The 53,768-nt window shown below is 44.3% G+C and overlaps 1 long non-coding RNA gene and 1 pseudogene across 1 annotated transcript; both read right to left on the reverse strand.

Moving 5' to 3' along the window:
- Positions 1-8,301: 8,301 nt before the first annotated feature.
- On the reverse strand, positions 8,302-22,868 carry LOC121005785 (annotated as a pseudogene).
- A 1,087-nt stretch (positions 22,869-23,955) lies between these two features.
- Positions 23,956-25,414, reverse strand: LOC121004563. Its single transcript, XR_005779760.1, has 3 exons — positions 25,199-25,414; positions 24,250-24,399; positions 23,956-24,124 (listed from the first exon to the last, which is right to left on the reverse strand). It is a non-coding gene; the product is annotated as an uncharacterized LOC121004563 (long non-coding RNA).
- Positions 25,415-53,768: the final 28,354 nt, after the last annotated feature.

Consider the following 53,768-nt stretch of genomic DNA (forward strand, 5'->3'; position numbering starts at 1 on the left):
CACTCCCCTTCACTTGTGGCTGCCCGTGGTATTGTGTACATGTGGTGGCAGTGTCTCGGCCTTCGGGCTGACTCCCAGGACCTGGTTGCCACGCATGTCGTTGCCTGCGGTAACAGCTGCAGTGTAATTGTTTATTGTACACTTCCTCTTTAAGTGACACTTACCTTGTTTGGTGATGGAAGGGTTAATCCCTTTCCTAGTCTGTGTGTGGGTGTGGCCGCTTGGGCTATTTAGCTCCCTGTGGAAGGCAGTTGCTGAGGGGTACTTCAGCCATGCGTTTTGCTGGAGTCATCCTCCTGGTTCATATACCATCTTTCCAGTAAGGGCCACCCTTGTGGTCATAAAAAGAATGTCTGATGTTAAGTTGATGTTTTTATGCTCTTGATATTTATTGCAGATATGGATGTCCTGGTTACCTGTGTGTTTTGATGTGTGTGCTGTCTCCCTTGTGTTTGTGTGGACAGCGTATTTGAGCACGGGTTCCAGTCAGCAAGGCTGTGGCAGGTTAGTGTGGAACTGCTTGGTTCACCTGTCATATCCATATGTCTAAGAAATGGAAGTGGGGCACACTCTAAAAGTATAGGGATCTTTTATTATGTATAACACTATTAATGACAATAAAGATATACAATGAGATATCAGCATATATGAGAATAAAAATAAAAATAAAAGAGCAGCAGATAAAATGTTAATACCAACAATAAGATAGATGGTGGGTTTAAAAGACAACAATAAGTGAAGGATAAAATTATATTAAATCAGACAATATAATTCATATAAATATAGATCCCAATATAAAACATATAAACCATTTAAGGATAAGATGTTGTATTCGAGTATTCAATAATAATCATATGAATAGTTCACTGATTATGCTTGATGAATTGTTCCATACAGGGTTTTTTCCGGTAATATAAATAATCCTCTACTGCAGCCAGTCCTTTATAACAAGTATGATAGTCAAAGTCCCGAGCGTATGCAGCCTAAGAGATTTTGTTAAACAATGATTAGGCTGCTCATACGCACAGCGGCGTCCCGCTGTATTTAATAAGAAAAGCGATCGCTTGAGAGAGATCTGCAAAGTCTTACCCGAGGGTCTTTTTATGCTGGATGATGGGCCCTCGACTCGGCGTGTCTCTCCTGACTCCGGTCTCAAGGGCTGATGTCCAGATTCGAATTTGGCGCCAGTGAGGTAGTTTGCTACACGTGGTTTGGTTACCTGTCATATAGTAGCGTTTAAATCACTTCGGCAATTCGCGGCGGTCTCCAGACTTCCTCGGTATTGCAATGTCTCTCTTCTTGATGGGGGATTACTACCAGACGCGTTTCGGGGATTTGAGAATGACCCCTTACTCAGTGGTTAACCTCCCCCTGCTTGTGTTCCACCTTTATAGTGGGTAAGGAATGGGAAAAAGGACTGGTCTGGAATCCAAGTTTTTTAGGGATTGGGATCCATACATGTTGTTACTGACTTTAAACAGGAGCTTTTCAGCTCCTTAGATATACATCGAAGCCGCACTGGCACACAGGCGATATTAATGCGTTTTTATATATGCGTTTTTACATGATGTTTTTTATATGATGTGATCTTAAAGGAAACATCGGATAATAGAAGGAAGTCTCTTAATGCGTTTCACAGAGACTCCACTGTATTCACGGCTGATATCCAACAGATGTTCCTTGTTTTTAACTCATTGGTGGCCAGTGCGGCCGGCCCCCCCTCCCCCCCTAATTAAAATGACCGACCCCCCCATCATTGGTGGCAGCGGAGAGTTCCGATCGGAGTCCCAGTTTAATCGCTGGGACTCCGATCGGTAACCATGGCAACCAGGACGCTACTGCATTCCTGGCTGCCATGGTTACTTAGCAATTTTAGAAGCATTATACTTATCTGTGATGTCTGTGACCGGCCCGGCGCTCCTCCTACTGGCAAGTGAAAGGTCTGTGCGGCGCATTGCCTATAGCACAGACCTTTCACTTACCAGTAGGAGGAGCGCCGGGCCGGTCACAGACATCGCAGGTAAGTATAATGCTTCTAAAATTGCTAAGTAACCATGGCAGCCAGGAATGCAGTATCGTCCTGGTTGCCATGGTTACCGATCGGAGTCCCAGCGATTAAACTGGGACTCTGATCGGAACTCTCCGCTGCTACCAATGATGGGGGGGTCGGTCATTTTAATTAGGGGGGAGGGAGGGGGGGCCGGCCGCACTGGCCACCAATGAGTTAAAAACAGGGGGGGATCTGGTTATGCAGACGGATCCGTTCTGAACGGATGCAAGCGTTTGCATTATAGGAGCGGATCCGTCTGTACAGAAACCAGACGGATCCGCTCCTAACGCAAGTGTGAAAGTAGCCTAAGAAGGAACATAGAAATTTCTTGAGATTCCTATGGTTCAAGGACAACAATTCCTCTAAAGATGTTACAGAGTATCGTATGAAAGTTCACATCTTTGGCAATAGTCCTTCTCCTGCAGTTGCCATCTATGAATTAAGATGCACAGCTCAGAAAGTAGAAGAAAAGTACGGAGCGGATGTCAGACTCTTTGTAGAGAAGGACTTCTATGTGGATGACTGTCTGAAATCAATGCCCTCAGATGAGACTGCAATCAGTCTTCTTAAGAGAACCCAGGAGATGCTCTCTCTGTCTAGCCTGAGGCTACACAAGATCGCTTCTAACAGCCAGAAATTGATAGAAGCCTTTCCTTCTCAGGACCATTCAGAAGACTTAAAGGATTTAGATCTAGGCTGTGACTCACCTCCGATGCAACGGAGCCTTGGCCTACTATGGGACATAAAAGCTGATACTTTCACTTTCCAGGTTAGCAGAGAAGAAAAACCCTTTACTCGCAGAGGAGTACTGTTGGCCATAAGCAGTTTATATGACCCACTGGGATTTGCAGCTCCTATACTCATCGAAGGTAAAGCTATGTTAAGAGACTTCATCAGAGAAGGGTCTAACTGGAATACTCCCCTTTCTATGAAGGAAAGAACCACGTGGATGGCCTGGAAGAATTCCCTTACAGCCTTATCGGATCTTCAAATAGCTCGTCCATATGTTTCTGTACCAACTACCAAGGTTGAGACACAAAAACGTTGTATTTTCTGCGATGCTTCAGTCAAAGCAATTGCGGCTGTAGCTTACCTGAAGACGTTAGATACCAGCGGACAATGCTATGTAGGGTTCGTCATGAGTAAAGCGAAACTAACACCACTCCAGGAACACACAATACCACACCTGGAACTATGTGCCGCGGTGCTAGTGGTGGAGTTAGACGAACTCATCGCTTCAGAAATGGACCTGGAGATTAAAGACTCTGAATTCTATACCGATAGCAAGATAGTACTGGGATATATCTGTAATGAAGCTAGACGCTTCTATGTCTAAGTCAACAACAGAGTTCTAAGGATCAGAAGATATACCTCTCCCGAACAATGGAAATATGTACCTAAGCATCTCAACCCTGCAGACCAAGCAACTAGATCCGTCGCTGCTGACCGTCTCAAGGATACAATTTGGTTTACACGCCCCACCTTTTTGTATAAGCAGACGCCCAACACAGCAGAAACTACCATGTTCGAACTAGTAGACCCAACAGTTCTCACACCCGCCACACTGCTTACCCAAAAGACTGAACAAATTTGTGCTCCACCTGGAGAATTTAATTCCAAAGATCAGGAATCGATAGAGACAAGTACAGAGTCTCTCAAACTCATTCTGGGAAAAGTGGAAAAAGCAATACATTCCCACTCTGCAACCGAGGAGAAAGTGGTAAACCAGCAAGCCTAACCTCCAGGCCGGCGATGTAGTCCTAATGAAAGACTGCCAGTCACAAAGAAACGAGTGGTCGTTAGGTCTTGTGACTAAGACATTCCCAAGTAAGGATGGAATTATACGCAAAGTAGAATTTAAAATACGGAGACAGGGAGAGACCAAATTGTTCCTCAGACCAGTAGGAGAACTCGTTCTACTGTTTGCACCCAACGAATACAATAGTGACGTCGGTTGACGTCAAGCGGGGAGTGTTCTGTCCCCAGATGCAGATCCAGTTGTTTCTGTGTGTTAACAGTTTGACATTGCAGTACCTGTGTTGTAATTCATGTGCATTATTGTATGGTAACAGCACCATCTACTGATGAGTTCATGTATCTCATCCAGCCTGTTTTTCCTATGCATTATGGGAGTCCCAGGGCATTGTGGGTAGTTCCTGGTTCTTTCTAGTCTTGTGTTGGTATATTGCAAGCAGCAACCATCTTGTGTCTCACTGGTTTCCTGCCCCATCTGTTATTCAACCTGTTTTCAAGCATAGTCGGTAAGGACACTATCTTGTGACATTTACTGTAGTTCAATATATGTTTCTTGTATTGATAACTCACTATCATTGTATTATCTCATGAACTGAATGTATAACAGATTATTCTGTGTCTTATGCCATGTACCATGAATATTTATGTTCTAAAATACTACTGTTTTATTCTCTAGTTTCACCTTTCCTGTCAATCTACTATCAATAAACAGAAATTTAAAGCAGTACAGTTTTCTCTTCTGATCAAGAAAGAGAAGGTTTAGCTACATGTCAGATTACACACTATGCTAACGTGTATGAGGACAGTATATATACCAAGAAAAGAAAAATACATATACAATTATAAAACAAAGTATAAACTGCCCTCAAAGAAGTAATGTAGACAGTGTAAATAGGAGCTAGAGTGGTGAAGCTTCACTTGCAGCACGCTCACTAAAGGAAACCGAGTTTCCAGATTGATAGGCATTTTTAACCACTTCATGACTGCCCATAGACTATAAACGTCCTATGGGCGGTTGTTTTACTCTGAATGGACGTTTTAGAACGTCTATTCAGAGATGGCAGCTGCACGCTAATCGTGCAGCTGCCGAGCGGGGGGCCTGCTGTCAGTGACAGCAGGGTAGCCCAAGGAGAAGGCAGGGACCGTTCATCGGTGTCCCGGCCTTCTAGATCGCTGTATACACAGCGCTCAACAAGCGCTGTGTATACAGATCAGGAAGCGCTATGCGCTTCCTGTCCCGGCGGTAATGTGACCGCCGGGCCGGGAGAGTGCAGGAGCTGTCAGGTCTTCCACAGACCTCAATTAGCCCTGCACTGAGGCTGTACAGCATAGTATACTGCTGTACAGCCTCTCTGGGGGGTGTATTTCCCCTGTAACTGGCACTACTATGTCAGCCCCAGTTACAGGAGAAATCAATAGTGAAAAATTTTTTTTTTAAGTTAAATGTCCCCCAGAGGTCTTGTATGACCCTGTGGGGGACGCAAAGTGTAAAATAAAAAATAAAAAATAAAGTGCTTTATAAAATAAAAATAAAAAAAAGGTTTCACATGTAAAAAAATAAAATAAAATCCCCAATTAAGTACTAAAAAAAATATTTAAATAGAAAAGAAAAAAATATATACATATTTGGTATTGCCGCGTCCGTGACGGCCGGCTCTATAAATATATCACATGATCCACCCCATCCGATAAACACCATAAAAAATAATAGTAAAAAATGGTGTAAAAAAGAAAAGCAATTTTTGTCCCCTAACATCACAAAAAGTGCAACACCGAGTGATCAAAAAGGCGTGTCTCCCACAAAATGGTACAAATAAAACCGTCACTTCATCCCACAAAAAATAAGCCCCTACATAAGACAATCGCTCAAAAAAAAATAATATATGGCTTTCAGAACATGGAGACATTAAAACATCATTTTTTTTCAAAAATCCTATTATTGTGTTAAAGTGAAATAAATAAATAAAATATACATATAAAAGGTATTGCCGCGTCCGTAACAACCAGCTCTATAAAAATATCTCATGACCTAACCCTTCAGGTGAACACCGTAAAAAAATAAAAAAGTGACAAAAAAATACATTTTTTGTCACCTTACATCACCAGAAAAATGAGACCCTACCTAAGACAATCGGTCAAAAAATTAAAAAAAAAAAAGACTCTCAGACTATGGAGACACTAAAACATAATTTTTTGGTTTTAAAAATGCTATTATTGTGTAAAACAAATAAGAAAAAGTATACATATTAGGTATTTCCACATCCTTAGCGATCTGCTCTATAAAAATGTCACATGGCCTAACCCCTCAGGTGAACGCTGTAGAAATAAATAAAAACTGTGCTAAAACAACAAATATTTTGGTCACCTTGCTCCATAAAGTGTAATAATGAATGATCAAAAAATCCTATGTACTCAAAAATGGTACCAATAAAAACATCAACTCTTCCTGCAAAAAAACATGCCCCTGCACAAGACGATCGGCAGATAAATAAAAAAAATATTGCGATTAGAAAATGGAGGTTACCTTGCCTCACAAAAAACGTAATATAGAGCAATTAAAAATCATATGTAACCCAAAATAGTACCAATAAAACTGGCACCTTATACTCTAGTTTCCAAAATGGGTAACTTTTTGGGAGTTTCTACTGCAAGGGTGCATCAGGGGAGCTTCAAATGGGACATGGCATCTAAAAACCAGCCCAGCAAAATCTGCCTTCCAAAACCCATATAGCGCTCCTTTTCTTCTGCGCCCTGCCGTGTGCCCTTACATCAGTTTACAACCACATGGGGGTGTTTCTGTAAACTGCAGAATAAGGGTTATAAATATTGAGTTTTGTTTGGCTGTTAACCCTTGAGGGGTGTCGTTTTTACAATGGGGTTAATTATGGGGGGGTTCCACTGTGTAAGCCCCACAAAGTGACTTCAGACCTGAACTGGTCCTTAAAAAGTGGATTTTGGAAATTTTTTAAAATTTTAAGAATTGCTTCTAAAATTCTAAGCCTTCTAATGTCCTAAAAAAATAACATGACATTTATAAAAGGATGCCAACATAAAGTAGATATATGGGGAATGTTAAGTAATAAATATTTTATGAGGTATCACTTTCTATTTTAAAAGCAGAGAAATTGAAATTTTGAAAAATTGCGAATTTTTGTAAATTTTTTGGGTAAATTTGGGATTTTTTCATAAATAAAAGGTGAAATATATTGACTCAAATTTATGACTATCATGAAGTGCAATGTAATAAAGAAATAGAAGTGGGGCACTCTCTAAAGTAAAGGGATCTTTAATTAACATGAAATACAATAAAATTGACAATATATAATGAAATTCAACAATATTTAAAACAGCAAATGATAAATAGTTAATAAAAGCGGTGATAATTCAGCGGTAGATAAAACCTAAAATAAAAAATAAAATAAAAACAGCATAAATATAGATCCCAATATGTGAGTATTTAAAAAAAGATAAATTCGAATATTCAATAATAAATCGGATAAATATTCGTAAAAATCTTGTTGTCCACTAGTGGTAACTAAATGCGTTTTTACACATGCCGAATATTGAGAAAATATATAGGTAAATAATCGATAAATATTCGTTTGCTTCCGATTATGACCAGTCTCTTATATACATAGATAAATAGTCAATGCGAAATTTTCGTAATAGAGATGATCGCAAACTGCCGAATATGATAGTCGGCTTGCGGAATAGTCTTTTAACACATGTGTATAATGGTGCCCAAAGTTTCAAGTATGTATAATTTCCACTGATTTGGGCAGACGATATTGAGGCTGCTTATAAGCACAGCGGCGTCCCGCTGTATTTGGTTGCAAAGCGATCGCTTATATAGGATATTCGTAGTCTTACCAGGAGGTCTTTACACTGGACGGTGAGCCCTCGACTCGGCGTACTTTCCTTTAAGGTTCCGGTCTCAAGGGCTGTTGGTTCAAATTCGAATTTTCGTGCCAATTGAATTGTTTGCTGCACGCGGTCTTAATGTCTTCCGTATAGCAGTGCTTTCTTAATTTGGCAATTCGTTATTCTTATGGTAATGTCCAGGCCCCCTCGGTCTCGCAATATCCTTCCTTTCCTTAGTGGGGGGATTGACAATGTGGAAGGGGATAAATGGCATGGTCTGGAAGTGGTTAACAATACACACAGTGATCTTCTCAGTAATGTTTATTTGAGAAATGCAGAAAATGAAGGGTGCTTCCACCCCAACATGTGTAAAAAGTCCCAAGGGCCGCTAAATCAGGCTGCCTAAAGGATAGGAAATGTAAGTACATTAGTGCGAACTAAACACTCAATAGCAGGCAGCTGCATCTCTGAAGGATCAGAAACCAGTATAAGGTTAATGCAACCCATTAAACTTCCTCTATCTAGGAAGTCCAGCATACTGAATAAAAACAGAAACATGACAAGAAAAACAGAAGCAAATCATCTGTCCAAGACCAAAAAGGACATAAAAAAATATAAATAAAAAAATAGGGTAGGAGGGGCTAGGTATCCTTACATAGTCTCAGGGGTCTGATTATCTAGTGATTAATTTGATTAAATAAAAAATTCCATCTGTCCTTCTAGAACAGAGGGGTGGCAATTGTGCTGCAGGTGAGGACATAAGGGAATTCCCTGATGTTTAACCAGATCTGATTTGCGTTTAAAACATTTGCCACATTATGAACATGAAAATGGTTTTGGTCCTGTGTGAATTCTCTCATGTCTAAGAAGATATGATTTAGTTGCAAAACATTTCTGACATTCTGAACAGGAAAATGGCTTCTCCCCTGTGTGAATTCTCTCATGCTTAACGAGATCTGATTTGCTGTTAAAAGATTTGTCACATTCTAAACATGAATAGAGTTTCTTTCCTGTGTGAATTCTCTGATGTACAACAAGATGTGAATTCTGGTTAAAACATTTTCCACATTCTGAACAGGAAAATGGCTTCTCCCGTGTGTGAATTCTCTGATGTCTAACAAGATGCGATTTATTTCTGAAACATTTTCCACATTCTGAACATGAAAATGGCTTCTCCTCTGTGTGACTTATCTGATGTGTAACAAGCTGCGATTTATTTGTGAAACATTTTCCACATTCTGAACATGAAAATGGCTTCTCCCCTGTGTGAATTATCTGATGTGTAACAAGATGCGATTTATTTGTGAAACATTTTCCACATTCTGAACATGAAAATGGCTTCTCCCCTGTGTGAATTCTCTTATGCTTAACGAGATCTGATTTCTGGGTAAAACCTTTTTCACATTCTGAACAGGAATATGGCTTCTCCCCTGTGTGAATTCTCTCATGCTTAACAAGATCTGATTTGCTGTTAAAAGATTTGTCACATTCTAAACATGAATAGAGTTTCTTTCCTGTGTGAATTCTCTGATGTAAAACAAGATGTGAATTCTGGTTAAAACATTTTCCACATTCTGAACAGGAAAATGGCTTCTCCCCTGTGTGAATTCTCTCATGCTTAACGAGATCTGATTTCTGGATAAAACCTTTTTCACATTCTGAACAGGAAAATGGCTTCTCCCCTGTGTGAATTCTCTCATGTTTAACAAAATTTGATTTATAGTTGAAACATTTTCCACATTCTGAACATGAAAATGGCTTCACCCCTGTGTGAGTACTCTGATGTGTAACCAGAGTTGATTTAGCACTATATTTCCTACATTTTGAAGATGAAAATGGTTTCTTCCCTGTGTAAGTGCTTTGATGTTGAACACTCCTTCTGTGACTTTTATTTTGCCTAAGGGTCCATAATGAATCATTAGAGTGGACTTGGTCCAAAGGATCAGATGATAGATCTGATTTGCTGTGAAAGGCCGAAGGTGCATTTTGAATATTGGCATGCTCTTCATATGTATTCTCTGTGACACCATGATCGCCTGCTTTAAAATCTGGAGTTTTCAGATGTTCCTCTGAGATCCTGGTCCAGTTATCTGTCAGAAATAAAACATATTTTATTATTTTTAAATAATATAATCTCATTCATTGGCTGCATCTCTAGATAGGTAGACTATCGGGAACGAGCGTTTGTAGGAACGTTTGTCCATGATAATCTGCTCAACAATCTGCTGTCTAAACCACCATAAATTATCTCTGTTTTTTCTATAAGCAAGATCTCCTATCTTATAAAAAATGCAACATACAGCTTGGCAGCGAATGAGAACTGATAATAAATTCCAGATGCTGTATCTTGTTATAACTGTACCAACACAAGAGCAATACCGAGAATCAATATTGTTGCTGGTGTATAGTATTAAGCAAGTATACCAGCACAAGAGCATCCCTGGCCACTCATTTCTTGCGTGGTCATACGAGCTCACATAAGGTAAAAATAAATAGCTTTCAATATGCCATATTATTAAGTTACCTTACAAACATTTCAATGCTCAGCGCTTCTCACCACACTGTGCATTTGCTATATGGTCCTACTGCTTATGGCCAATGCACGGCTCTACACCTTAGGATAGCTTCCAGACTGCAGTATAGCAAAAGTCTTTGGCTTAGCATCTCGCAGTGTTGTCTCTGATTTCTCAGCACTGACACCGATGGTACTTTATGTTGCTTAAGCAGCCTGGATGGATGTAATACCCACTCTATCGTAAAGATATCCAGATCTGTGGTGAAAACCATTGCATACAAAATGCAGGTCTCAGGTGTGAACAGCAAATATAAAACATGCAAATAGAAAATGTGTAGGCGACACTCAACAATCGGTGCAATTTTCTTTTTATTTCATCCAAGCTGGGTACATCATAGCTGAATACATCATTGCTGAATGCACACGGCTGAGTACATGATGGCTGGATACATAAAAGCTGAGTACATGAGATGGCTGGAGGCAGACTTACATACATGCAGTGCTGACACAGGTGATAAGGCGACGGCTGTTTCGCGCCTAAGCGCTTCTTCAGGCCAAACAACATAGTGGCGTCACTGCACCAGCCTTTGAATACCGGCACTCATCTCACATGCGTGACCTCACCAGCAGCGTTGGGGTGCGGCGCCCGCTGATGACGTCACCACGAGCCCGGCATTCCTTACCGTGTTACAAAACACACAATTTTAAAAACAAAACCCTGCATTATGACATACTAAATACTATAGAAACACACCCAACCTAGGACACCCATTGCGCATGAGCGCAGAATCCACTTGCTCTCTCTCCTGAAAAGCTCTTTATGTCTGTCCCCCCCTTGTGGGGAGTGCAGTACAATTTCTATGCCTGCAAACTTTAACACATCACTGTTCAATATTGACATGGTTGATAAGGCATGGACACCCCTTTCTTGTAGCAATTGAATTTATGTGTTCACGAATTCTTTCATACAGGCATCTAATAGTTGGGGATAGGTGGTACAGGCAAAAGTTTGGTACTGCTATGGGTACCCCTGTCGCATGTACATTCGCTAACTTATATCTGGCAAGATTTGAGGATAAGTACTGTGGCAAAACCAACCTCGCCACTGGGTTTTGGAGAGGACTGGCTGCTGGCCTCTTGCCCCTGGATTATGGGCCATATACTAACTTTTAAACCCCTGAACCTATTCAAGTGAATTTTGGATAGGTTTGTCCCCAAGTTATACTGTTTAAATTAATGTAAGTTATATGTATGGCCAATGTAAACTCACAAAGTTGTAACAATTTATAATAAGTGAAACTTGTCAGCTTGGGAGGAATATGCGGGTGTGTTTCTATTGTGCCATTGTGTGTTTAAAATAGTGATGTCTGTTCTGTTGTCCTCACATGTGTATTGGCGATCTCCCTTTGTCCTCAGAGATAATTGGATTGCTCTTCAGGTTGTCTGGACAGAGAGGAGGAAACCATGATGCATTGTGGGGATATGTTGTCCTATGTCACAAGTCTTCCTTCTGGTCCCCTAGGGGCGTGTACTTACATTGTATGTGTTGTAACATATTGATTGGCTGTATTTCAAACCCCTGTGGGCGGACCTGTATTTGCAACAACTGTAATAAAAACCAGGCTGGGTGTGCCAGCACCTCAGACCACTGTTTGACCCTCAACACGGAGCCTTGTCTCGTTATTGGGGGGATTCACTGTATGCTGTTAGAGGACCGATTGCCAGGATTGTATGCTTTTCCTGTTCGTCTGCTAGCAGCTATTCGTGAGGTTCCAGTTTGGAGTGCTACTTTGAATCCAGTTCGGGAGGTTGGTGTCCTGCAGTAGCTGTGCCTGTCTTTTAGAAAGGGGCTTATCGCCTGAACGGATTTTAACCCCTTGTCTGCTGAAACGGTCTGTTACAAGTACATATACTCAACCACCAATCCCTTCCTTCCCTATATACAAACATATTTTAGGTTCATAGATGATATATTCATAGTGTGGTCAAGTACAGAAACTATCTTCAGGGATTTTGTAGAGTACCTTAATCAAGATGACAAGATGAATATACTGTTCACTTATAAATTTGGGGGCTTACAGCTCGAGTTCTTGGATGTATTAATAACAGTGAGGGCTGATGAGCTGGTGACTGAGGGGTTTCGTAAGCCGACAGCCACCAACTAGTTATTACACTATTCCAGCTATCACCCATATAGCGTTAAAAAAGCGGTTCCATACGGTCAGTTTGTGATACTGAGATGTATCAACAAAATAGAGGAGGATTTTAGGAGGCAGGCCCTAGACTTAAAGGGACGCCTGTTGTCCAGAGGTTATCCCATAAACCTATTAAATGATGCAATGACAAAGGCCACAAACTTAGGTCCACAAAAAAAAAAACTGTCAGAGTGAGGGATAGTAAGATGGGATATCAGTAGGCCAATTCACCACACTTTGTGTTTTCCTTTAAATATAGCCCCACGGCTGATCGAATTAAAAGAATAATCAGAGATAATTGGGATATGTTGGAAAGTGATGATAACCTCAGAGATATAAAAAGGGACCCATCCTATAATAGCATTCAGGAGATGTCACACATTAAAAGATAGGTTGGTCCGGAGCCGTTTTACAGAGAGTAAAACTAATACATGGCTAGAAGGCTGGCGACCACAAGGAAATCGCCGGTGTGGCAATTGCTCTTGTTGTCAGTTTAACCCCCAGTGGAAAGTTCTGTCCATTAGTGGGTTACAACACCATGTCAACACTTTGATCACATGTAAAAGAAAATTTGCTGTGTACCTGATATTGTGTATATGCAGTAGATTTTATATAGGGAAAACTATCAGATGTCTGTACGAAAGAATTCGTGAACACATAAATTCAATTGCTACAGGAAAGAGGAAACAGTGATGTGTTAAAGTTTGCAGGCATAGAAATTGTACCGCACCCCCCACAATGGGGAGACAGACATAAAGAGCTTCTCAGGAGAGAGAGCAAGTGGATTCTGCGCTCATGCGCAATGGGCGCCCTAAGTTTAAATAAAAAAAAAATCAATATGGGAGTGTTTCTATAGTATTTAGTATGCCATAATGCAGGGTTTTGTTTTTAAAATTGTGTGTTTTGTAACATGGTAAGGAATGCTGGGCTTGTGGTGATGTCATAAGCGGGCGCCGCACTCCGCATGTGAGATGAGCCCCGGTATTCAAAGGCTGGTGCAGTGACGCCACTATGTTGTTTGGCCTGAAGAAGCGCTTAGGCGCGAAACGGCTGTCGTCTTATCACCGGTGTCAGCACTGCATGTATGTAAGTCTGCCTCCAGCCATCTTATGTACTCAGCTTTTATGTATCCAGCTATCATGTACTCAGCCGTGTGCATTCAGCAATAATGTATTCAGCTATGATGTACCAAGCTCTGGAGGAAATAAAAGAAGATTGCACTAATTGGTGAGTGCCGCCTACACATTTTCTTTTTGTATCTTTTCAAGTTTACTTTCGGGCAGAGCACTGCCAGGTTGCTAGAGCAAATACCCCACTTGCAAAAAATGACATAGCCAGTATAGGCGGAGGAAGCTAAACGCAGTGCCACTTGGACTATTTTCTATCACGATTTCGTGAACAGCAACCATGTTAAGATCCACATAATAAATATTTTTTGTATACAATATTAGTAACCCATGTCCATTGCTGTCTAATTGAGAGCTATGGCAATTATTATTGTAAGGCCATAAAGGCATGGTTATGAGTTTGGTTTAAAAGAACTTGACTGGCCACACACAGCCCTGATGAAGATCTCGAGCGGTTATCATTGTCTGACCTCATAAATGTTCTTCTGGATGAGTGGGTAAAATTTCCACTCCAAAATCTTGTAGATAACCTTTCCAGAAGTGTGAAAGCTAAATTTAGCTGCAAAGGGGAAAACACCTTCATAAAAATGCCTATAAATCTAGAATGGGATGTCATATTAGATCCTGGAGGTATCGGTGTCCCAATACTTTTCTTCATATAGTATATTTTTTGAAGTCTTTTCGACATAGTTCTTGTGTGGTCTTCCTAACATATCATTTCTCACAGCTGGACATAGCCACACAGATAATTCCTTTCATGCTGTAGTTAATAATACCTGATAATACAGATCTTTATATCCATTGAATTTGTAAATTGTTGGATTCTTATGCATCGATTCCACCAGTTTTCTGCACATCTTTAATCTCTTAATCCTGGAACTGCACTTTCATCACACTTGCAATAATTTTTGTTACACAATCCATGTTTCCCATCCATGCCTTCATAATGCCACAATACCCCACTGGTATCCTTTGACTTTCCATGCCAAGGTTTCCAAGCTTGTTTTCGGTCAAAAACTCTTTGATGTATCTGGTAGGGCACCTGGTGTTGATTCCATATCATCATTTCGAAACCCACTTCTGCAGTGGTGGTAACAGTTTTTCAGTGTTCATCTTGTCCTCAATGGGTGTTCACTGGTTTAGTAGTTGTAAAGCACTCCCAAATCAGCTTGGTGGGTTGGTGTTTTGGGGCTTGTTGGATGTGGTGAGGTTGAAGTTCAAATGAACTTTGATTTACGTCCTTGCACCTCAAAGTGAGTTTTGTCAAGAGAAAAAAAAAAAATACTTTTTCATAGTTCAGTCTTGAAGTTTCCTTGTCTATGATTACCATTCTGGCCACATTCCAGTACACGAGGCATGGACATTGACCCCATGTGAAACCATTTCTCTCTTCATAGAGCATCATCTCATGAAATTGATTTCCTGTTTCTTCCACAGCGTCCTTTCCAGAAAGCTTCTGTTGTACTCGGCTCTCTATGCAGTTTCACAATTTATGAAACACTCGATTTCCCCACAACTACTTTTGTGATTTTCCAAATCAACTTTTCAGTGTTTCCTTTCAAGGTAATAATTTTGGAGCACTTTCAAGAAGTGATATCCATCTCTACACCAGAAGTTAAAATTCTTGGAAAATACAATGACCATCTCAATGAGAATCAGTGACAATCACTTTCATGTCCCAATTAATGTACGCGACTGTAATTGTGGGACACAATGTTATCTGCTGATAATGTAGCCCCTGTTTCTGTGAAATCTGATGCAGATTTCCATTTTTTTAAAATTTATTATAGATCCCCCAGCATGCCGAAAATTCAGCAAAATAAGTTGGGTTAGCCGACAGGGTCTGTGTAATTAATGATTTTACTTTATATGTAATATACCAGACAGTTATAAAACATTTTTACTAAAATAATGAAAGTTACATTATCATGCAAGACAACAGTTAGAGATGAATTGTTTTTTTGTATACTGGATGTAGTCTATAGATGGCTGCAATATTTCCCCCTCCCTGTTTGGGTGATAGCACGAGGAAATCACTGGGTTTAGAATTTAATTCTAGGATTTCAGTAACACAAGGTGGACAGCAAATATAGAACTGCTCACCTTTAAAACCGCTCTGTACATGCAACAATTCTATATGATTGTCATGTCACACCATCTTCAATGTGCTCCCTGAGGTGTCATCTGGGGGACCACTAGACAGCTGCCATCAGATATTTTCGTATAATGAGATTGGTGAGAGCCCAGAAGGAGGGTGGGGGGATAGCAATGAAGTCTTTAACAGGAGGGGGTGAGAACACCACAGCAAGCTGTCACTGACCACTGGGGATTGATTCCTGTGATTACCTCCTTACTCCAGGACATTGTTAGATCTTTACAGACAGGCAGCTGCTAATGATCAGCGGTGGATCTTTTTATTCCCCCTGTTTACCCTGCCCCGGTGGTGGCTCTGCCATTGGGCTCTTCCCAAATCCAAAAAATTCTGAGTTGTAAGTGAACCCTTTAAGTACTACTGAAAGAAGGTTCATAGAAGTTAGAATAATAGATGATAAACCCAAAGTTCTGATCAATACTGTGGAACCCCACGTAGTGGTAAGAATTATGTGCTAGTAAAGAGAACCTGTTAGAAAGTATGTGCCCCCCAAACTTCCACCAGTACCTGACAGTGGAATAAGGAATAAGTATTTAGTGAATGAGAAGAATCTGTGAGTCTTCTCTGCTTTATTTAGTAGTTACTACTAGAGTTGAGCGGACACCTGGATGTTCGGGTTCGGCCGAACTTTGGAAAAAAGTTGAAGTCAAGGGGGACCCGAACTTTTGAGCACTAAAATGGCTGTAAAAATGTCATGGAAAGGGCTAGAGGGCTGCAAATGGCGTCAAAATGTGGTTAAGAGCATAGCAAGTGCTCTGCAAACATATTTGGATAGGGAAAGGACTTAAAATAACATAAAATGCGTAAAAAATAAAAAAATCTTGATCTAGGAGGACTAGGTCCATATGGAGTAGGAGGTTGAGGAGGCGGTGTATGTGGCAGTGTAGGTGGAAGCGGCAGTGGAGGAGGAGGTAGCCTACACTGCTTTTTGGTTTTGAATTTTATTTTTAAAATTAGGGTACACCCCAAAACATTGGGAAATATAACCTGTGATAACCCCTTCCATCCATGCTAAACACACGTTTAGACAATACACTGGCTGCAGGGCAGGCCAGCACCTCCAAGGGGAAAAGGGCAAGCTAAGGCCATGTGCCCAATTTGGAGACCCAGAAGTTGCAGGGGCTGACCCTTGTCAGTCAGTTTGTGTAGGCGTGTGCACACTTAGTGCCCCACCATGTCGCACGTCCCGTGATGTTCACGATCCAATTTGATATCTGCTCTATCAACTTTCGATGTTCTTTTATGCGCCTACCATGGTGATCGCGGGTGGCGGGGAATCAGGGTTCCAGGCCAGAGAGGGAGTGTGAGAAAGAGAGACCACATTCAAGGTAGGATTCATTTTTTCAAATTTTAAATTATAGAGTTGAAATATGGGAGAAATTATTAAAGCGTAAAAGTGTGGACAACTTTTCAAAGTTTAAGCATTGAATGAAAGGATGTGGCGCGCATTAATTACTGAATAATATATTAAATTTTATTCCCTGTCACCTATGCAGAGCAGGTGATTATTCACGTCTAAAATTGTATAATGTCAACCCAAGAATGTAACAGAAAAATTATTTAAATTTATTAAGCTGTCAACTAGGTAGAGGAGGGATATATTACACCCAAACTTTGGTGAATTTCACCCAAAAATGTAACTGACAAATTATAATTTTTTTTGGGTCTACTAGGTATAGGAGTGGTACATCACACCCAAAAATTTGTGAATTTCAGCAAAATATATAACTGACAATTTTTTTTTTGTTTAACCTGTCTACTAGGTATAGCAGTGGTACTATACACCCAAATTTTTTTTTTTATTTCACCCGAAAAAGTATTTTTTTTTTTACCAGTCTAATAGGTATAGCAGTGGTACTATACACCCAAAAATTGGTGAATTTCACCCGAAAATGACAAAGTAGTGAAATGATACAAAATAAAACACGTACAAAATAAAAATGGATTTATGAGGTGGAGTTCCATATGGAGTAGGAGTTTGAAGAGGCGGTGGACGTAGCGGCGGTGGAGGAGGACGAGAAAGCCAACACAGGTTTTTTGTTTTAATTTAATTTTGTAAAATTAAAGGTAGACTCCAAAAGAGTGTGAAATATCCAAAATACAAACATGAGAAATTGCGCTGCAGTATAACAATGGCTGCTTAGTGCCGGTTCATTTTAATGAATTTGAGCTTGTCCACATTGGCTGTGGACAGGCGGCTGCGCTTGTCTGTGATGACGCCCCCCGCCGTGCTAAACACACGTTCAGATAATACACTGGCTGCAGGGCAGGCCAGCACCTCCAAGGCATAAAGGGCAAGCTCAGGCCATGTGCCCAATTTGGAGACCCAGAAGTTGAAGGGGGCAGACCCGTCATTCAGTACGTGTAGGCGTGTGCACATATACTGCTCCACCATGTTGGTGAAATGCTGCCTCCTGCTAAGACGTTCCATATCAGCTGGTGGTGCTGGTTGTTGTGGTGTGCTGACAAAGCTTTTCCACATTTCGGCCATGCTAACCCTGCCTTCTGAGGTGCTGGCGGTGCCCCAGCTGCGTTGGCTACCTCTTCCTCATCCTCTGCCTTCGCCTTGTGCTTCCACTGTGCCCCCGCTGTCAGGTGGGAGTGCCACCAGCAGCGCGTCTACCAGCGTGCGCTTGTACTCGTGCATCTTACGATCACGGAATTAAGGACGGTACGTATCTCCTCCCCCTCCACCAGAACTGTGCCCTGGCTGGACAATTGTGTACCTTGGGTTTGTGGGTGCAGGAACCCACCCTCGGAGCCACTTGGGAATGACTGGCTGGAAACCCTACGAAATGATCCCTCTTCCTCCTCCTCCTGTGCCACATCCTCTTCCATCATCGACAGCAGCGTTTTTTCAAGGAGTCATAGAAGTGGGATAGTAACGCTGAGAACGGCGTTATCGGCACTGGCCATGTTGGTGGAGTACTCGAAACATCGCAACAAGGAACACAGGTCTCACATGAAGGCCCAGTCATTGGTGGTGAAGTGGTGCTGCTCCGCCGAGCGACTCACCCGTGCGTGGTGCAGCTGAAACTCCACTATCGCCTGCTGCTGCTCGCATATGAGGCGGTGAGCGGGAAGGCCGAAGTTACGCTGCAGCGCTGACAGGCGAGCAGCAGCAGGGTGAGAACGCCGAAAGCACTCACAGACGGCCCGCACTTTATGCAGCAGCTCTGACATATCGGGGTAATTTTTAAGGAATCTCTGCACCACCGAATTCAGCAAATGCGCCAGGCAAGGGATGTGCGTCAAACCGGCTAGTCCCAGAGCTGCTATGAGATTTCGGCCATTATCGCACACCACCAGGCCGGGCTTGAGGCCGACTGGCACAAACCACTCATCGTCTGTTGTTCAAGGCCCGTCCACAGATACGTTTTAAAACTGCCTGCTGTCGTTTACCCCTGGCTGTGCTGAAATTGGTGGTGAAGGTGTTACGCTGACCGGATGAGGAGCTGGTAGAGAATGAGGATACAGAGTAGGAGGAGGAAGCAACAGGAGGCAAACTGAAGCGCCCTGCAATCCTCGGTGGTGGACGGACATGCGCCAAACTGCTATCCTCCTCAGGCCCAGCCGCCACTGCATTTACCCAGTGTGCGGTTATGGAGATAACGGCCCTGACCGTGCTTACTGGTGCATGTATCCGTAGTCAGGTGCACCTTGCCACAGATGGCATTGCGCAGTGCACACCTGATTTTGTCCCCTACTTGGTTGTGAAGGGAAGGGATGGCTCGCCTTGAAAAGTAGTGGTGGCTAAGCACGACGTACTGTGGGACAGCCACCGCGATAAGGCCTTTAAAACTATCCGTCTCCACCAGACGGAATGACAGCATTTCAAAGGCCAGTAATTTAGAAATGCTGGCATTCAGAGCTAGGGATCACGGGTGGGTAGGGGGGTACTTCCTCTTCTTCTCCAGCGTTTGGGATATGGAGAGCTGAACGCTTCCGTGGGACATTGTGGAGATGCTTGGTGACCCAGGTGTTGGTGATGCTGGCAGATCCTCTGTTTGCGGGGTGGCAGGTGGCACTGTCACTCCAGAGGTGAATGAAGAGGCCGTGACTGCAGCAGAAGAGGAAGCAGGAGGAGCCAGAGACCTTTCTTGGTTTTTGAGGTGTCTACTCCACTGCAGCTCGTGCTTTGCACTTAAATGCCTGGTCATGCAGGTTGTGCTCAGGTTGAGAACGTTTATGCCTCGCTTCAGGCTCTGATTGCACAGAGTGGTAAACCACTCGTGTCTTGTCGTTAGCACATTGTCTGAAGAACTGCCACACCAGGGAACTCCTTGGAGCTGGCTTTGGTGTGCTCGGTCCCTTGCTGCGGTGGGCACTAGGAGGCGTATTGTCTAGAGGACGGCCGCTCCGCTTTTGCACCCTGCTCCCTCTTCTGCTGTGCTGGTGGCTCTGTGCGACCACCGCCTCTTCCTCCGAACTACATAGGTCACTCGCATGACCTTGATTCCATGTGGGGTCGAGGACCTCATCGTCCTCCACATCATCTTCCACCCAGTCTTCACCCTTGCCTGTCTGCACACTTTCAAAACACCCAGCAGTTGGCACCTGTGTTTCGTCATCATCATCCGAGACGTGCTGTGATGGTCCTCCCATGTACTCATCTTGAAAGATAAGTGGTTTGGCATCGGTGCACTCAATCTCTTCCACTTCTGGGGCAGGGCTAGGTGGATGGCCCTGGGAAACCCTGCTAACAGAGTCATCAAAAAGCAGAAGAGACTGCTGCATGACTTGGGGCTCAGACTGCTTGGCTGATTTGCAAGGGGGTGATGTGAAAGACTGATAGACATCGGCTGCAGGTGCCAACTGTGGTCTTTCAGCAGGAGACTGGGTGGGAGACAATGTGAAGGAACTGGATCCACTGTCAGCAACCCAATCTACTATCGCCTGTACTTGTTAAGGCCTCACCATTCGTAGAGCAGCATTAGGTCCGAACAAATACCGCTGCAGGTTTTGTCGCCTACTCGCACCTGAGGAAGGGGTTTCACTTGTGCGTGTAGCTGGCACAGATCGACCACGTCCTCTCCCTGCAACAGGAGCTCCACCAGCAGCACTACGACCTGGGCCACGCCCTTTATTTGATGCTCTCCTCATATTTTTCAAATTTAGGATCTTGCCCTAAATGGGTGTTTAATTAATAGTAGAATAGAACGACCGTATATAAAGGGTGTATCTCACACGGTCTGAACCAGTGTAGGCCTAAATGAAATATTTCTTTGCCCAAAATGGCTTTATTTCAAATGGCTGTATTTCAAATGCCTGATTCAAACCCCTGTATGTAGAGGGGGCATCTCACACGGTCTGAACCAGTGTAGACCGGAAGTAAATATTTCTTTGCACAAAATGGCTGTATTTCAAATGCCTGATTCAAACCCCTGTATGTAGAGGGAGTATCTCACAGGGCCTGAACTAGTGTAGGCCTAAATTAAATATTTATTTGCCCAAAATGGCTGTATTTCAAATGGCTGTATTTCAAATCCCTGAATCAAACCCCTGTATGTAGAGGGTGTATCTCACAGGGCCTGAACTAAATATTTCTTTGCACAAACTGGCTGTATTTCAAATCCCTGAATAAAACCCCTGTATGTAGAGGGAGTATCTCACACGGTCTGAACCAGTGTAGGCCTGAAGTAAATATTTCTTTGCCCAAAATGGCTGTATTTCAAATGCCTGATTCAAACCCCTGTATGTAGAGGGGGTATCTCACACGGTCTGAACCAATGTAGGCCTAAATTAAATATTTCTTTGCCCTAAATGGCTGCATTTCAAATGGCTGTATTTCAAATGCCTGATTCAAACCCCTGTATGTAGAGGGGGTATCTCACAGGGCCTGAACCAGTGTAGGCCTGAAGTAAATATTGGTGCACCAAATGGCGGTATTTAAAATCTCTAAATGTAACCCAAATGTATTAAGGTTGTATCTCACAATGACATCTGCATCAAAGGCTGCCAACTAACTTTTTTGTGCCCAAACGACTGTTTGTTTAAATACTGAATTTGACAGCAGTATATAAGCCTGTAATTTCACAGGTGCTGATGTTGCAAGGCCTGAAAATAGTGTTTTTTTGTAAAAAAAAAAAAGTGTTTTTTAAAACCCCAGAAAATGATGGGTGTATTTCTACCTTAAATCGCACACTGACTAATCCAGATGTTGTAGTTTGCCAAAGAAATGGTGATTTGCAATGTCCCAAAAGCTCAGATGCAGTGTTGGTGCACTGAGCTTGCATAAAATGGCCGCCGCCACCCACCTAACTAACAGAATTATAAAAGTTGTTGTTTTTTTGGTCAATGGCCTCAGAGCAGGGTAAAACGATTGTGTCCTGCACCCACACAACTATTTCTCTGTAGATTGCCGAGTTAGATTCTCTCCTATTCTCTCCCTGAAATCACAAGTCCAGCAGCATCCTCTCCCCAAACTTGTAACAGCAGAGTGACGTGCAGCGCTATGTGACTCAAGCTTATATAGAGCCTGGGTCACATGCTGCTCTGGCCAATCACAGCCATGACATTAGTAGGCATGGCTGTGATGGCTTCTAAGGTCAGACAGTTAACCGCTTGTTGATTTGCTGCTGTGCAGCCTTTCAAAAAGCGCCAAGAAAGCGCTGAACACGAACCCGAACTTTTACGGAAAAGTTCGGGTTCGAGTCCGGGGTCCAAAAATCCTAAAGTTCGGTACGAACCTGAACTTTACAGTTCGGGTTCGCTCAACCCTAGTTACTACTCACCTGGGCGGTTATCTGTAGGAGTGTCCTCTATAATCTGCTCATCACCCCTCACATATGTCTCTGTAACATATATCATGTTCAGATCTTCACCCGGATTCACAAGCTGTGAAAGAAATATTGTAAAAGTCATCAAACATTTGGAGAAGTCGAGTGGAATGTTTAATATGACCAGAAAGCCAATATGACAGCAGTCTTCTGTTATGGTTGCAGTATATGCTTGCAGGCACTCCTCTTCTGTTGGTGGGCATGCCTGCTGCCTGTTCACCCGATTTAAAGCTTCAAGGGTCTAGAGTCTTGTCCCACTGGAGTTCCTCTCCCCCTGCCTAGTGATTCTGGCTGCTGGAGAAACGCTGTCCTTCCACATTGGCTGATGTCTGCTTCCTGATGACAGTGGCACTCGTTGCCCATAGGGCACACGCACGTGTTTTCACCAACTCTTAAAGGTTAAGTACACATGCACAATAATCTCTCACAGCCATGGGAAGGCACCTGAGCAACAGTTTCTAGTACACTAAAGTTGTGACATTAGCTTGCTTGCCTGTTTTCTGTATGGTCTTCTGCCTGACTTCTAGATTTGACCCTTAGCTGTCTGACCTGACCCCTGCCTGATCTCAGTTCTGACCCTGAGCTGCCTGCCTTGACATCTGACTGTTTACCGTATTGCATGTACTCTGCCTGCCCTCAGCCTCTCCTTGACTATGGTTCTACAAGTGTCCCTTAACCACAGTAGGGGCACCTTTACAGAGACTACTTCAAGAGTTAGAGTCCTGGTGGTTCCTCTGCAACAGAGTCCAGATCCTTGTACAGGAGTTAAAGGGTGAAAACCAGGGGGCCACTTGGAAAATGCCTTTAGAAGTTGTTCCTAGTCAAATCTTTGTAAGAGACAAAGCGGATCCACATCCACTTCGTTTCACACAATTATCTGCAGGTTTTCTGTATAAATCCAACCTGTTGGTTCCTTATTCCAGTCAGCAGTCTCCATAGCCAGAAAACTGTAAATAGATTCAGACAACATGTAATGTCTATGGTCAGCTGTACTCCTGCCATCTCCACCTTTCTCATTATACAAGGATAAAACATACTATACTGGTGGATAAAACAAGACTGAACACAAGATCATCACAGCCTTCTACAGATCATAGGGGACATTTCATGAGACCTTATCTCCATCTACCTGATCATCCTGTGGGACATTGTGATGTTCTTCTGAACCATCCTGAGGAAGAAGAGGACTGGGACATCTCTCCGGTGTTCTTATCTCTTCCTTAACTGTAGGAAACACATCCAGTGACTGAATTCATTCCTTACATACAGATGAGAGGACGTGTGTATTTAGTTATGTCTATTACGTGGTGATGTGAGGGTCCGGTGATCCTCCATCATAACGTCCTTGTACAGATCTTTGTGTCCTTCTAAATACTCCCACTCCTCCATGGAGAAATAGACGCTAACATCCTGACACCTTATAGGAACCTGACAACACAATGATACAGTCATCACCCAGATCCCTTCATAGCGTTCCTGTATAATGCCCCAGCATTCCCAGCAGTGTCACCTCTCCAGTCAGCAGCTCAATCATCTTGTTGGTGAGTTCTAGGATCTTCTCTCTATTGATTGCCTCATGTATCAGGGGGTGAGGTGTAGGCCCCATGATTGGGCTCAGGGTTCTTCCCCATCTTTCAGGAACAGGGTCCTGACAGCACTCACTAGAGGTCTTCTTCACTACTGTGTAGTCCTGGTTATGGAGAGACACAGTAATAAATATCACCCATACATTTCCAGAGTCCCTCACCTCTCCAGTCATGTCTATCTGTTAGTAACATAGATAAGATGATGTAATGTGACATAAGAATCTCTCACCTCTCCAGTAAGCCGGAAGAGGATCTCTAGGGTGAGATTTATTATACTCTCCGCCATCTTGTCTCTGTCTCTATCCATCCTTGATGGGTCAATCAGGAGAAGGATCTTATATAGAGGATCTCCACTGAGCGGATCCTATATTGTAGGAACCTGTATGGAAAGAAGATGAGACGATGTAAAATCCTACAAAATCCTATGTAAAATACAATTACTGGAGATAATAAGAGGAGACATCAGAGGAGATAATAAAGTGTAGATGCTGAATATCCAGTGAAGGCAGCTCCTCCAGGTTTCTGGACAAAGCCTGTTACACCTCCATACTACCATTATAGTCAATTGCAGCTAGCAGCGGTGATGCAAGGATAAGGGTGCTGCCACATGTTGCAGCTTTGCTAGTTTTTGGTACAGCAACAAAAAACACATAAAAAAATGTGTTTTTAGCAGCAACGTACCTGCATTTATGGCACTTTTTCTACCAGCAAAAAAGAGATCATGCAAACCACACACACAGCAAAACTGAATGACATTAATTACAAAATAGAATTAGATCAATGTTATTTATGTCTGCTGTGATTTCTTTTGTTGGAAGAAAATGCAGCACAACCGTGAAGTCAGCAGCACCCTTAGGGCTTATTATACATAGACTCCTGAGCACTGAGATTGTAGCGGTGGAATTCTGGAAATCACAGGATGGACAGATATGTTAATGATATGCAAATGAGAAAAAATGGAAACAAAATATTGAAAACCTCTGGATGTATTCAGTATGGAGTAGGAGCTCCAGGCGGAGAGATCCCCGCACTTACACACCTCGGCCGCTATCAGTGAGGTTATTAATGGTTGTCTGAGGAATGTTCTGCCATGTCAACATCTCACCTCCCGATGAGGGAGAAGACCAGACGGGAGGATAGCGCACTGCGGCACAGAAACCGTTGTCAGCGGGACATACCTCAGCCGTTCTGGGACTGCAGGAAAACCACCAAACTCTGGGACTGTCCCACCGGATCTGGGACAGTTGGGAGGCAGTCTCACCACTGCACCTTCACTGCTGGAAAGAGCCTGAAGAAGGGACTGGAGGGCAGTGTCAGCCCCAGAGGGAGAGCGGATCCGGGGAGAGGGCTGGTAGTGGAGGGGTTAATGACACCTCTGCCCCAGTAATCCTGACAGATACTGGGGGTGACTGTACACATACCTCCATCTGCACCGCTGGACACTACATGTATGGGGGACGGGGAGGCTAGTGGTCTAAAGGACCTTTCATGATGTCATGACCATGTGATCATGTCTAGGAGGAGTCAGAGTCCAGGCTGTTCTGCTGGAGGATGTAAAGGACCTAGGACGATGTCATGACCATGTGATCATGTGTGGGAGGAGTCAGAGTCCAGGCTCTGTTCCCTTATGAGCAGGCAATAGAGATGCGTGCGCTTCATGAGACTGATTTGCACAGAGGTCTCTCCCAAGGAAGGAGATCCATCTCACTAGCGCCACCCTGTGGAAATGATTCCCTATGAGTCAGAATCCAATTTTTCAATAAGTCATGGGGATATCCATCCGTGGACAGCTGTTTTGTGACGAGGCTGAAGTTGGTTTCTTATTCGGCAGTTTCTTATACATTACTATGACAAATAAACCTTTTTTTCTCTTATTCCTCTGCAGTAAATCTGTTTTTTTCTACATAAATGTTAAATATTATTTGTGAACAATCAGATTAATAAAAAAAAAAATCTAGATTATTTGTGTTTTTACAAAAAAAAAAACGATAGTGAAAAATGGATGGAAAAATATGCATTTTGAATAAGTAACTGAGGAATTTAAGGGGTTAAACACTGTTGGGCCACTGATCTAAGGGTGGAAATATAAAGAGTAAGGACCCCTCCATAACACCCAACTGTACCCAGCCTGGCCCAAACTGTGGATTGGCAGGAAAACAGGTGCCAACTTTGCCAACTATATACATTTTCAGCATTTTGAAAAAGTAACTGGTGATTTTAAGGGGTTAAACGCTGTTGGGCCACTGATCTAAGGGTGGAAATATAAAGAGTAAGGACCCCTCCATAATACGCAACTGTACCCAGCCCGGCCCAAACTGTGGATTGGCATTAAAACAGCTGCCAACCTTGCCAACTATATACATTTTCAGCATTTTGAATAAGTAACTGAGGAATTTAAGGGGTTAAACGCCGTTGGGCCACTAATCTAAGGGTGGAAATGTAAAGAGTAAGTGCCCCTCCATAATACCCAACTGTATCCAGCCTGGCCCAAACTGTGGATTGGCAGGAAAACAGGTGCCAACCTTGCCAACTATATACATTTTCAGCATTTTGAAAAAGTAACTGGTGATTTTAAGGGGTTAAACGCTGTTGGGCCACTAATCTAAGGGTGGAAATATAAAGAGTAAGGACCCCTCCATAATACCCAACTGTATCCAACCTGGCCCAAACTGTGGATTGGCAGGAAAACAGGTGCCAACCTTGCCAACTATATACATTTTCAGCATTTTGAATAAGTAACTGAGGAATTTAAGGGGTTAAACGCCGTTGGGCCACTAATCTAAGAGTGGAAATATAAAGAGTAAGTGCCCCTCCATAATACCCAACTGTATCCAGCCTGGCCCAAACAGTGGATTGGCAGGAAAACAGGTGCCAACCTTGCCAACTATATACATTTTCAGCATTTTGAAAAAGTAACTGGTGATTTTAAGGGGTTAAACGCTGTTGGGCCACTAATCTAAGGGTGGAAATATAAAGAGTAAGGACCCCTCCATAACACCCAACTGTATCCAACCTGGCCCAAACTGTGGATTGGCAGGAAAACAGGTGCCAACCTTGCCAACTATATACATTTTCAGCATTTTGAATAAGTAACTGGTGATTTTAAGGGGTTAAACGCTGTTGGGCCACTGATCTAAGGGTGGAAATATAAAGAGTAAGGACCCCTCTATAATACCCAACTGTATCCAGCCTGGCCCAAACTGTGGATTGGCAGGAAAACAGGTGCCAACCTTGCCAACTATATACATTTTCAGCATTTTGAATAAGTAACTGAGGAATATAAGGGGTTAAACGCTGTTGGGCCACTGATCTAAGGGTGGAAATATAAAGAGTAAGGACCCCTCCATAATACCCAACTGTATCCAACCTGGCCCAAACTGTGGATTGGCAGGAAAACAGGTGCCAACCTTGCCAACTATATACATTTTCAGCATTTTGAATAAGTAACTGGTGATTTTAAGGGGTTAAACACTGTTGGGCCACTGATCTAAGGGTGGAAATATAAAGAGTAAGGACCCCTCCATAATACCCAACTGTATCCAGCCTGGCCCAAACTGTGGATTGGCAGGAAAACAGGTGCCAACCTTGCCAACTATATACATTTTCAGCATTTTGAATAAGTAACTGAGGAATATAAGGGGTTAAACGCTGTTGGGCCACTAATCTAAGGGTGTAAATATATAGAGTAAGGGCCCCTCCATAATACCCAACTGTATCCAGCCTGGCCCAAACAGTGGATTGGCAGTAAAACAGGTGCCAACCTTGCCAACTATATACATTTTCAGCATTTTGAAAAAGTAACTGGTGATTTTAAGGGGTTAAACGCTGTTGGGCCACTAATCTAAGGGTGGAAATATAAAGAGTAAGGACCCCTCCATAATACCCAACTGTATCCAGCCTGGCCCAAACTGTGGATTGGCAGGAAAACAGGTGCCAACCTTGCCAACTATATACATTTTCAGCATTTTGAATAAGTAACTGGTGATTTTAAGGGGTTAAACGCTGTTGGGCCACTGATCTAAGGGTGGAAATATAAAGAGTAAGGACCCTTCCATAATACCCAACTGTATCCAGCCTGGCCCAAACTGTGGATTGGCAGGAAAACAGGTGCCAACCTTGCCAACTATATACATTTTCAGCATTTTCAATAAGTAACTGAGGAATTTAAGGGGTTAAATGGCATTGGGCCACTGATCTAAGGGTGGAAATATAAAGAGTAAGGACCCCTCTATAATACCCAACTGTATCCAGCCTGGCCCAAACTGTGGATTGGCAGGAAAACAGGTGCCAACCTTGCCAACTATATACATTTTCAGCATTTTGAATAAGTAACTGAGGAATTTAAGGGGTTAAACGCTGTTGGGCCACTAATCTAAGGATGGAAATATAAAGAGTAAGGACCCCTCCATAATACGCAACTGTACCCAGCCCGGCCCAAACTGTGGATTGGCATTAAAACAGCTGCCAACCTTGCCAACTATATACATTTTCGGCATTTTGAATAAGTAACTGGTGATTTTAAGGGGTTAAACGCTGTTGGGCCACTGATCTAAGGGTGGAAATATAAAGAGTAAGGACCCTTCCATAATACCCAACTGTATCCAGCCTGGCCCAAACTGTGGATTGGCAGGAAAACAGGTGCCAACCTTGCCAACTATATACATTTTCAGCATTTTGAATAAGTAACTGAGGAATATAAGGGGTTAAACGCTGTTGGGCCACTGATCTAAGGGTGGAAATATAAAGAGTAAGGACCCCTCCATAATACCCAACTGTATCCAACCTGGCCCAAACAGTAGATTGGCAGGAAAACAGGTGCCAACCTTGCCAACTATATACATTTTCAGCATTTTGAAAAAGTAACTGGTGATTTTAAGGGATTAAACGCTGTTGGGCCACTAATCTAAGGGTGGAAATATAAAGAGTAAGGACCCCTCCATAATACGCAACTGTATCCAACCTGGCCCAAACTGTGGATTGGCAGGAAAACAGGTGCCAACCTTGCCAACTATATACATTTTCAGCATTTTGAATAAGTAACTGAGGAATTTAAGGGGTTAAACGCCGTTGGGCCACTAATCTAAGAGTGGAAATATAAAGAGTAAGTGCCCCTCCATAATACCCAACTGTATCCAGCCTGGCCCAAACAGTGTATTGGCAGTAAAACAGGTGCCAACCTTGCCAACTATATACATTTTCAGCATTTTAAAAAAGTAACTGGTGATTTTAAGGGGTTAAACGCTGTTGGGCCACTAATCTAAGGGTGGAAATATAAAGAGTAAGGACCCCTCCATAATACCCAACTGTATCCAACCTGGCCCAAACTGGATTGGCAGGAAAACAGGTGCCAACCTTGCCAACTATATACATTTTCAGCATTTTGAATAAGTAACTGGTGATTTTAAGGGGTTAAACGCTGTTGGGCCACTGATCTAAGGGTGGAAATATAAAGAGTAAGGACCCTTCCATAATACCCAACTGTATCCAGCCTGGCCCAAACTGTGGATTGGCAGGAAAACAGGTGCCAACCTTGCCAACTATATACATTTTCAGCATTTTGAATAAGTAACTGAGGAATATAAGGGGTTAAACGCTGTTGGGCCACTGATCTAAGGGTGGAAATATAAAGAGTAAGGACCCCTCCATAATACCCAACTGTATCCAACCTGGCCCAAACTGTGGATTGGCAGGAAAACAGGTGCCAACCTTGCCAACTATATACATTTTCAGCATTTTGAAAAAGTAACTGGTGATTTTAAGGGGTTAAACGCTGTTGGGCCACTGATCTAAGGGTGGAAATATAAAGAGTAAGGACCCCTCCATAATACCCAACTGTATCCAGCCTGGCCCAAACTGTGGATTGGCAGGAAAACAGGTGCCAACCTTGCCAACTATATACATTTTCAGCATTTTGAATAAGTAACTGAGGAATATAAGGGGTTAAACGCTGTTGGGCCACTAATCTAAGGGTGTAAATATATAGAGTAAGGGCCCCTCCATAATACCCAACTGTATCCAGCCTGGCCCAAACAGTGGATTGGCAGGAAAACAGGTGCCAACCTTGCCAACTATATACATTTTCAGCATTTTGAAAAAGTAACTGGTGATTTTAAGGGGTTAAACGCTGTTGGGCCACTAATCTAAGGGTGGAAATATAAAGAGTAAGGACCCCTCCATAATACCCAACTGTATCCAACCTGGCCTAAACTGTGGATTGGCAGGAAAACAGGTGCCAACCTTGCCAACTATATACATTTTCAGCATTTTGAATAAGTAACTGGTGATTTTAAGGGGTTAAACGCTGTTGGGCCACTGATCTAAGGGTGGAAATATAAAGAGTAAGGACCCCTCCATAATACCCAACTGTATCCAACCTGGCCCAAACTGTGGATTGGCAGGAAAACAGGTGCCAACCTTGCCAACTATATACATTTTCAGCATTTTGAATAAGTAACTGGTGATTTTAAGGGGTTAAACGCTGTTGGGCCACTGATCTAAGGGTGGAAATATAAAGAGTAAGGACCCCTCCATAATACCCAACTGTATCCAGCCTGGCCCAAACTGTGGATTGGCAGGAAAACAGGTGCCAACCTTGCCCACTATATACATTTTCAGCATTTTGAATAAGTAACTGAGGAATATAAGGGGTTAAACGCTGTTGGGCCACTAATCTAAGGGTGTAAATATATAGAGTAAGGGCCCCTCCATAATACCCAACTGTATCCAGCCTGGCCCAAACTGTTTTCTTGCCAATCCACAGTTTGGGCCAGGCTGGGTACAGTTGGGTATTATGGAGGGGTCCTTACTCTTTAAATTTCCACCATTAGATCAGTGGCTCAATGGCATTTAACCCCTTAAATTCCTCAGTTACTTATTCAAAATGCTGAAAATGTATATAGTTGGCAAGGTTGGCACCTGTTTTAATGCCAATCCACAGTTTGGGCCAGGCTGGATACAAATGGGTATTATGGAGGGGTCCTTACTCTTTAAATTTCCACCCTTAGATCAGTGGCCCAACGGCATTTAACCCCTTAAATTCCTCAGTTACTTATTCAAAATGCTGAAAATGTATATAGTTGGCAAGGTTGGCACCCGTTTTCTTGCCAATCCACAGTTTGGGCCAGGCTGGGTACAGTTGGATGTTATGGAGGGGTCCTTACTCTTTATATTTCCACCCTTAGATCAGTGGCCCAACAGCGTTTAACCCCTTAAATTCCTCAGTTACTTATTCAAAATGCATATTTTTTCATCCATTTTTCACTATAGTTTTTTTTTTGTAAAAACACAAATAATCTAGATTTTTTTTTATTAATCTGATTGTTCACAAATAATATTTAACATTTATGTAGAAAAAAACAGATTTACTGCAGAGGAATAAGAGAAAAAAAGGTTTATTTGTCATAGTAATGTATAAGAAACTGCCGAATAAGAAACCAACTTCAGTGAATAAGAAACTGGACGAATAAGAAACCAACTTCAGCCTCGTTGTTTTGTGGTACTTGCCTTTTGTCATGTTAACTCATAGGGAGCCACTTCCACAGGGTGGCACTAGTGAGATGGTTCTCTTTCCTTGGGAGATAGCTCTTTGCAGGCTCGGACTGGCCCACAGGGGCACAGGTGTATCCCCCGATGGGCCCCTGTGCAAGGTGAGCCCCTAGTCCCCCACTCCCTGCACAAGTGGCCCAGTAGGCTGACATATAATTAGGCTGGCTGAGATGCTATACACTACATTGCCTATGTCCATATAAAACTGGTTACTATGGGCAGGTAGTATATGTGTCGCAGGGAAATGATGAAAATGGAGATTTGCTCAAATCCCTAAGGGAGATGATGTTCCCTAAAGAAAGTAAGTGATTTGATCATCAAACACCTTAACTGTTTTAGTGAAAAGTTTAATATTGTTGATAATATAATAATAATATGAAATAATATTGTTTAGATATTAAAAGTATTTATTTAGTTAACCATGCATTAATAAATGTAGAGTAGGTAATACAACAATAGTTATTGAAACACAACCAGGAGTGTGCCCCCACAGAAATATGCCTGTGTCCCCCTGCCAGAATAGTATATACCTAGAATCAGGGGTCGCTAGGGCCTTGGTAGCGGCGAGTTCCCATCCCGCAGATTGCCCTGTGACTTCACAGGAAACATGTGACCAGGAAGCAGGAATTAGTGGGCGGCAAACTGTAATGACTAGGAGCTGCGATACAGTGAGGAGGAGGCTGCGATACAGTGAGGAGGAGGCTGCGAGCAGATCACACGTTCATCACTGGAGGTCTCCCTCTCACTCCCTCTGTCCTTCTTTTACATTATATCCTCTCTGTGCCTTTCTCTGTATCCACCCCCCTCTGTATCTCTGTCTGTATACCCCCCTCTCTGTATATCTGTCTGTATACTCCCCTCTCTGTATATCTGTCTGTATACCCCCCTCTCTGTATATCTGTCTGTATACCCCCCTCTCTGTATATCTGTCTGTCATTTTACATACACCCATGCTGGGTGAGATAAATATCTCGGTCAAATGCCAACTTTGTATAAAAAAATGGGAAAAGTTGTCTTTTGCCAAGATATTTCTCTCACCCAGCATGGGTATATGTAAAATGACACCCCAAAACACATTGCCCAACTTCTCCTGAGTACGGCGATACCAGATGTGTGACACTTTTTTGCAGCCTAGATGCGCAAAGGGGCCCACATTCCTTTTAGGAGGGCATTTTTAGACATTTGGATCCCAGACTTCTTCTCACGCTTTAGGGCCCCTAAAATGCCAGGGCAGTATAAATACCCCACATGTGACCCCATTTTGGAAAGAAGACACCCCAAGGTATTCAATGAGGGGCACAAGTTAGCGGAAATTCAATGAGGGGCACAAGTTAGCGGAAATTTATATATATTTTTTTTCCTCACAAAGTCTCCCTTTCCGCTAACTTGGGACAAAAATTTCAATCTTTCATGGACTCAATATGCCCCTCACGGAATGCCTTGGGGTGTCTTCTTTCCGAAATGGGGTCACATGTGGGGTATTTATACTGCCCTGGCATTCTAGGGGCCCTAAAGCGTGAGAAGAAGTCTGGAATATAAATGTCTAAAAATTTATACGCATTTGGATTCCGTGAGGGGTATGGTGAGTTCATGTGAGATTTTATTTTTTGACACAAGTTAGTGGAATATGAGACTTTGTAAGAAAAAAAATAATAATTTCCGCTAACTTGGGCCAAAAAAATGTGTGAATGGAGCCTTACAGGGGGGTGATCAATGACAGGGGGGTGATCAATGACAGGGGGGTGATCAATGACAGGGGGGTGATCAGAGAGTCTATATGGGGTGATCACCCCCCTGTCATTGATCACCCCCCTATAAGGCTCCATTCAGATGTCCGTATGTGTTTTGCGGATCCGATCCATGTATCCGTGGATCCGTAAAAAACATACGGACATCTGAATGCAGCCTTACAGGGGAGTGATCAATGACAGGGGGGTGATCAATGACAGGGGGGTGATCAGGGAGTCTATATGGGGTGATCACCCCCGTCATTGATCACCCCCCTGTAAGGCTCCATTCAGACGTCCGTATGTGTTTTGCGGATCCGATCCATGTATCAGTGGATCCGTAAAAATCATGCGGACGTCTGAATGGAGCCTTACAAGGGGGTGATCAATGACAGGGGGGTGATTAATGACAGGGGGGTGATCAGGGAGTCTATATGGGGTGATCAGGGGTGAATAAGGGGTTAATAAGTGACGGGGGGGGGGGGGTGTAGTGTAGTGGTGTTTGGTGCTACATATTACTGAGCTACCTGTGTCCTCTGACGGTCGATCCAAACAAAATGGACCACCAGAGGACCAGGTAGCAGGTATATTAGACGCTGTTATCAAAACAGCGTCTAATATACCTGTTAGGGGTTAAAAAAATTGCATCTCTAGCCTGCCAGCGAACGATCGCCGCTGGCAGGCTGGAGATCCACTTGCTTACCTTCCGATCCTGTGTGCGCGCGTTCACAGGAAATCTCAGCTCACGCGAGATGACGCAAATCGGCGTTAGTGTAGCCTGGGAGAGCCGCCGCGATGACGCCTTTCGGCGTTAGCGTGGCCGCAAGTGGTTAAAAATCCTTCATAAAATAAACATGTAGTAAATTACTGGAAATCATGGCTTTGTATTTTGGAGTGGAAGAACTATAATGAGGGATTGTGAAGTTAGTACCACTAAGTCTGATCTAAACATTCCGTATTCTAATAATCAAAATACTTAAAGGAACATATATATGAAAAGAGAACTAGCTCCCCCCATAGTGATCTGTCTAGTTCCCATCCTTCTAAATAACCTGTATGGTAATAATGAAGAAAGGTCATTTAGGAGGATGGGAACTAGCTCCCCCCATAGTGATCTGTCTAGTTCCCATCCCTCTAAATAACCTGTATGGTAATAATGAAGAAAGGTCATTTAGGAGGATGGGAACTAGCTCACTCATAGTGAACTGGCTAGTTCCCATCCTTATACATGACCTGACCACTAGGGGACAAAAGGTTATTCTGTGGGATGGGAACTAGCCTATTCACACTGAGCAAGCTAGTTCCCATCCTCAGAATTGACTAGGTGAATATGACTAGGTGAATGTGTACATGCCAAATTTTTCTGGCCTCTGGTGCTGCACTGTAGCTGCAAAAACAAAACAAAAAAAAAGGCAGATGCATGTGTCAATTCCCCTTCGTGATCATTACCTTGTCGTGGTGAAGGGGCTTGCGTATCACAATGAAGCGACCACCTCTATGAGTGTGTTGGCAATGGCAATGCTGGCACACCCCAGATGATAAGGTCGTTGCTTCATTGTGAACAGACCAAAAGCGATCGGCTGGATAATTTTGCATAGAAAAAACATTAATTTTCTTTGTGATCATCTAAGGTGATCATTAAAGCCTACTAGGCCAACAATGGGCCCACACTGCAGAATCATTGTTTTCTGGGTCATTTAACTGTCACTGAACTACCTCAGCACGACCATAGGCTTTGAAAAACCGCCATCGCCTGCAATCTCCCAAAAGTGCGCACGAGCACAGTCATCACTACACCAAGATTGACGCATAGAGGAATAAAATTTATGTCATGAGTGTGTCAACTATTGACAACTCTTTGCAGTTGTCTAAAATCTATTCCATACACGTCCCCTGATAGGGGACGTAACAGGGATTAAACTGATAGGAATAGTACTACTTAACACACCACTCATATCTGGTGGCACAGTACATTGCAAGGCACACGCGCAGTGTCCCAAATTGGAAGTAGCAGGACCAACCAAGCATCTTTTTCCATCTCCCGGTTCCTAAAATCTATTCCATACACCGGCCCCTGATAGGGGACTTAACAGGGATTAAACTGATAGGAATAGTACTACTTAAACACACCACTCATATCTGGTGGCACAGTACATTGCACGGCGCATGCGCAGTGCCCCAAATTGGAAGTTAGAGGACCGACCAAGCATCTTTTTCCATCTCCCGGTTCCTAAAATCTATTCCATACACCGGCCCCTGATAGGGGACAAAACAGAGATTAAACTGGTAAGAACAGATTTTTCTTAATTTAAAAAAATGAGGACAGCCTCTGCGGAGCTGGGTATTTTTTGCCGCGTTACTGAACGCTCATGCACAATGGCTGTAGGCTCATGCGTCCTTTTGCGGAGGTGACAAACCTGGTCAGTCAAACCGAAGGCAACATCATCGACCTCATCCCATATGCATTTTTTCTGGAGCGTGCCCTGCGAAGAGTGCTGGATCAGGCCGTAGATGAGCATGAAGAGGAAGAGTTGTGGTCACCATCACCACCAGAAGCAGCCTTGTCGTCGTCGATTGCTGGACCTGCGGCAACGCAGAGAGAGGAGTCTGAAGAAGAGGAGTCAGAGGAGGAAGGTGGCTTTGAGGAGGTGGAAGACCAACCACAGCAGGCGTCCCAGGGGGCTTGTTGTCACCTTTCGGGGACCCTTGGTGTTGTACGTGGCTGGGTAGAGGAAGAGACCTTCAATGACGTCAGTGAGGACAAGGAACGGGACATGGCTAGCTTAGTATCCAACCTTGTGCAAATGGGGAGTTTGCGGTTGTGCAAATGGACTATTTGCGGTTTTTTGCGGTGCGTTAAACGTGGAGGTTTGGTCTGCTATAGTTTGGTCTGTCACTGTGAAGCGGGCGTAACCCTTAAACTACCTGGTCGATACAACATCATACCTGATGTTTTAAAGCACGTTATTCCAAACAATTTAGAAAAGTTAGGTGATTTATGCCCTTTATGGATTAAAACCCGACTCTGCGTCAACTATGTAATTTTCCATGGGAGTTTTGCCATAGATCCCCCTCCGGCATGCCACAGTCCAGGTGTTAGTCCCCTTGAAACAACTTTTCCATCACTATTGTGGCCAGAAAGAGTCCCTGTGGGTTTTAAAATTCGCCTGCCTATTGAAGTCTATGGCGGTTCGCCCGGTCGCGAACATTTCAAGAAAATTCGCGTTCGCGAACGGAAAATTTTATGTTTGCGACATCTCTACTTGCTAACCTGTCGGCCATCCTGAAAATGAGAGGGGGGTGGATGATCGCGCACACCTCCCACCCTCCCGCCCGCACTGCAGCACCCTCCCGCCCGCACTGCAGCACCCTCCCTCTGCGCCGCTGGCACATAACAAAGAGGGCTGCAGGGGGGTTAAACATTAAAAAAAGGCATTTTGAAGTTTCTGATCCCCGCAGTCATGGACCGGTACGCCCTGTGTCCCCAACAGGTTAAATGGGGAATATGGCATCATGCACATGGAGTCATTTCGTTGTTTTTCTGGCCCCATTAAAGTGAATGGTTCCGCATACGGGCCTAAAAAAAACAGTACGGACACGGAAAAATAATACGTTTGTGTGCATGAGCCCTTATTCTTACGTACAGCCCTCCTCGTTACTGCTGGCCAGGTACTACTGGTGGAACAATAGGGGTCATTGTTAGAGGAAGTCCAGGGAGCATGGTGAAGGTACGGCTAGCCTGGTGTTGTGACCCACATCTCACCTCCCAAGAACCTTGCTCCATATCCATATTGGACACAATTGGAGGAGGAGGACAGAAGCAGCTCTTCATGGCCACCACAGAGGCACAGCTTCCGGGAGGTATTTTGGCCTGCACTGTGGTATTTGGTTCTGCGGGATGGTATTCTGTGCTGCACTATGGTATTACTGACCCTGACAACCTGTATTGGTCCCATCTACTTTTGTTGCCCGACCTTCTGTCTGTTTAGATCCACTTACAACATTAAGGTCACTTTCTGTTATTTTCCAGGGCCACTTTAAGTTCCCAGTCCACCCCTGTACAGCAGTACGTTTGCACAGTAAATATTTTTTAAGAAAAATGACTTGTCTGTCCAGTGGCGTGCCTAGGGTATTTGCCACCCAGGGTGGGTCCTTTCTCTGGCACCCCCTCACAGTAGTATTGCCCTCACTGTACAACCTTCATAGTAGTTTTGTCCAGATATGTGCCCCTCATGGTAGTTATGCCCATATTGAGCCCCCTTACAGTAGTTATGCCCTCTCTCTGCTTCTTTCACAGTAGTAATGCCCATTGTTCCCCCTTTATAGTAGTAATGCCCTCTGTGCCCCCTTTATAGTAGTAATGCCCTGTGTGCCCCCTTTATAGAAATAATGCCCTCTGTGCCCCTTCACAGTAATAATGACCATTGTGCCTCCTTAATAGTAATAATGTCCACTGTGCCCCTTTGTAGTAGTAATGCCCTCTGTGCCCGCTCCATAGTAATAATGCCCATTGTGACCCCCTAATAGTAATAATGCCCTCTGTGCCACTTTGCAGTATTAATGCCCTCTGTTCCCCCTCCATAATAGTAATGCCCATTGTGCCCACTCCATAGTAGTAATACCCATTGCAACGCCGTTATAGTAGTAATGCCCTCTGTGCCTCCTTCACAGTAATAATGACCATTTTGCCTCCTTAATAGTGTTAATGCCCTCTGTGCCCCTTTGTAGTAGTAATGCCCTCTGTGCCCCCTTTATAGTAATAATGTCCATTGTGTCCCCGTAATAGTAATAATGCCCTTTGTGCCTCTTTGTATTAGTAATGCCCTCTGTGCCCCCTCCATAATAGTAATGCCCATTATGCCCACTTTATAGTAGTAATGCTATCTGTGCCCTTTTACAGTAGTAATTCCCTCTGTCCCACCTTAATAGTAATAATGCCCTTTGTACCCCTTTGTAGTAGTAATGTCCTCTGTGCCCCCTCCATAGTAATAATGCCCATTGTGCCACCTTAATAGTAATAATGCCATCTGTGCCCCTGTGTAGTAGTAATGCCCTCTGTGCCCCCTCCATAATAGTAATGCCCATTATGCCCCTTCCATAGTAGTAATGCCCATTGCACCCACTTTATATTAGCAATGCCCTCTGTGCCCCTTTACAGTAATAATGCCCATTGAGCCCCCTTTGTAGTAGTAATGCCCATTGCGCCCCTTCATAGTAGTAATGCCCTTTGTGCCACTTTGTAGTAGTAATTCCCTCTGTGCCCCCTTCACAGAAATAATGCCCTTTGTACCTCTTTGTAGTAGTAATGCCCTCTGTGCACCCTCCAGAATAGTAATGCCCACTGTGCCCTCTCCATAGTAGTAATGCCCATTGTACCCACTTTATAGTAGTAATACCATCTGTGCCCCATTTATAGTAGTAATGCCCTCTGTGCCCCTTTACAGTAATAATGCCCATTGATCACCCTTTGTAGTAGTAACGCCCATTGAGCTCCCTTTATAGTAGTAATGCCCTCTGTGCCCCTTAACAGTAATAAAGCCCTCTATGCCCCTCTGTAGTAGTAATGCACTCTGTGCCACCTCCATAGTAATAATGCCCATTGTGCCCGTTCAAAGTAGTAAAGCCCATTGTGCCCCCTTAATAGTAATAACGCCCTCTGTGCCCCTTTGTAGTAGTAATGCACTCTGTGCTTCCTTCATTATAGTAATGCCCATTGTGCCCCCTCCATAGTAGTAATGCCCATTGCACCCCCTTTATATTAGCAATGCCCTCTGTGCCCCCTTTATAGTATTAATGCCCTCTGTGCCCCTTTCACAGTAATAATGCTCATTGAGCCCCCTTAATAGTAAAAATGTCCACTGTGCCCCCTTTGTAGTAGTAATGCCCTCTGTGCCCCCTCCATAGTATTTGTATTGTTAATGGGTGCGCGGTGTTGAGATGGAGTGTGGCCGTTAACAATGCAGACTGACTAAACACTGCGATCTTCATTCATTTAACAAGAGCCAACTGCATACTGGTTGCACGATACTTGCCGCAGCTGAGTTGCAACCACGACGTGACTGTACCATATGGTTATCCCCTTAAATGCCACAGTCAACACCGACCACAGCATCTAAGGGCCAAATGGCTGGGATTTAGTATCTGTGTGATCACCTTGACTTTCAGGTATGCCGTTTGGTGAGAAATCCTTTCCACGTACATGCACATAGAAAAAGGATTAACCAATAATACATGGGCAGATTATACTGTATATATAGTGCATCCAATACAGGTGAAATGTGCGTGTGTGTATATACAGACACGGAACCCTTACGGTCGTGGGCATAGGCCTTTAGTTAGTAACTTCATGGTTGTACAGCTTTCTGTCTCTCCCAGCAGTCTACAAAACCTGCTTATTTACAATGCGGATCTTGCCCCTACACAGGGATAACATACCCTGACAGCCATAGTTTATGCATTCTTTGCAATCAGGAGGTGGGAGATCAAAGTGTGCCGGTCTCCAGCGTCATACACAGCAGTTAGAGGCATGCTGGTGAGAGACGTACCGGGAAGTTGGTACATCATGAGCGCTGATCTGATCGGACATGCAGAGCCCCTCTCGGCTGATTCACTCCATGCTCTCTGCCCTCATCTTCCTGCTCTGAGCTGTTGTCGTCGGTCATGTAGTTACAGTTAGTCATAGCAGATCTCCAGGCTTAGAACCAAACCGTTCATTCATTTATGATACCCCTGGCCAGTGTAGGGAGAATGACGTAGTGCTGCTCGGTATACCGAGAGCTTACTGCGGCAACTTAGCTGTCTGGCGGCAACTCTTTCAGAGGAGTTGATTGATTAGCATATGATGCCAGGACATTGTAATTACACTGTTTTATTTTTTATTAATTATATTTAGGAATGTTCTTATTTGTTTAATGGCCATTAGACCCCTCGATTCTTCACAATACCCCTGATGGTGGGAATAGATTTTCCCGAGGGGAACACCAGGTCGCTATGTCTTGAGGAGGATAGGACATGAGGCAGCTGGTCCAGGCGGACCAGGAGGTACCTGAGAAAGGTACCAGAAGCACAAGCGATGTCAGCAGGCAGGGTTGTTACCAGGAGCAACAGTGCAGGACCGAAGGATAAGGCAGAGGTATAGTCAGACAGGCAAAAGGTCAGGGCAGGCGCCACAGGTACAGGTCAGGGAATCTGGGTCGGCAACAGGAAAGTCAAGGCAAGCAGGCAGGGATCAGATGGGTAGCAGAATCCAGGAACACAATACGAGTCAGGAACACAAGTGGTTATCAGGAACTAAAGCAGGACACAAGGACCTTGACACTGAGGCATCTGTGAAGGGTGCTGGGCCACTTATGTATGTGCAGCAGGGCTAGGATTGATCAGCGAGGTCACATGACCTCACCCATAAAGCCCAGGAAATGAAGCGCTCCGGCCCTTAATGAAGTGCTGCAAGAAACAAGCAGCCAGCATGCTGTAGCCAGGGCTGAGAGGAAACTGTAGAGCGGATCCCAGAACCACAGTACCTACAGAGGCAGAGCCCAGGACTGCAGCGGTGAATGGGAAGCACTGGCCTCAGATCTCCGCTGAACACAGTGCCCAGGACTGCAACGGTGCTTAGTGCAACGTTTCGGCCCCAAATCTGGTGCCCTTCCTCAGGCTGTTGACATGGCTGACCATGTGTGGATCTACAAACATGGTGGCAGTATTAGTGTGCAAAGGGGTGGAGCGCTGCTTATGACAGTTACCACTACTCCACATCAAGAAGACCCAAAAGGTGTACCCCAGGAGCAGCCGATGCTGGAGATTTCACCACCTCCTACATTTTGTGCAGAGCTGTGTAGAGCAGGCAGTCTCTGGTGACCTGATAACCCGGAAAAGGATGGCAATCGGTGGTGTGATAATACGCCGCCAGGCGGAGCAAGGGGACTGCCATGCCAGGGACCCTGTGGCCCACACTAGTACACTAGTACGAGCAGTTCTGGGGCTCGTACTAGTTTTCCGGCCCACCAGATAAGTCCACCTGAGCCCCCGACCGGTGAACTTGCATGGTGTACCCCAGAGGATTTTGAGCCTGTGATTCCTAATTTTGTTGGCCAACCAGGAATCCAGATTCCCACAGTGGGCTTCACTGAATATGACTATTTTAGTCTTTTTTTCAGTGACCACTTTGTGAATCTGATGGTGGAGCAAACTAACTTGTACGCCCAACAGTTCATTGCTCAACACTCGGGCTCCTTTTTGGCTAGGCCCGGTGGCTGGACTCCGGTCAGTGCAGCCGAGATGAGGACATTTTGGGGCCTCGTGCTGCACATGGGCCTAGTCAAAAAACCCAGTGTCAGGCTGTACTGGAGTGGGGACGTCCTCTACCAGATCCCACTTTACAGTACGGCCATGACACGCTCCCGTTTTGAGGCTATTCAGAAATGCCTGCATTATGCAGATAATGCAGCATGTCCCCCCCAAGGTGATCCTGTGTATGATCGCCTGTACAAAATCAAGCCGGTCATCGATCACTTTGGGGCCAAATTTTTGGAGGCCTATGTAACTGGAAGGTAGGTCGCGTTTGATGAGTCTCTCTCATTGCTTTCAAGGGGAGACTCATTTTCCACCAGTATGTTCCCTCTAAGCGGGCGAGGTATGGCGTGAAGCTGTACAAACTTTGTGAGAGTACCACAGGGTACACTTAAAAGTTTTGTGTGAAGGAGGGGCGAGATTCCCGTATTGAACCCCCAGAATGTCCCCCCACTCTGGGTGCTAGCGGGAAACTTGTATGGGACCTTATGCACCCACTGCTAGATAAGGGTTACCACCTGTACGTAGACAACTTTTATACTAGTATCCCCTTGTTCCAGTCCCTCGCCGCCAGATCCATGTCCGCTTGTGGGACCGTGCGGAAAAATCTATGCGGCCTCCCAGTGCCCTTACCAGTGGAAACCTGTTGCTGGTCAGATATAAGAACATATAAGAGATATAAGAACAAGAGGAATGGTCTTGTACTCTCCACAATTCACGATAACGGCATCACCTGTGTCCCTGTGCGAGGTACTGCGGCAACGGTCCTCAAGCCCTATTGTATCGTTGACTACAATCGGTATATGGGAGGAGTTGATCTCTCTGATCAAGTCTTCAAGCCATCTAACGCCATGTGCGAAACCCGGGCATGGTACAAAAAGTTGCGGTCTACTTGGTAAAGGTTGCCTTGCACAACTCTGTTGTGCTGTCCCAGAGCGCTGGCAACACAGGGACATTCCTGCAGTTCTATGAGGCAGTCCTCAAGGCCCTGATCTTTTTGGACCTGGAAAGAGCAGGCCGGAGTACTGGAGGCGCCCGGATTGTCCCTGGCCAACATTTTGCAGGTGTGGTCCCCCATACTGGAAAGAAGGGACGGACCCAAAAAATGTGCAGAGTGTGTCACAGGAGGGGAATACGGAAGGACACCACCACTCAGTGTGACACGTGCCCCGATCATCCGGGCCTCTGCATTATTGGTTGCTTCAGGGAGTACCACACTTCCATGGAGTACTAAATTTATAATCCCCTTCCCCAATTTTAATTCCATTTAGACACTGACCATCGAAAAAAAAACTATGGTTCTCAGACTTGAGACACCAAAAAAAAACAAATTTTTTTTTTTTCAAAAATGATATTTTGTAAAACTAAAATAAATAAAAAAGTAGACATATTAGGTATTGCCACGTCTGTAAGAATCTGCTCTATAACAATACCCCATGACCAATTTTCCATTTTAATCCATTTTTTCTAGTAACAAAGCAAGGGTTAACATAACAGCCAAACAAAACTTAATATTTATTACCCTGATTCTGCAGTTTACAGAAACACCCCATATGTGGTCGTAAACTGCTGTATGACCAAACGGCAGGGCGCAGAAGGAAAGGAACGCCATATGGATTCTGGAAGGCAGATTTTGATGGCCTTTTTTTTGGGGCACAAAAATGTGGTCACTTTTATGGAGTTTCTACTCTAGGGGTGCATCAGGGGGGCTTCAAATGGGATATGGTGTAAATAAACCAGTCCAGCAAAATCTGCCTTCCAAAAACCACACAGCGCTCCTTTCCCTCTACGCCCTGCCGTGTGCCCGTACAGTAGTTTACGGCCACATATGGGGTGTTTCTGCAAACTATAGAATCAGGGCAAAAAATATTGAGTTTTGATAGGCTGTTAACCCTTGCTTTGTTACTGGAAAAAATTGATTAACCGCCTCCGGACCGCCTAACGCAGGACCGCGTTCTGGAGGCGACAGCCCTGCGCACAGTCACGCATATATGCGTCATCTCGCGAGACGCGAGATTTCCTGTGAACGCGCGCACACGGGCGCGCGCGTTCACAGGATCGGAAGGTAAGCGAGTGGATCTCCAGCCTGCCAGCGGCGATCGTTCGCTGGCAGGCTGGAGATGCGATTTTTTAACCCCTAACAGGTATATTAGACGCTGTTTTGATAACAGCGTCTAATATACCTGCTACCTGGTCCTCTGGTGGTCCCCTTTGTTTGGATCGACCACCAGAGGACACAGGCAGCTCAGTAATAAGTAGCACCAAACACCACTACACTACACCCCCCCCTGTCACTTATTAACCCCATATTAACCCCTGATCACCCCATATAGACTCCCTGATCACCCCCCTGTCATTGATCACCCCCCTGTCATTGATCACCCCCTTGTAAGGCTCTATTCAGACGTCCGTATGTTTTTTACGGATCCACGGATACATGGATCGGATCCGCAAAACACATACGGACGTCTGAATGGAGCCTTACAGGGAGGTGATCAATGACAGGGGGTGATCACCCCATATAGACTCCCTGATCACCGCCCTGTCATTGATCACCCGCCTGTAAGGCTCCATTCAGACGTCCGTATGTTTTTTACAGATCCACGGACATGGATCGGATCCGCAAAACACATACGGACATCTGAATGAAGCCTTACAGGGGGGTGATGTCACGAGGGTATCGAGAACCACGCCTGACTCCGTTATATCCGGGGTCAGGAAGTCGCAGCGGTTGGCTGCACGCTCTATTTAAGATAGGGCTGTTTTCCTTATGGTAGCTTTCTGGGTTTGCTTTGCAAACCCTTTTGGCTCACTCAGGGATCCGTAGCTCCTTCTCCTCAGCTGTTCCTTGTCCAGCACTCCCAGACCTCCTTATATTCCTCTCTCACACTTCTCTGGTTGCCAGAGATAGAGCTTCCTGCCTGGACATCTATTCTGACCTTCTGGAGCTGTGTTGCTGCGTTCGCTGGTAGTTGGTCCAGAACGCTACCCTCCGGATCCCTGTTGGACCTTTTTGGTCTATTGTGGTCGCCCACCTGGGTGTATGTGTTTGTCTGTTTTGTCTGTCCTCTCCCTGGTGTTTGCCTCTTAGTGATAGTGGTGCGGACTAGCGATCCCACCGGCCTGTTCACTATCTAGGGCTCATATTAGGGAAAGCCAGGGTTTAGGCACGTGATCGCCGCATGGGTGAGGAACCCGTCTAGGGACGTCAGGGCAGTCAGGTGCCAGCCGCAAGGTGAGTTAGGGGTCACCACCTTTCCCTCTCCCTTGGGCAGGGCTTTCCCTTTTCCCTCCCTGTGCGTGACGTCAGTCATTACATTATCTCTGGCCCTTATTTTGTGTAGGTAAAAAAAAAAAAAAATTTTTTTTTACCTACTTAGAATCCAGTATGGATCAAATTGCTGCTCTATCCAAACAATTTTATGGCCTGTCTTTGGAGGTGGTAGGATTGAAGGCGTCGGTCCTCCAGCAACAGCAGCGATTGCAACTGACTGCAAGCCCAGCGGTTGCTACTGGTAACCAGGTTTTTGTGGAACCCAAGGTCCCTCTCCCTGACAGATTTTCTGGGGGAAGGGACAAGTTTTTGACATTCCGTGAGGCCTGTAAGTTATATTTTAAACTGCACCCTTACTCCTCTGGTAATGAAGATCAGCGGGTGGGGGTTGTTATTTCCCTGCTGCAGGGGGATCCGCAGTCCTGGGCGTTCTCTTTACCTACTGATTCCCAGGCTCTTCGGTCAGTGGATGAGTTTTTTGGGGCCTTGGGTCTCATATATGATGACCCTGACCGAGTCGTCCTGGCTGAATCAAGATTACGGAGACTCTTACAAGGAGAGCGGCCGGTAGAGGAGTATTGCTCTGAATTCCATAGGTGGGCTACGGATACCCAATGGAACGACCCGGCTCTCAGGAGTCAGTTCTGCTCTGGGTTATCCGAAAGGGTTAAGGATGCGCTTGCATTATATGAGACCCCCTTTTCCCTTGATGCGGTTATGTCCCTTTCTATCCGTATAGAGAGACGCCTTAGGGACAGGTTGAAAAAACCAGAGCAATTGGTAACCCCTCCCAAGCAGCAGTTAGTCTGTACGGACTTAGACGAGCCTATGTAGCTAGGAGGAACTACTCGTCAGGTCCGTCCTCCTGAGGCTCGCCGTAGGCGTGGGGTTTGTTTTTTTTGTGGGGAGAGGGGTAATTTCATTAATGTCTGTCCTTCTTTCCTCAGAAACAAAAGACCGTCGGAAAACTACTAACCCCAGGCTGTGTGGAGGATGTCAGCCGGGGGGTATACGTTTCCTCCATACGTACATCGCAATTTGTGTTGCCAGCGGTTATTATTTTTGGTGATAAGACGGAGACTATTTCTTTCTTTCTAGACAGTGGAGCAGGGGTAAATTTGATAGATGCCCATTTTGCCCGCACTTTGGGTTTGTCTCTCTGTACTTTACAGAGACCCATTCCCATATTCGCTATTGATTCTGCTCCCCTGTCTCAGAGAAACCTCACCCACATTGTTCATAATTTACACCTTCGGGTAGGGGACCACCATAACGAGATGCTTTCAGGTTATGTTCTGGAGGGGCTTCCCACTCCGGTAGTGCTGGGTCTTCCCTGGTTGGTAGCGCACAATCCAGTGGTGGATTGGCAGGCCAGGGAGATATTGGAGTGGAGTGAGCAGTGCAGAGAAAATTGCTTAAATAGCAATTGCTTAGTCGCCTCCATAACTACCCTACCTACATTTATTTCGGATTTTGAGGATGTTTTTTCTGAAAAGGGTTGTCAGAAGTTACCACCTCATCGTCCTTATGATTGCCCGGTTAACCTTATTCCCGGCGCAAAATTACCCAAGACCAGGTTATATAATCTTTCGGGTCCAGAGAGACAAGCCATGAAAGATTATATCTCCGAGAGCTTGGCTAAGGGACACATCAGACCCTCTTCTTCACCCGTGGCTGCAGGGTTTTTCTTCGTTAAAAAGATGGGGGCCTGCGTCCTTGCTTAGATTTTCGCGAATTAAATCAGATAACCATCCGAGACCCATACCCTCTTCCTCTCATTCCTGACCTGTTTAATCAGATTGCGGGTGCTAGGTGGTTCTCCAAACTTGATCTTAGGGGGGCCTACAATCTGATTCGTATTAAGGAGGGGGGTGAGTGGAAGACAGCGTTTAACACCCCTGAGGGGCATTATGAAAATCTAGTTATGCCTTTCGGTCTGACCAATGCTCCTGCCGTCTTTCAACATTTCGTTAATGACATTTTTAGTCATCTAATCGGCAGGTTTGTGGTAATATACCTAGATGATATTTTAATTTATTCGTCTGATCTGAAAACACATGAGGTGCATGTCAGACAAGTACTGCAGGTCCTACGGACGAATGAATTATATGCTAAAATTGAAAAATGTGTCTTCGCCGTTCAGGAGATACAATTCCTGGGTTATTTTTTATCTGCTTCAGGTTTCCGTATGGATCCTAGGAAGGTCCAGGCAATTTTAGATTGGGATCTTCCTGAGAACCTCAAAGCACTACAACGGTTCTTGGGCTTCGCGAATTTCTATAGGAAATTCATTAAAAATTATTCACTTATTGTAAAACCGCTTACTGACATGACTAGGAAGGGGACTGATTTTTCTAAATGGTCTGACGCCGCTAAAGTTGCTTTTTCCTCTCTAAAAGAGAGGTTTACCTCAGCACCTGTACTAGTCCAACCTGATGTCTCTCAGCCTTTTATTGTTGAAGTCGATGCGTCAGAGGTGGGAGTGGGGGCGGTGCTGTCTCAGGGTCCGTCTCCTGGCAAATGGCGTCCTTGTGCTTTCTTTTCTAAAAAACTATCTGCAGCAGAAAAGAACTACGATATTGACAATAGGGAACTATTAGCTATTAAACTTGCGTTTGAGGAGTGGCGTCACTTCTTAGAGGGGGCAGTCCACCCCGTCACTGTGATTACGGACCACAAAAATCTTCTGTACCTCGAATCAGCTAAGCGTCTCACCCCTAGACAGGCTAGGTGGTCGCTATTTTTTACCAGGTTTAACTTTGTGATTACCTATCGTCCTGGGGCAAAGAACACCAAGGCTGATGCACTATCTCGTTGTTTCCCTGGAGGGGGTAATGTGAGTGATCCGGTACCCATTCTTCAAAGAGGAGTGGTTGTTTCTGCGGTACACTCTGTTTTGGAGGGGAAGGTGTTAGAGGCCCAGGGGGACGCCCCGGTCTCTTGCCCCTCAGAGAAATTGTTTGTACCGTTGAACTTACGTTTCGAATTATTAAAGGAACATCATAATTCGGCACTTGCTGGGCACCCGGGTAGTAAAGCAACCTTGGAGCTATTGTCTCGTCGTTTTTGGTGGCCAAGGTTGCGTCAGGATGTATTGGATTTTGTGTCTTCTTGTTCTACCTGTGCACGCGCAAAAGTTTCACATACACGTCCTGCAGGGTCTCTATTACCACTCGTCATTCCCAATAGACCGTGGACACATCTGTCAATGGATTTTATCACTGACTTACCTTTGTCTGCGGGTAAAACAGTTATTTTGGTAGTAGTGGACAGGTTTAGCAAAATGGTACACTTCATTGCGTTACCCGCACTACCTAATGCTAAGACTCTTGCTCAGGTATTCGTCAGTGAAATCGTTAAGCTTCACGGGGTCCCCTCCGATGTTGTTTCGGATCGGGGTACCCAGTTTATTTCTAAATTTTGGAAAGCTTTTTGTTCCCGTTTGGGGTACACTTGTCCTTTTCCTCAGCTTTCCATCCTCAGTCGAATGGACAGACTGAGCGTACCAACCAAAACCTTGAGACATATCTAAGATGTTTTGTGTCTGAAAACCAAGAGTTGTGGTCATCATATTTACCGTTAGCTGAGTTTGCCATAAATAATCGTCGTCAGGAATCCACTGGCAAGTCACCATTTCTTGGTGCATATGGTTTTCATCCCCAATTCTGTACTTTCAAAGAGGGGGGGTCTTCTGGGGTTCCCGAAGAGGAACGGTTTTCGTCATCTCTTTCATCGGTATGGCAGAAGGTGCAAGCTAACTTGAAAAATATGGGAGGTAAATACAAATGCATGGCTGATAAGAGACGGTCGCCAGGTCTGGACCTAGGAGTGAATGACTATGTGTGGTTGTCTACTAGGAATATTAAATTAAAGGTTCCCTCTTGGAAACTGGGTCCTAGGTTTATTGGCCCTTACAAAATTGTAGCCATCATCACCCCGTGGCTTTTCGCCTGGAGTTACCTCAGACTTTTAAAATTCATAATGTTTTTCATAAGTCGTTACTCAAAAAATATGTTCCACCTCTAGAACCATCACCGCTGCCACCCCCTCCTGTTGTCGTGGATGGTAATCTAGAATTTCAGATATCCAAAATTGTTAATTCTCGTCGGGTCCGCCGCTCTCTTCAATATCTGGTGCATTGGAGAGGTTACGGTCCCGAGGAAAGAATGTGGGTTCCTGCGTCTGAGGTAAACGCCGACAGGTTAGTTCGGGTTTTTCACGCCTCTCATCCTGAGAGACCTGGTCCTGAGTGTCCGGAGGCCCCTCGTAGAGAGGGGGGTACTGTCACGAGGGTATCGAGAACCACGCCTGACTCCGTTATACCCGGGGTCAGGAAGTCGCAGCGGTTGGCTGCACGCTCTATTTAAGATAGGGCTGTTTTCCTTATGGTAGCTTTCTGGGTTTGCTTTGCAAACCCTTTTGGCTCACTCAGGGATCCATAGCTCCTTCTCCTCAGCTGTTCCTTGTCCAGCACTCCCAGACCTCCTTATATTCCTCTCTCACGTTTCTCTGGTTGCCAGAGATAGAGCTTCCTGCCTGGACATCTATTCTGACCTTCTGGAGCTGTGTTGCTGCGTTCGCTGGTAGTTGGTCCAGAACGCTACCCTCCGGATCCCTGTTGGACCTTTTTGGTCTATTGTGGTCGCCCACCTGGGTGTATGTGTTTGTCTGTTTTGTCTGTCCTCTCCCTGGTGTTTCCCTCTTAGTGATAGTGGTGCGGACTAGCAATCCCACCGGCCTGTTCATATTAGGGAAAGCCAGGGTTTAGGCATGTGATCGCCGCACGGGTGAGGAACCCGTCTAGGGACGTCAGGGCAGTCAGGTGCCAGCCGCAAGGTGAGTTAGGGGTCACCACCTTTCCCTCTCCCTTGGGCAGGGCTTTCCCTGTTTTCCTCCCTGTGCGTGACGTCGGTCATTACAGGTGATCACCCCATATAGACTCCCTGATCACCCCCCTGTCATTGATCACCCCCCTGTAAGGCTCCATTCAGACGTCCGTATGTTTTTTACGGATCCACGGATACATGGATCGGATCCGCAAAACACATACGGACATCTGAATGGAGCCTTACAGGGGGTGATCAATGACAGGGGGGTGATCACCCCATATAGACTCCCTGATCACCCCCCTGTCATTGATCACCCCCCTGTAAGGCTCCATTCAGACGTCCATATGTTTTTTTACGGATCCACGGATACATGGATCGGATCCGCAAAACACATACGGACATCTGAATGGAGCCTTATAGGGGGGTGATCAATGACAGGGGGGTGATCACCCCATATAGACTCCCTGATCACCCCCTGTCATTGATCACCCCCCTGTAAGGCTCCATTCAGACGTCCGTATGTGTTTTGCGGATCCGATCCATGTATCCGTGGATCTGTAAAAAACATATGGACGTCTGAATGGAGCCTTACAGGGGAGTGACCAACGACAGGGGGGTGATCACCCCATATAGCATATAGACTCCCTGATCACCCCCCTGTCATTGATCACCCCCCTGTAAGGCTCCATTCAGACGTCCGTATGTGTTTTGCGGATCCGATCCATGTATCCGTGGATCTGTAAAAAACATACGGACGTCTGAATGGAGCCTTACAGGGGGGTGATCAATGACAGGGGGGTGATCACCCCATATAGACTCCCTGATCACCCCCCTGTCATTGATCACCCCCCTGTCATTGATCAACCCCCTGTAAGGCTCCATTCAGACATTTTTTTGGCCAAAGTTAGCGGAAAATTACAATTTTTTTCTTACAAAGTCTTATATTCCACTAACTTGTGTCAAAAAATAAAATCTCACATTAACTCACCATACCCCTCACGGAATCCAAATGCGTAAAGTTTTTTAGACATTTATATTCCAGACTTCTTATCACGCTTTAGGGCCCCTAGAATGCCAGGGCAGTATAAATACCCCACATGTGACCCCATTTCGGAAAGAAGACACCCCAAGGTATTCCATGAGGGGCATATTAAGTCCATGAAAGATTGAAATTTTTGTCCCAAGTTAGCGGAAAGGGAGACTTTGTGAGAAAAAACAAAAAAATTAATAAATTTCCGCTAACTTGTGCCCCTCATTGAATACCTTGGGGTGTCTTCTTTCCAAAATGGGGTCACATGTGGGGTATTTATACTGCCCTGGCATTTTAGGGGCCCTAAAGCGTGAGAAGAAGTCTGGGATCCAAATGTCTAAAAATGCCCTCAAAAAAGGAATGTGGGCCCCTTTGTTGGCATTTGACCGAGATATTTATCTCACCCAGCATGGGTATATGTAAAATGACACCCCAAAACACATTGCCCAACTTCTCCTGAGTACGGCAATACCAGATGTGTGACACTTTTTTGCAGCCTAGGTGGGCAAAGTAGACCACATTCCAAAGAGCACCTTTCGGATTTCACCGGCCATTTTTTACAGATTTTGATTTCAAACTACTTCTCACGCATTCGGGCCCCTAAAATGCCAGGGCAGTATAACTACCCCACAAGTGATCCCATTTTGGAAAGAAGACGCCCCCAGGTATTTCGTGATGGGCATAGTGAGTTCATGGAAGTTTTTATTTTTTGTCACAAGTTAGTCGAATATGAGACTTTGTAAGAAAAAAAAAATAAGAAAAAAAAATCATTTTCCGCTAACTTGTGACAAAAAATAAAAAGTTCTATGAACTCACTATGCCCATCAGCGAATACCTTAGGGTGTCTACTTTCCGAAATGGGGTCATTTGTGGGGTGTTTGTACTGTCTGGCCATTGTAGAACCTCAGGAAACATGACAGGTGCTTAGAAAGTCAGAGCTGCTTCAAAAAGCGGAAATTCACATTTTTCTACCATAGTTTGTAAAAGCTATAACTTTTACCCAAACCATTTTTTTTTTTACCCATTTTTTTTTATCAAAGACATGTAGAACAATACATTTAGAGAAAAATTTATATATGGATGTCGTTTTTTTTGCAAAATTTTACAACTGAAAATGAAAAATGACATTTTTTTGCAAGAAAATCGTTAAATTTCGATTAATAACAAAAAAAGTAAAAATGTCAGCAGCAATGAAATACCAGCAAATGAAAGCTCTATTAGTGAGAAGAAGAGGAGGTAAAATTAATTTGGGTGGTAAGTTGCATGACCGAGCAATAAACGGTGAAAGTAGTGTAGGTCAGAAGTGTAAAAAGTGGTCTGGTCATTAAAGGGGTTTTCCTACTTTGCTAAATCAGCTTCACCTGCAGCCAGCTCTGCTGGTACCTCCTGGTTTTCTGCAGCTAAGGCTGGGCGGGCTTAGGCAGCTAGAGTGAAGGCCGGCCACACCTCCTTATGACATCACACTGAGCACTGCTCGTTCATGTGAAGAGTATGACTCATCAGTATGCAGTGTCTGTGAGGGGAATGGTCACTCAGAGCCATGTGAAGTGAGCTCAGTGTACAGTTTTACACATAAAATCTCTGTCTGATCTTTTACAAACCCATTCTGTGCATCAAAAACTATAATTCCATATTATACATTAGCCCAAAAGCTTGACCGACCCCCACCCCCCAGCACTGATGCAGATTTGTTTCTATTACAGCTGTACTCCAGTTGTGTATAAACCTCACACTATGTATCTTTATAGATGCATATACAGCTCTGCTACATCTGACTGTTTATCTCTTCAACCAGCACTGTATCAGAACAGCAGCATATTCAGCTCTACTACATCTGTTTCTCTCTTCAAACAGCACTGTCAGAACACCCGCATATTCAGCTCTGCTACATCTGTCCTTTTATCTCTTCAACCAGCACTGTGTCAGAACAGCAGCATATTCAGCTCTACTACATCTGTTTCTCTCTTCATACAGCACTGTGTCAGAACACCCGCATATTCAGCTCTACTACATCTGTTTCTCTCTTCAAACAGCACTGTGTCAGAACAGCCGCATATTCAGCACTACTACATCTGTTTCTCTCTTCAAACAGCACTGTGTCAGAACAGCCGCATATTCAGCACTACTACATCTACATCTGTTTCTCTCTTCAAACAGCACTGTATCACAACAGCCGCATATTAATCTCTACTACATCTGTTTCTCTTTTGCCAGCATTGATGCTGACCTGCCACATATACAGAGCTGCTACATCTGTTTTTCTATTCAACCAGCACTGTGTCAGAACAGCCGCATATTCAGCTCTGCTTCATCTGTTTCTCTTTCACCAGCATTGATTCTAAACCGCCACATACACATCTCTGCATATCTGCCCCCATAAGTACCTCCTCCATCCGCCCCCATAAGTGCCTCCTCCATCCGCCCCCATAATATAGTTGCCCCCAGTGTACATACATATAATATAGTTGCCCCCAGTGTCCATAGATATAATATAGTTGCCCCCATTGTGCATAAAATTCATATAGTTGCCCCCAGTGCCCATAGATATAATATAGTTGCCCCCAGTGCCCATAGATATAATATAGTAGCCCCCAGTTTACATAGATATAATATAGTTGTCCCCAGTGCCCAGAGCTATAATATAGTTGCCCCCAGTGCCCATAGATATAATATAGTTGCCCCCAGTTTCCCATAGATATAATATAGTTGCCCCCAGTTTCCCATAGATATAATATAGTTGCCCCCAGTTTACATAGATATAATATAGTTGCCCCCAGTGCCCATAGATATAATATAGTTGCCCCCAGATATAATATAGTTGCCCCCAGTGCCCATAGATATAATATAGTTGCCCCCAGTTTACATAGATATAATATAGTTGCCCCCAGTTTACATAGATATAATATAGTTGCCCCCAGTGCCCAGAGCTATAATATAGTTGCCCCCAGTGCCCATAGATATAATATAGTTGCCCCCAGTTTCCCATAGATATAATATAGTTGCCCCCAGTTTACATAGATATAATATAGTTGCCCCCAGTGCCCATAGATATAA

This window comes from Bufo bufo, chromosome 6 (assembly GCF_905171765.1).
Source record: "Bufo bufo chromosome 6, aBufBuf1.1, whole genome shotgun sequence".
In the NCBI taxonomy this organism is placed as follows: Eukaryota; Metazoa; Chordata; class Amphibia; order Anura; family Bufonidae; genus Bufo; species Bufo bufo.